This window comes from Aulonocara sp. 'chitande type north' Nkhata Bay, linkage group LG9 (genome assembly GCF_057382095.1).
Source record: "Aulonocara sp. 'chitande type north' Nkhata Bay isolate Kocher_YH1m ecotype deep benthic linkage group LG9, A_spYH_male_GT1.1, whole genome shotgun sequence".
NCBI classification, from domain to species: Eukaryota; Metazoa; Chordata; class Actinopteri; order Cichliformes; family Cichlidae; genus Aulonocara; species Aulonocara sp. 'chitande type north' Nkhata Bay.
In genome coordinates, this window is record NC_141352.1 from 18,775,669 (window position 1) to 18,844,511 (window position 68,843).

Sequence of the window (68,843 nt, forward strand, 5' to 3'; positions counted from 1 at the left end):
TGTTCTCTTTTATTAACAAAATAACGTGGAAACACATACCTGTTACCGCACTGGCAGTTCTGTTTGGATGCAGTTTGGCAGATTGGTGCCAGATCTTAGTGTTAATACATCTAAGTTGCGGATGTTGGTAAGTGAACTTGCTAATCCACTCAAAAATCAAAGTAAAGCTGAGGCTGATGAAAAGGATATTTGAATCCTTTCCATTTGTTTTGGAAAACAAACTTTAACAGTATTAAAAAAGGAAAATCAATAAAGACCTGTATTTAAAAATCACATTAAACAGGTTTGCATTATTGTAGTTAGGAGTTGTAAACTTATCAAGAAAGCTTGCATCAGTAAGTTGATTCAAGTGTTCAAGTGCTTGCATTGGAGATTTTATTTGTACTCTTACTTTCTTTGTAGTTTCTTGTTCACAGTCTAAGGCTAAATTTCCCTTTTGCCTTGGACCTGTCTGAAAAGGTTACAGATAAATTGCTGACATGAAAGTGTCACACTTGTGTTTTATTTTTGCTCTACACATTGTTGTAAAAGTAACAATTATTGAGGAAAATAATGAAGAATAATAGTAAGTTAATAATAACTTCAACCTCTCTTCCACAAGGCATGGACTGGAAACACAAACATGGCAATGCAGTTCTGAGAGTGGCTAAAGAAAACCTGACAATCCTAATCCAACATTGCTGAAAACATAACTCACCATTAAGCATAAGTCATTGTGCAGGTAAATAAAGACTGCGTCTCTTAACAGGGAACAAGGCTGAGGTTAAAAAGTCTGACAGTCCTGGTGTGCTGAGGTATAAATGCAGACAAATAAGAGAAAAATAATAACCCAGTTACCGCTCTCACGAGACATATCAGGGGCTTCTATGACACTTTGTTGGAAACAAGAGGAATAAAGCAGCTTTTTGAGTTGCTCTATAGGATAGTTAAACAATTACTGAAAAAGCAATCACTTGACCCAGCTGTGTTAGGTAATCATAGGCTAATCTCCAACCTTCCTTTTATCTCAAACATTCTTGTAGGAGTTGTAAAACAGCTAACAGATCATCTGCAGAGGTTTATTTATTTGAAGAGTTTCAGTCAGTTTTCAGAGCTCATCACAGCACAGAAACAGCTTTAGTGAAGGTTACAAATGATCACTGTCCTTTGACAGTGGACTCGTCTCTCTGCTTGACCTGCTAGACCTCAGTGCAGTGTTCCAAACTTCTGACCATAATATCCCATTAGAGCAAATAGATCATACTGTGGGTATTAAAGGTACTGCACTACAGTGGTTTGAATCCTTAGGGGAAAGGCCCTGTCCCCTCTGAGCTTCTTGCTGGATCTCGGTACTTCCAGGAGCAGCTGGTCAGCTGACCTAAGAGACCGACATCCTCTAAAGTGGAGAGAGTCACAAGCTCAGTGCAAGGGACAGAGACAGAGGGGTCAGAGTCAGGAGTGTTGATGACAGCCCTGGTGGTGACAACCTTTTCAATAAAAAAGCTCAGAAAGTTATTGCACATATCAGGAGAAACTTCCAAACAGACATTCAATGGAGTATTAAGAACAGAGTCAGTGGTGTTAAATAACACACGTGGGTTATGACTGTTGGAAGAAATAGTATTTGCAAAGTATTTCCTTTTCGACTCTTTGAGTGCATTCTGGTAGCGATGCCAGCAGTCTTTTAAAATTTGCAGCTTATATTTTTCCATCTGCGTTCTGCTCGATGACATTCCCTCTTAACAGCACGAGTCCTCGCATTAAACCAAGGCTTAGGTTTAGCCTTAGGCTGCCTGGTTTTTAATAGAGCTGCAGAGTCCAAGATGGTCTGACAGCAAGAATAAAACCAGGAATTAAGCTCTTCTATATCAGAGGAGACAAAACCAGAAGGGTCACAGAGGAGCTCAAAAGCAGCAGAAAACTGCACGGCAGTGGAGGGGTTAATAACCCGACAGCGCTGAGCAGCAGCACGAGATTTAACTGCAGTATGTGTAAAAGCAACATTGAATAACACGGGCATATGATCTGAGAGTACAGAGTCACAGATCGCCAGGTTAGTGACAGGCAGACCACATGAAAGAACAAGGTCCAGTGTGTGTCCATGCTCATGTGTAGGGCCGGGCAAGGACTGCACCAGGTTAAGAGTCAGTAAGGCTTAAAAAGTCCTTTAGCAGTGGTTTATCAGGACAACACACGTGTATATTAAAATCTCCAACAATAAGAACATGATCATCATTGTGCATAATTCAAGCTAAAAAAATCTGAGAAGTTGTTCATGAAGCTTTTACTGTATTTGGGGGGCCAAACAGCATCATCAAAGCCAACCACGGGCACCAAGCAGGCATCAACAGGATCCAGGAAATGCTGAGACACAAACAATCTTGGGAACATTCCATGCGCTTGTTGGAAAACAGCAGAAAAATTCCTTAGGGAACCCTTCAGCTTCACCAGTCGACCACTTCGTTTATCCCAGTGACAATGACGCTTTCGGCTGGAAGGTAGCGTGGGAACCCAGTACAGGTAACTTGGCATTTCTGATACAACTGGGGCCAGAATTTGTGTCAACATGTTTTTTGTGGCTATCTTCTGCACATGTATTCAGGGGGTTCTCTTTGAGGGATGCTACAGTGTGCATTACAACTCTAACTCTTTTTTTATTATGAGTATGATTATGATATTTGCTGTTGGAAGTGGGGGATTTGTTTGTGTGGAATGTCTGGTAAAGATATTGTCAGAACAAGCCTGTATGTAGCACAAATGGATTGCTCAAACATGTGAGAATTTTAGGCTTCCCACTTTGTCCTCCCCCTGAAAGTTTAGAGCCAAGCTTTTATATTTTTATATTTGATTTAAATCGTAGACAATGAGCAAAAACAAGAAGAACAAACAAGACCAAGAAGGAGCTGGAATGGCATAAAATAATCAGAGCAGCATGTCACTGTGCTGGATTTCACTTGAAAGCTGAACTGACAAATCAAACTGTACGGAGCTTTGACTGGGTGAAAACAGACAGACTGTAATTAAGCATGAATGTGTATTTTTGCAATTGTGACTTCGTGGTTATGTTTCCTGCCAAGTCAATCTGACCTTTAATCCTTTAAGATTTAGATATCAATTTGTTTAAAAACAACATCGGAAAACTATGTATGTGCATATCCGCTCGTTTGTCTGCAGTGTTTGAATTGCACAATTATATTTTGTGAGAAGTGCCACAGTGTAAGCTGGAACTTGGGGGAACAATTCACAGACAAGCAACATAATAATGTGAGAGCAACAGTTACACATGTAGCTCCACCCTTCAGGTACTGGAGACACCTTCTAGTAAGTTTCCAGGGTGGTTATACAGTATAAATATGTGTAATAACCACCTGAAGTTAAACATCTGAAACACAGAAAGGCGTTTAGTTTATATCTTTGTTCATTTTAACAGAACTTCAGAATGACTGATACTAAATTTGGCGGATGGTCAGACACAAAGGATGCCACTCCAAAAATTCAGAAGATCTGTGATGAGGTAAACTTTAGTCTACCTTCGTTCTTCACAACTTCAACACACAAAATTGTCTACTTTGCATTTCAGTCCAGAATTTTATTACATTTTATTTTATTCAAACACAGGTACAGAGACTAGTGGAGGCAAATAAAATGAAGAAATACGAAGACTTCCTTACTGTTAAGTACAAGAATCAGATCGTGAACGGAACAAATTATGCGATCAAGGTAACTGTTGCTGTCATTCATATTATGTATTTGTCATTTTCATTAAAAGAAAAGAAGTAAAGCTGTGTTTATGGACAGAGTTACTCTGACATCAGTGTGACTTGTTAAAGATATTTCTGAACATCCTCAGTGTTTGACACACTACAAGCATTTCATCTCTCTTGACTCCAGGTTCATGTTGGTGGACCCAGTTACCTTCATCTGGACCTCTTTCAAAGCCTTCCAAATAACGGAGAAGAGATTAAGCTGATTAAAGTGGAGGAAAACCACACCAAAGATGATCCAATCAACACTTTCTGATCTGATCACACTTCAGCTGCTCAATGCGACCAAACAGCTGTTCATGGGGGGGAAAAGAAGTACTATTCTGTTAACATCAAATAATTCAATGCAATAACATATAAACAGTGTATTACTTTAAATCCACAATTATTGAGAGTAATAAACACTGTACAGTTGAATGAACAATTTTTTAAATGACAAATAAAGCATCGCAAAATATTTTGTTGCTTGTTGATTCCTTGAGTCATGAAGTCGTATTTCTCATAGACAATGTGAATTCATGGTTTTATTGACATGAAGTAAATGTCATTGGTGGGAGAAAAAGTTGATATTTAATTAAACCTGAAAAGTGCAGAAAAACTCTTGGTGGATTTTACATCAAAAACATTGATTCTTCAAAGTTTATATTTTCATATTAGGTCATGAATAATCTGAAAAAGAGAAGACGCCCATACCTCTCCTTACAGAAGCATAAACATGACACGGAGAAAAAATATAATGAGACAAAATAATCACAGCAGCAGGTGACTGTGCTGGATCTCACTGAAAAAAGCTGAACCGACAAATCGAACTGTAGGTAGAGATGTATGCAGACAATACTGACAGCAGCAACATGACACAGACAAAAACAGCACATGTAGCATATTTTTATTCATGGTGCAATGTTGCAGAGTGCAAAGATGTTGAAAGATGGGCTCCTCCTGAAGTCTGCTGTCATCTGTACTGTTTTGCACATATTCTGCTCTAGTTATCAAATTGTCATGGATGCATTTATTGATTCAGTTTCTTTATACACTCGTAAACAATTTCCACCTGCTTACACACGTGATATAAAATACATGGAAGCATTGCTGTTTGCAGAGTTTTCCATGCACTGTTTTATCTGAGAGAACAAATAATAAGGGTGTTGTTTCCAATGTTTCACTGGAAAGTTTCATCACACTCTGTTGTTATTTGGAAGTGTGAAAGTACTGCTCTTCCACAACTTTCTTACACATGGAAATTCACCATAAATGACTTTAGTTGTTCTGCAGTTACAGGACTTGAATACATCTGCGAGACAGAGTGTGAGAGCATGTAAAGGAGGGTAACAATAATTTACTGCAAGTTTGATTTTGATTGATTATATTCTTGTTCGTGGAATGACAATCCCAGTACCTTCAGTAAATGTTTATGACTTCTCTGCAAGTCTTTTAACATACAGCACAATGTTTTTATTTTTAACTGGCTGTGTTCATCATCTGTGTGGTTTGGTCCAAGAAATTTGAGAATTTATGTTCATAAAAGTAAGAAAAGTTTCAAGAAATATCTGCATCAGCCTAAAAATGTTTGAAAACACAGCTCACAGGAGTAAATATATTTGCTTGCTTTATTTCTGATGGTGGAAATTTTAGAAAGAAAATCTACTCAAGTGTTTTAAGAGGAGGAAGACTCAGCTTTTATTAAACCACCAATAATTAATACCATTAATACCCGTTTGTGATCAGGTGGGGCCCTCCAGTGGAAATGAAACAAACTGCAAGTACTGGACTGCTGGAGCTTGTGTGATCACTCTGCTGACAGGAGGCTGCGACAGACCGCTGCAGTGCTTCTGTTTATTCAGTCGGGAAACATTATAGTAATAGAACGTGTCATCCATGACACTACGATCAGTCACACGTCCTCCGTGAAATAGAAGTTTTAGTCCTTTCCTTGTTGAGAGATCTTTACATCTCTGATAATCAGAGAAAATGATCAGATCAAGGCAGAAGCACTAAAAACTAAAATACCAACGTACGTAGTGAATACAGCTCCTGTTGTTGAGCAAGTACAACAGATCACGTTTAACAAAGACAGCTTAGTTTGGAGGATTGGCGATTTCTTATAAGGTACACTTGAGGCTGATGGAAGTGTCGTTCTTTTTGCTGGTGCTTGGTACCAAATCAAATTTTTGGACAGATTTTTGACACTGTATGAAAACTTAAGGAATGATCAAAGCTTGTAGATCCCATCCTGAGGGATGGACTGATGAAGACTCGTCCAAAATGTCACAGTAATCCATCAACCCAGCAGTTGTTGAACCAATTCCTGATGAAGACAGTGCATAGTAAACATTTGAATTCAATACATGTAAAAAGGATGTCTAAGGTCAACAAATGATTTCAAACTCAGACAAACATTTGACTCAATTTTTAAAAAACTCTTTTTTTGTACAATAATTTTGTCTTGGAAGAAGCACACGGGCGACTGTTTTACAATGATGGTAAATTAATACAGTAATGACACTGGAATATATTTGTGTGTCGGGGAAGAGGTCAGAGATGTCTGGGTGGTGAACAGCCTGCAGCGAGGACTCAGCAGCAGTTCACAGTTTCAGCTCCAGCCTGGATTTAAACCTCGAGTGAAAGAGCTCCTTTCATGAAGCAGGACTTCATTTCACCTTTGGAGGCGTGTAGTGGATTCTGCACCTTTCGTTGAAAACCTGAACCGAGGAAACGTCAGTAAGTAACACACGATAACGACGGCTCATTTATGTGTGACTGTAGGACGAGTCAGTGATGAGAACAGCGAGCAAACTGTACCTTCAGACTTCTGTCATTTACAACTTCTTCAACGTTCAGCTCTGACTGCATCAGCTTTAACTGGGGACAGGAAAAAAAAAAACAAAGTACTTCTATTATTATTTTGCTCTAATAAGATAACAGGGTCTGTTTATTCAAATTTTTTTTTAAAAAGAGAAGGATTATATTTCCTCAGTGGTTACTTGATGCATTTAGCCCTGCAGGTTCAGTCAGCTGCAGCAGGTTTCCTCTATATTTTCAAATTTCAAGCTTTTTTCAAGTTTAAGATATTTGTTTACATTTCATTTATGATCCTCAAAGCACAGAAAAACTAAATTAAACGCATCCACAGTGGATTCAGTGGAGATAGCTGCTAAACCTACAACAACAATGAAGCAACAGAAAGCAACATATCCTTATTTGTATTCGTTTTAATGGGCAAAAACTGCAGAAACACAGAATCCTACATCTCCCATAATGCAACTGAACAGCTATAGACAGATTTAAAGAAAAAATGACAAGAAAACTACATTAAGAATGTAAAAAAAAAAAAAAAAAAAAAAAAAAACATGGAATTTTTATAGACAGGACTTACTTTGGTTTGCTCCTTCCTGAGCTGTTTGATTAGTGCCATGTTTTCATTGTCTTTTGCTCTTTGCTCACGCAGCTGTCCCACCACCTCTGATGTTTGAGCTATACAAGCCTTGATAGCTTTGTCTCTGCTAAGATGAGCCTCCATCATCTGTGAGAAAACAGAAATACACACGCACACATGAGATTAATATTTCTGCATGCCTTCACAGACTTCATGCCAGCTTTCTTGTCTGTTCAGACTCTTATGGCTCCTGCAGCGAAGACTTTGGAGGACAACAGCTGATTCTCACACAAGACAATTATTCAGATATGGATGACGCTGCGAAACATGGACCAATTCTGAAACAGGGATGCTTCACACACATATACCCGGCAGCACAGCATTTCCAAAGTAAGCAACTATGACTAGTTCAGCATGCGACCAGATGTGGATTATGACATCAAGCTCTCTTCCTGAGTTTTATGGCACTGAACGCTGGTCTGTGTAGACCCTTATTTTGCCATATTGTTTGTGATCTTTTACTTCTTTGAATACAAAAATGTCATTAGTTGACCAAAATTTGGAAACTGTCATAATTAGAGTATGAATTCTTGAGTTTTGTTAAGCCACAGTAACCTTTGGCTTATCACCACATGTGCATTAGAGGGCCACACCTCCCTCAGCGTCATTTTACTTCACTGGAGTTCTTCAGGTGCTTGCTCACAGGGGATCGTCTGATTACTGAGGTTTTCCCTAATATTGTGGTGTCTTTACCTTGAGGTGAACGCTGTTTTTTGAAATGAAACTGAACTTAAATGAAAGACTGAATTTGAATCAGTTCATCCCTGACTCTATGTGAAGATTTAAGGCAAGTTTAAAGAGGCTGCTTGAAATTGTTTCTCAGACACTTGATGTTAGACTGACTTCTTAACAGGTCCCCTCTGCACCTCTCCCTGCCATTGCGTTACATAACCAAACTCCCAGGTGTTATGTTCACTGTTTAAAATATGCCATTTATTTATTCTTTATTGTTGTGGTAACGTTTTTGTTGTTTGTGTGGCAATGACAACAATGGGAATTTGAATTCACAACGTGGTGAGACCTGGTGGTCACACTCACAGATTCATAGAGCTGTTTGCAGGTTTGTGTGGCATCCACTTTGCCTGAGAAGGAGACTGTGGGCACGGTGGTGTTCAGGGCATGGACAATGCGGTCGTCTATAGTGCGCATCACCTTCAGTACCTCCTGAAATAACACACAGAAGTACACAAAAAGAGTCAGCAGTTTTACTTCAACTAAAACTAAATACATTTGTAACACGATATGCTGTCTTTTGTCTCATTAAGATGGAATCAGATTTAAATCTGATACAACTGTACCCCCCACCCAAAAATGGTGGTTCAAAACACGTTGCTTCCTTAAGGAAATAAGTTTATGTATCGTGTTTATAACAGAGGGCAAGATGGCAGGCAAGATTAACAAGGCTCATTTAGCAGCTGATATACTTTTAAGGAGGGATCCAAACATCTTTAGCCTTCTACCATGAGAGAAATACATGTTTAATATAAATTTGAACCTGTTGAACTGAATTTACATATTTGTTCAGCAAAAAGGTAAAGGGTTAATGTAATATTCTGTGCTCACAATGCTCTGTTTCCACCGCTTTCCTTATATGGTCATCTGCTATAGGAACAGCATGGCAAAGTGTAGACAGTGGGGTGGGGGGATTGCATCAGCTCTAGGAACACACTAATAGGCTGCTATTGGTTGTTGTTTATTTTCTTAACTGTGGTTTAGATGCTTTGCTCGCCAAACAAACAAACTGACAGCATGAATGATCATCTCCAAAACCACCAAGAAAAAGAAGCCAAACTTCTAAATCTTCAAATTTAATGTTAGAATAAGAGGCAAGCTTACATGTAACTAAGAACAGGGCTTTCCCCCCTTAATTTCTACAAGCTAACTCTACTTCTACATATGGTTTACTCATAAAAAGTAAAATAGCTTTGGTCTGTACCCTCCGTACTCTGAGAGGACTTCTGAGTGAAAGAATCTGAAATATGTACTTTTTTTTGTCAGCAGTAATGCATGAGGCTCTTTTTTAATCAGATACAGCTGTGTGTATTCTGGCATCCGCACATAAAAAGATAAGCGCTGCCCTTCTGCTGGCTTGCAAAAGCTGACCAATCAGAAGAAAGAGTGCTTTTGCCGCCTGGAGATAGGCGCTAAAATGACTTTCCAAAGCCTCATAAACAGCCTATATGGAATAAATAAATGTACGTGTGTTAGTTATGAATTATGCAAAGCGAGTTCAGTGAGGTTCTAGCATAAAAATATAAATCTACAAAATAACACAATATACCAAACCATGACATCTATAAGTAGATTATGCCAGTTTAAAGAGTCAGTTATTAAAGGCTGCATGGGTATGTTGATCCACATACTGAAAGCTCTGAGTACTGTGCCTCCTTGAACTCGTGCAGGTCTTTAGTAATCAGGAGGGTCACCAATTCATTGGCTCTCGCACAAAATAAACAGCGCGGCAAATGAATTGCGGGGGAGGCGGTGATTCGACTGGCCGTCGGTGCGTGATCGGCCTGCACGGATCAATTAATCAGTCGTTAACGTTACCTGAAACATTGAATAGTCCTCACAGTTTAAACTTCCACCGGGCGCCGCCATAGTGGACTGCACGGGTCCTTCACCAGGATCACTGGTGGTGGAGGTGGCTGTCCAAGAAAGTGCCTGCACGGAAAGGCTTTAATAATGCCTAAATGCTATTTATTTGTTTTTGCCGCATTCACAAATTAACATCTGCCGCACGTATTAACGCAAAGTGAATATATTAAAATAGATAAAAGTGCAACTATAGTGAATAGCGCCATTTATACTAATACATTTTCCACTTGTTCTTCTCAACTTTAGCTTAACTCCCAGCAGCCCTGTTTGAGACTCCTAATAATTCAACCACAACCTAGCGAAAGCAAAGACCCAACCACAGCCACAGGGCTGTCACTACCCGATCCGTATGGACGCTGTCCAAATGGCATAAATACGGGCCCTAGCTTGTTTCTTTTGATCAGTCACAGGACAGCGTCCTATCTGACGGTCCTGTTAGCTGTTTGACTTTCAGCAGCTGAGGAGGGACTGACAGATTTCCAGCGCACTTAAATGGCTTTTTAGAAACACTGGACTTTGTGTATTCAATCAGCAAAAGCATGAATTTCATCAGATCCCGCCTTTCCATCGGCAGCCTCCTCGGTTCGTATAGCTAACTTGAATTTCTGTGTTTTCGTTGCGTAATAAGTCGCTTGAATACTCTCTAATCCGATGCTTGTTGATGTTATTTGTTTTTAAATCAGCTGTGAGTGAGTTCTGTACTCGGTTATAAATACATGTTTGATGCTTTTTCGACGTCTTGCATTTATTGAAATGGTGTTTGTGCTTGTGGCAGTAAAGGCAGTTTGTGTAAATTGGTGCGTGGTGTCTCGGTAAATTAACACTTGGCCTAGTTAACTTGTTTTATTATCATTATACGCTATTCAGGCCTGGTTAACCAGGCACTCCTGCTTGGTATGAACAGTGTCTATAATTGAAGATATTCGTAGTCGTGGTTTGTTTCTTTGTTTGTAAGTAAAATTAAACAGTTGTCAGTTTTAGTCCCTTCAGGTGTGATGATTTCTGTTTTTGTCATGTAGTACTCACTTGTGTCCAATTTAGGGCTTTAGATATAGATACTTTATTGAGCCCACAAGGAAAATTGTTTTTGTATCAGGAGGATAAAGAATAACGGTATATAATAAATACACAACTTAAAGTGCTATGATGTAATTTCCCCATGGGGATCAATAAAGTATCCATTATTATTATTATTATTATTATTATTATTATTATTATTATTATTATATGTGTGTGTATAAATACAATTGTGTGATTGATTGATAGCTATCACGCGATTGTAAAAATAAATTAATAAAATGAGATTAAGTTGGGGTAAACGGTAATCCTTTGATTTCGCATGAAGAGATTTTCCCCAGCGTAATTTTATTTTGAGCCTTTTAAGGGCTGTTCTAAAATTTGTAATGTTAATGTAAACGTTACTAATTTTCTTGTTTAACGTTTAATTTCTTTTTTTCAGTAGCATCAGCTAGTTCTATCGTCACTGTGACTTCCTGCTTTACTCGATGTGATACTAGTTCTGTATCTAAACAGGTCAGAGGAGACATGTCATTCAGACATGGAGCCACAGAGGGATGTGCAATAAACTGCAGGGGACCAAAGCGGAGTCCCCACCTGCAGCACCAGCACATGGTAGGGTTTGAACAACAGATGAGCTCAAAAGTCATCATAAGACAATGCACAATATTTACTGATAAACCTGAAAAAACTAAATACCAGCTTCTAAATTTGAACTTCTAGGTTTTCATATAAATGTGTGGCATGACTTTAATGTGGAAAATGCTACACTCATAGTGATGTAAGAGTATTCTAAAAATGTTGACTTTGTGCATTACAGGGTATTTGTGATGGCTAAGTATGTGACTTTTTTTAAATCCCAAAAGACTAAGAGGGACACAGGAAGTGAGGTCGCAGTCTGCAGGTCATGATGTGAATCTCTGGCTTTTTGTTCAGGAAGCACGCAGGATTCATTATAATGCATGCTTTGTTAATTCACACAGAGCCGCGTCCCGCATTCAGACTCCCAGGCTACAGGCCCTCAGATATGGACAAGAAGATGCTGATCTGGTCAGGGCGCTTCAAGTCAGCAGACCAGATACCAGAGACTGTGTCGTAAGTAGCCTTTTCCTGTTTATACCAGACCTTCCGGCACACCGCAGTCCCACTGCCTCTGTCACATTCAGTTAAGTTACATCACAAGAACAGGGCTAACTAACAGGATGAGCGGCGGCACAGCGTGTAGCTGGTCCTCAGACAGCTGCAGTTCAAACAAGCCTTCTATTGGTGACTGGAGAGGATTATCTTGGCATTGGGGTGGAGATCACATCTGATCTGCTGCTGCGATGTAAAAACCTGCATGGCAAGCTTATAAACAGAAGCCCTCCTATGTCATGTACTCAAAAGCCCCAGTATCCAAAACAAAGCAAAATGTGTGAAGGACCCAAGAGACTATCTGCTGACAGTCACCAATGCTGCTATAACTGGAACAAAAGGCCCCGTAAATATCATGCTGCTGCGCTGATCTTCAATAACAATAACAAGATTAAATGCTGAAGTCTTATGTTTCAAGCCTTCTTTTGAGCCAAGAAAACATTTCCTAATGAGTGTTCATGTGTACATGTGCTTCTTCTACAGGTTTGAGATGATTGATGCTGCCAGAAACAAAATCCGAGTAAAGGCTGCCTACGTGATGATGGCTGCCACGATAGGAGCCTGTATGATTATGGTGTTTCTGGGCAAAAGGGTAAGAATAATGAATGAGTCTTGCATGAAACTTTTTTTTTTCTCTTTTCAACGCCAGTAACTGTCAACAAGGACAGACATGTCATCACTGCTATCCAGTAATGTAAAAGAGCAGGTTTAAACCTGCCTGTTCACATAAACTCATCTACGTCATGTTATGAATAAACAGAGCAATGACTTGCAATTAAAAGTTTGGTCACAAAATGTCCCAAAGTTCCCAATGTGACATTTCAACCTATGTTTTAAAAAAAAAAAAAAAAAAAAAGATATCGAAGCGGAAAATGTATCACAATTGAGTCCCCTGCAAGAATTTTAATAATTAGTGAGTAATTCAATTCTCACTGCTTTGATTCATGCATTGCCTCTGCATTTTCATTCACATTTAAATAATGCCACATGTATTCTCCTGTTTTTCTGCAGGCTCTTGCCAGGAATGAGACCCTGACGGCACTAAACATCGAGAAGAAAGCCAGATGGAGAGAAGAACACCAGAAACTACGCGAAAGTGCCATTGCCCTGTCTGACAAGGCTCAGTGATGGAAGATGACTCATTCAGACACGCTCATTCTCGAACCCAAGTCAATAGCATCCCACTTTCTGTGTATACCACAACTTCTCCAGTCCCAACCTTTGGAGGTGTAGTGCAACCAAAAAAGAATCAGCAGTAAATTCTGAGTAGTGCTTTTGCAACAAGGAAATTGGCCTTAACAATAGTTTTGCAATAATTGAGTACCTGATGCAAAATGTATCTACTTAGTGAATGTATATAAATAACAGGGTTACAAAGTGGCACTTGATTAATGGCACAAGCCATTATTTTGGTAGTGGCATTTCATCGTCTCAGACCAGTGGAGGGTTTATTGCAGGAATGTGCAATTATGCCTTGTAAAAACATTGTCTTTCCCCTTTTTGTGGAACATTAAGTAGCTGATTGGATGTGACTTGTTCACCTGTGCAGTGGGCTGTCTGTCCTGATACCCCTCTAACTGGGCTTCTTATTTCACGGCCACTATGATGTGCTATCTGTGTTTGTATGTGGTGAGCACCAAAACTAGTTCAATAAAGCAGTGCTTCTATAAAAATGTGCAGTGTAATTTAATGACCCCTGGTTTGGGCACATGTGGGCACCTTCCAAGGCTTTTGGAAGGCTTATTTCAGGAAATATTCACCATTTGTGACCAATACCGCTTTTAATTTTCTTTTTTTTCTTTTTTTTTCTTTTTTTTTTTTTTTTGCAGCTATCTTTACTAAAGTTTTGGAGGGTAATTTGGATACTATGGTATATTTTCCCTGCAATATCGTCACGAACTATACTGCTCAAAACTTAAAGGACCACTTTTTAATCAGCGTATCGCTTGGTGAGAAAGATTTGATTGATCTCTCCTGGCTTACCTCTCATTATATCGGCTGGGTGGTAAAAGGTCTTATCTATCATCATGGGTGAAATGATACAGAGTCCTATAATATAGTTTAGCTGTATGTGCTTTCGCCAATAGTAAATCTTTGATTAACAAAAGTTGGAGCAATGAAATTATTCTACCACCTGCCTTTATCTTTTACTGCTGTGTGTGTGTGTGCGTGCTGTGGTGGTTCTTACACATGCAGGGTATGTAAACATGGCACACGGCTAGGATGACTAAGCACTGAGTGAGGTTAAGTGTTTTGTTTTTGTTGTTTTGGTTTTTTTTGATAATTTTTGACTGTTTCTCTGCTTATTTTCCTGTGTTAGATCATAAATTCAACAGGATTTTGGCCTCTGCTTCTCTCCCATTGGGTTACATATCTACACAGAAGAGAAGTGCGTCAGTGGCCAAGGTGTGGTCATTCTCTCCAATCTCGGTCAAAGATTAGAACTAGATCAACATTAGCTCAGAATAGGTCATTAAGATAGGTCGTGCTTGGCTTTGCTTCTGCTAAATTGCTTTAATAAAATATCCTACATTCAAAAACCCTAAATTGTGGACATTCCCTTTTTAATAATTGTGAGTAAAGGTAAAAACCCGAGTTTTAATGTTCATTGTCAGTACTGTTAGCATGAGGTGATACCTGGACCTTAGAGGGGCTGCACAGGTAGTCCAACTCCAGGATGCTGTCAGCGCCTACACTGGTACCGTGGATCCTGGTTTCACCCTGGTGCATAACAACACCTGGATTCATGAGGCGAGAGCATACAGGTAGTTCCTAGTGGATGAACGTTCAACCTTAAGAGTATTTAAAACAGATTTACAACCAAAAACTACTGTCACTCAGCACAAATTAGGAAATGTCTGTGATGCACCCATCCAGTGTAAAGTCCTTAAACAACTTTGTACTCCACTTGCATCCAAACGTAATCCTTCCTGGCTCTGAAAACACATGGAAGCAGCCAAAATATTAATAAAAGTAAAGCTTTACAAAATAGCTGCTTTCCGAAGCTGCATCCTTTAGGGGTTACCACAGCAGATCATCTGCCTACATCTCACCCCATCGATTAGCATCCTTTTTGGTCCTCCTCCATTACAACCATAAATCTTTCTATGGTCTTCCTCTTTTGCCTGTCAGCTCCATATCCATTCACCATCCCTGCTCTGCACATGTCCAAACCATCTTTTTTACTCTCATCAAACGCTCATCTCCACCCACTCAACCCCGCCTGCACTGTCTTCTGTTTTGAATGGTTGAATCCACCTTCACTACCTTTCCACCCATCGCCCTCTCACAGCCACAGATGCATGGATTCTGTGTGGCTCCTACTGACTTTAACCGTGCAATCAGAGTGATGTCACGGTGGCTTCAGCTATCTTTTAGCAGTTATGATTCTAACATGCTTTGATATAATGACACGGAAAATAATTAGTTGCTACCTTAAACTGAAGGAAGCAAGTTAATAAAAATCTAATGAAAAAAAAAACAAAAAGACTCAGTGACTATAATGAAACCGATTAAACGTTGTAGTTCATGAAACGACTTTTATGCAAATGGCATAACAGGGGACAGATGCACAAACCCAGTACAACAAACAATAATGAACACGTAGAGCTGGTCATCTTTTGCTAAGATTTTGACAAAAATAAGCAATGTAAAGAGGACTTGGTAAACAAACATTCAGTTTTGCTAACTAAGGTGATCACCGGGGTTTTCAAGTTTTAATCTGGATTTTTCTTGAAATTATGTGGAAGGATTTCTGTAGAATAAGGATTATGGCACCATCAGCTACATGGCAGATGCTAAACCCCAAATTAAAAAAAACAAAATAAAACACTTTATTGAAAATAAGACCAACTGTGGGCCTAATAGCTGGCATACTGTATGTTTCTGATTTGGCATGATCAAATTAAAAAAAATACTACCTGAACACGTATTTGAACGTTATGTTTTACACAGCTAACAGCTAAACGGCCAATTTTCAAAATGCTGTCTGATTGGTAGAGGTTGCTTTGTTAGAATAAAAGTTCTTCTAGCTTTGCTGAGGCACCATGATCCTCGAAAGTGTGTGCTAACATTTTCAGTCCACAAACTGCTCGAGTCTCTCTGGTTAAGGGCAAAACAGTGTAAATCCTTGTCATACCAGGAGGGTGGGGGGGACAATGATAAAGACCACCTCTTTGCACCTCGCATTTTTAGGAGGGAAGAGCCGTGTCATTAACCAATTACATAGCTAATGTATAAACGGTGGTCTATTGTCAATGAGCAGGCATCAGTCCTGAACTAAAGTGCTGCAAAAGAAATGAAATTATGGTAATTAAAAAAAAAAAAAAAAATCCCCACTGGTCTGCTGCTGGACAGAAACCAGGGTTAAATAGTCTTTTTTGTCTTGTCCAAGTCTGTCCAGTTGTCTCAGTGCGTGGGAAGACTCAGGTTCCCATGATTCCATGGGGTTAATTCACGTCACACCAGAAGGCAGCAGGCAGTCTAAACTCTTCGGGATGGAGCCTGTGCAGGTGGAATAGTCCCATTACTGGAAAGAGGAATGCGTGATATGAGATCCAGGTGGGAATGCAAGCAGCCTGATTTGTCACCGAGGAGCTCCAACCTTCAGCAATTTCTAAAATTGTCCATCTGCGATCGGAAAGCAACCTTCACTCTTGAGTCGTGCCTTTCGTAGTGGTCAGATCAGTCTTTATTTTGGAACTAGCCATGTGGCCCAGTGTGGGCATTTCAGTCCAGTGACCACAGTCGAGTGTGCGGTCAACGTCTCATGGTCAGTCCAGTGTTTAGGTTCATTATTCTCAATGTGGATTGGGGGGGGGGGGTTGGTTGTATGTGTGTGTGTGTGTGTATATATATATATAAAGAAATTGAAATCATGTCCATGTTTGTCTGTCTCGAGACTCATTAATGCTTCAATCAGACAAGCAGTGCAGCCCAAATACTACCACTGACTCAAGAGCTAGCAAAAGCCAATCCTACAGGACCACAAAGAGGTTCTTTTATTGGGGATAAGCTGAGGAAGAATTCCCCCCCCCAAAAAAAAAAGAAGCAATAATGTGGGGATGGAGTTATAGGAAAAGTTTATAGCTGGAAATGTTGGGGCTTAACCACACAGGAGAGGTCCAGGTGCTGAGGGAAAAAATTAATTCAGCAAAAGACAGAATGAGTGAAACCTTGAACTGGCTGACAAGACTGCAGAATTCACCCGTGCTGGATGCATGAACAGAGTGTGCCCCTTTAATGGTATGCTTTTAATAATCATGATGATGATTAAACCTCTCAGACAATGAGAAGGGGACTGGGAGGGGGAGGCCGAGGTATGTCACCCTGGATCATGGCTGTAGGGATAGAGTGAGACGGGAGCAAAGGTGAGGATGAACGTGGAGCTCTGGGAAAAGGGAGGAATTAGCATTATAGCTGGAAGCCCTCCATCGGGGCCTCGCACTGCTGGAAGAGGAACTGCTGCTGCTGCAGGTCGACGGCTGGAGCCAAAGATGGATCCTCATCTTCAGTGTTGAAGTAGCGCTCAATCAGGTCAAAGGCTTTCTGGTAGATTTCCTGGTTCTCATGGCTCTGCAGGAACTCCAGTTTGTCCAGACCTGTAAAGATAAAAGGTGGAGAGTAGTGCTAAAATAGAGGAGGCACACTCCAGAAAATAAAAGATTAGCCAGTGACCAGGGTTGCTGACTAGTACCGTTACTTTCCTATTTCCTTCGTCCGGATTTAATTACTTACCATAGGCTTCCTCAATGAGTGCACAGTAGGGGTTGATGCCTCCTCCCCTCTTGGCCTCCAATTCTCCCAGTCGCAGGATGTTCTCCAGGCCATTTAGAGCCACCTGAACTATTTTGGAGTCCATGAGTGTGAGCAAGTCACACAGAGGTTTTATACACCCAAGTTCCACTAAGTGCCTGCAGATGGCAGCACACACACAGAGTAGACATTAATAGTCATCGAAGAAAAATACCTTTTTAAGACGCAACATATTAATCAGTGAACAACACAGTGCACTGAAAGAAATGCAGACATGCAAGGCTACAAGCTGAATGGCAACTTCCCTAATCCCTCTCCAAGTCACTGTCTTGAAAAATGATTCAAATAAACCTGTTTGAAGTCACATTTGCTACATATAATATTTAGATTTTATGCACTTTAAAGTATGAAAACAAAATAATAGTTTCGAGTCTTGAATGATACAACAATGAAAAACAGAAGTAGGTTTGTTTATAATAGAAGAGTCTGTATAATTTAAAATCAGTGGCATCAGTTGACTTCTTCACTCAAGACAAGTGTGACTATTATGGGTACACTGGCTGTATACTGTGTATACACTGGCTGTATACTGTGCACAGTTTGTACCTGATTTGCTCTGCAGAACCCCCTGAGGTGGCATTGGTAATGGCCCACGCTGCCTCCTTCCTTGTGCGAAACTCTGCTACTTGCAGGATATTGATGAGCGGAGGCAGCAGACCTGCATCTATCACCATCTACAAGAAGTGGGAAACAATTTGTTAGCAGCTCCAATAGTTAGCTTTTCAATCTCAGGGAACAAAAAAAAGGAAGCTTTTTTTTCTAGCTTAGTCTGTAAGAATGCGCAGCACACCTGTATTTGTGCTCTGTTCCCTGCGGTGATGTTGGAGATTGTCCAACACGCTTCCTTCTTGATAGACTCCTTGGGACTGCTCAGAAGCTGAAGTAGAGACTGCAGTGCTGAACAGTTCAGAATCACCTAGAAAAATACCAAATGTTCACAGAGTCACAAAGAGCCATTGCCTTCTGCATAAACTTTTATCACATTTGTCTGTTGTGATGCAGCTACCACCTGTGTCTGTAAATCATCTCCAGTGACTATGTTTCCAACAGCCCGCAGTGCAGGAGAGACCACCTTATAATCCACGTGTCTGGAACAAAAAGCAAAGTCTTAGTGTGAGATGATACAGTTTTTTCATCAAGTTTTAGAAATGTTAACCCTCCAGTTTTAGGATGGTAGCAATAATGTTAAACCACTATTTGTTGTTACTAGGTGACAAATTAAAAGGGAAAAAAAATGCAGTCTTACTAAGGTCAACATGTGCTGTCAGACCCGCTTAAATGCACCTTTGCACCCTTCCTCTACAACATAACCTAATTCTTCCAGATGTTTCAGTCCTGTTAATTTATAGCACCCATGTGTTACTTGTCACTTTATAGGTATTTAACTAGAGTCCCAAGTGTTTCGCATACACTTTGTAGAACGCCTCTGAAAATATCTGTGTGTGTGTTTGTTTTGGCTCTCACATCAGCAGTTCGACGAGCCTGCGACAGACTCCCGAGTCAATAACAGCCTGAATTTTGTCATTTGGGCCATCTGATAGGTAGGAGAGCGCCCAGCATGCGTCAGCTAGGATGTCCGTATCGTTTACAAACAGCAGCCAAGACAGCACGCTGAGACACGGAGACACCTGCAAGAAACAAAGGGACACATTCAGCAGGTGTAACTGTTATCCAGTTTAGCATATTAGTATCTTCATATAGCCTGTGACCTTGAAATCTGAGATACGATGTGCCTTTAAGCAGTCTAAGAGGTGTGCAGTTACCATAGTGATGTGTTTATCTTGGCAAATTACCTTAGTGAAATCTGGAGGTGGGTTCTTTCCTCTGCACAGGTTTGAGAGCGCCCACACTGCGTTCCTCATCATTGTTAGACGATTCTGTTTGGCCAATAACCTGCAAGAGGAAAATTTGACGATCGCAATCAAAGTTGCTCTTTGTTTCCCCGTAGAGGAAACTTCAAAAGCAGAGAATGTAAGACTGAAGGGATACTTACTGCACCAGTGAGGGCAGTATGTTGCAGTCTATGACAAAGTCTCTGCATTCTGTGCTGTCTCCTGCTATGTTTCCCAAGGCCCACACCGCCTGAGGGGTGAAGGAATTATTCAAGTCAAACAACAAAAACAACATGAAAAACTACAATTTTAATCAGTTTAAATTTGACCTCAACAAGCTGCCAGAGGTCAGTAGACACCAGGAAAGGTAAAAATGAAGCCTCCTCACCTGTTCCTGTACGTCCTCAAAATCCGAGCTGAGCATCTCTATGAATATAGGCACAGCTCCTGCCTGGATGACCACCCGTGTCTGGTGAGACGTACCTGAAGCAATGTTGGTCAATACCCACGCAGCCTCAAACTACAATCATATTCAAAATATATGAAGAAAGTTAGTGCACTGAACTCACAACACATGCAACTTTTTAGATACGATGGTGAAACAGGAAGAGAGCACATTACAAACAAACATGAGGGGGGAAAAAAAACAAAAATCTACAAGCTTCAAATATAATCTAAAATTAGTTTTCTAGGAAAACGTACCTGCAATGTGCAGTTTTCTCTTCTTTTCAGGAACTCAACAAAGCGCTCCACCACCCCTTGAGTGGCAATGACTTCATCAATAGGTGGGTTGGGTTCTGCGTGTGAGGGAGGGTGAGGTGACGTAGAAACAATTAATACAGGCACACTTAACAGCATTACACCCCATGTAACATTCACTCCAGCCACACTGATATTGTGTAGTTATGAATTTTAGGCAGTAGTTAACTGTGAGACAGAGTGGCAGATTATGCAGCTCAAAACAATGCTTTTGTCCTTGCACTGGGCCTCAACCAGTCATTATCCTTCCCTTGTAAGACATACTGAAACAAATGCAAAGACAGGAGTGGCTGTAATGGGCAAAGTTAGAGTCCTGCTTACCTTTAGAAAGTAGTTTCCTAAAGCGCTGAGTACCTATTAGCTGCTGCTCAGGAGAGCTGGAGAAAATCATTTGAATCATGTCTTCAGAGATCACCCCACCCTGTGTGCACAACAATGGGGATTTTTTTAAAAACACATGAATTGCTGTCACAGCCGACTTGATGTGTGCAGTGAGTGATGACATCTCATACGCCTGGATATCAGGAATCTTTTTGGTACAATGAATTTTGTCAGTTGACAAGAGGGAAGCGTATCTACACTTTTGAATGTTTCACTTTTATTTTTGCCACTTGGAGCAGGGAGTCTGCTCAGTGGTGCTGAGAAAGCTGTAGCTCACTCCTCTTAAACATGCTTAGAAACAGTGCTCTTACTGATTAGAACTAAATGCATCACATAGGAATTTATGCAAATTACAGTTTGTGTGATAAAATGTAACTTTGCACACATCATTGTGGTCTGGTGAGGCGACAAACACACTGCACGGTGTGTGAAAGATTCAACATGCTATTTGTGTGGCTCACTACGTGTCAATGTCACTGCATGCATCAAAACTTGTGCTGTTTAGAACATGATACAGAAAAGCTCCTCTACAGCCTCCAGCCTGAGTTTTACAGAAGAATGACCCAAATATTAATTTAAACATAAAGCCAAGATTTTTAGATGCCATCTGATTACCAGAAATGAGTGTATGTGTGACAGAGCAGACATATGAATGCCTTCTCACCATGAGTGGGTCCATGTTGTTGGCCTGGGACTCCAGATAGCCGCTATCAGCCATCCCATCCTCATCCAGGATGCCATCATCCTCCACAGTGGCAACATTTCTTCTCTTAAAAAGCTGCAACAGAAGGACAAATATGCATTTCCCTTCCAAAACTAAATTGCTACAAACAAAGCATGGCCTCAAGTTTACTCCAAACACTGTCAGCATGTAATTTCAGGATCATTACGACGGTTTTAGTTGTACAGTATAACACATTGCTTACTTGCTCATCCTTCTTCTGTTTACGGAGCTGCAGGCCTTCCTCTTCCCTCCTCCTTCTCATCTCATCTGTGTTGAGAGACTTATTCTTGTAGCTTTTGAGGCGTGCATTGTCCTTACCCTGACTCATTGTGCAGCCTGAGAAGAGTAGGAAGTCTATTATTTGGATATGCTTTGGAGCAAATCTTTCAAAGTTCCCAACTGAGAAACAAACCCTCTGTTTTTTTCTTTTTTATTAAAACACCTCCAACTGTACTGCAAAGACTAGCAAGACAGACACCAACTAACGTAGCCAACGCTGGCATAGCTACCGGTGTGTATCATTCCTCTCAAAAAAGATTGTTCAACAAACAGGGTCATGTAAGGATAGCAGCTAGCCTATTAGCTTCCCGTGGCTTGATGCTGCGTGGAAAGAAAGCATCATTTTACCATCTACTGATCGGGGTCCAGTATTTCCGTTGTCAACTCACAACTCGGACAAGCACAAGGAAAACCTAAAAGCACAAGTCCCCCGGGAGGGTACACTTGATCAGCTGGCTAATGTCAACGCCGCTCTTAGCCTCCTCTACTATCGAAAGCTAGCTGGCAGCCAGCGGCTAACTGCTGTAGCTAACGTTAGCTTAGTACCAAAATCCAACATTAACGTTAGCGCAAACGACAGACCACCGTCTCAGACAGTAAGAATTCATTTAACTTTTCATTATGAATCGCTGCCACACGTACACAGCTAAAAATGTAAACGTTTTTCGTTATCTAACCTGTCAGATTGGGCTCCGTAATCCCCTTATTCGCTAGGCCACCGTTTGAACAGCCGTCGCCGGTATGCTAGTGCGCACGCGTCCAACTAAACGCAAATGACCCACAACTCCCCCGCACGTATCTAAGCTCCGCCCCCTCCTACGCCTCTTTTTCCCCCTTCTTTTTGCTTTGTAAATAAACAGAAATGTGACTTTTGCTTCATAAACAGTTTGACAAACAAGCGGTGCCTGCAGGGTTTATATTCATGGTATAACCGGCATACACACAGCCTCACTTCGTGTGTGATTGTGCAGGAAATACAACTGTGCGCTCAGCTTCGAAAAAGGACCGCATCTATCCATTTATCCTCATACCTCACCTCTATGTATGCGCTCTCTATAAGCGCAGGTGCGGCTCTTGGATGTGACACATCTCTAATGTAGTCTAGACGCTCCGGCGCCAGGGGTCATCGGGGGGACACACACACAAACAACAAGTAACACAACATGGACCATCATCATCCTCAGACACACACGCACACACATACACGGCCCATTGTCAGACACAAGCACATTAGAAGTACGAATAATAATAAAACTGTAAACAAGTGACAAAATAAGAAAAGACAAAGAAAAAAAAACGCAAACACATGCAAAACTAAGGGAAAGAATGGAGATTTGAACTTAACAGATTAAATCACATAATTCACTTTGAATTTAGTCTATCTATCTATCTATCTATCTATCTATCTATTAAACACTGTGTGTGTGTGTGTGTGTGTGTGTGTGTGTGTGTGTGTGTGTGTGTGTGTGTGTGTGTGTGTGTGTGTGTGTGTGTGTGTGTGTGTGTGTGTGAGAGAGAGAGAGAGAGAGACAGAGATCGAGAGGGGATGAGAGGATAAAGGCCACCGCACTACGATAGAAAAAAAATGCATGAACTCTGCGTGACCCAACTATACCAAGACAGTTCACCTATTACGAGCCTTTAAAGTAAGCTTATTGCTAAATAGTCTTGATATTTAATCAACAGGTAAGGTAACCCCTGATTCTGTTCACATGGACGGAGTTTTTTCAGTGCTACATAGTCTCCACATCCCGGCTCTTATTATTTATTTTGCTGCGTTATTTTGCAAAATTATCTAATCTAAACATAAACTACATAAATGAGTGCGATGCAATATTTTGCTCTTGGTGTTTTCAGTCCTTTATGTCCATCTTATGTGTCATTTTTTTCTGTTATCAATCAACCAACCGATCATTCGATTAAAGGCCTGTCAACGGGCTTCGTAAAGGTTCTTATAAGGTCACCAGAAAGCTACATAAAAGACTGCACCTGCACCAAAGTTCTTTTTTTCTCTCTCTCTGCCTCCAAAAAACGTCGCCAGGCTGCATGCAATCTATAGGCTCCAAACATTGTTGCATTTTAAAACCATCTTCAGTGAGCTATAAATATGAGGCGCTCCAAACACACCCTCAGTTTTACTTCTGCCAAAAAATGACCACAATGCCGAGACGACTGGAGGTCCAGAGCTCGATCCTCACTGGTGGGGACAGCTTTAACATGTGGCACGACTACATGAATCTGAGCCAAGTGTTCGAGAAACTGTGCAGCAACCGTGAGGTTGATAACCGAGACACCGAGCGTCCAAAGAAGGGACAAGCGCCCCCCTGGAGTAAGGTCCACACTTCCACTCGGGGGAAGAAATCCTCCAAAAACTCATCGCAGTTCAGTCCGACCAGCAGCGCGTCGGACACCAGCAGCAGCGCGTCATCCTCGGACTACTGCCGCTTCTGCAAGCAAAACGGGGAGACTCCGAGGGTGTACCGATCTCACAAGCTCAAATCAGACGACGGGAAAGTTTTCTGCCCCATCCTCCGGAACTACACTTGCCCGATCTGCGAAGCCACCGGTGACAGCGCTCACACACGCAGGTACTGCCCGCAGATGAAGTGGGAGGCGGCTGGGAGGATGCAGACAGGAGTCAAGTTCTGGTAGCTGCTGAAAACTGAAGCTGCGAGAAACTGTACATATTTACCGAACTGTTTGGGGTATGTGTTCGTGTTGGCAGAGACCGTTTCAGTTCCAAAGACTGTTTCAAGTTTGACTGTCAAACACTCCGCTGCAGTCTGCAGCAAGGAGCCCTCATCCATCACATCTGCGCTCGCCAGTACGCGCAGGCTCAACGGGAGAAATCTGCGCCAGCTTTGAGGGTGTCCCAAGTTCTGCCAGCAACTGAAAACTGAAGCTGCGAGAAACTGTACATATTTACCGAACTGTTTGGGGTATGTGTTCATGTTGGCAGAGACCGTTTCAGTTCCAAAGACTGTTTCAAGTTTGACTGTCAAACACTCCGCTGCAGCCTGCAGCAAGGAGCCCTCATCCATCACATCTGTGGAGCCCCGAGCTGGGGTGAGCGCTCTCAAGCTTTGGAATAAAATTTAACTCTTTAAAGTCCTCGAGTGTTTATTGTTGTTGTTATTGTTGTTGTTGTTTAATATGATACAATTTCGGGGGTACTTCATAGGTCACAAGTGAAACTCCAAAGTGGCTAACCTTTCTGCGGAATTAAAAAGATTTCTAAAAATGTGCCCATAGTGTCAGTGCGCGAGTCTTTTAGTTAAAATGCAAATGCTATATTATCCCTCATGTCAAACAGATTATTCGACAAAAACATCAGTATTTTGTCTTTTTTTTGGTATTATAGAAAATTTTAACTCACATGTTACAGATGTACCTGAACTCACCAGAGAACATGCGTCATAAAAAATAATTAAATTAAATTAAAAGTAACACTTCAAGGCAAAAGTGAAACGATTATGTGAAGTGAGAAATTGAATTAAGGTTCAATAGTTTTAGTTTCAAAATAGAGGGGCTGGGGGAAATACAGTATACAAGGTCAAAACAGAGTTTGTACAATTCTAATGAGCGTCAAAGTTATAATTTAGTATGACCACCTTCATTCTTGAGTTTTCTTTGAAGAATAGGCGGTCATTCTTCTAGGGTTTTGCTGTTATGTGTGGACACAACACTGGTTCAGCACTTGTGTTTCGTACTTTCAAAACATGTGTAAATGATTCATAGGTCAGAGTTAAGTGGCTTAATAAAAAACAAAAGAGTCCTTTGAAAATGTTCAGGTACAAGAACTGGACTGAAAATGAATGAAAGAGCAGCAAATGTCCAAAGAAAAACTTACCTTTAGAAAGTAGTTTCCTAAAGCGCTGAGTACCTATTAGCTGCTGCTCAGGAGAGCTGGAGAAAATCATTTGAATCATGTCTTCAGAGATCACCCCACCCTGTGTGCACAACAATGGGGATTTTTTAAAAACACATGAATTGCTGTCACAGCCGACTTGATGTGTGCAGTGAGTGATGACATCTCATACGCCTGGATATCAGGAATCTTTTTGGTACAATGAATTTTGTCAGTTGACAAGAGGGAAGCGTATCTACACTTTTGAATGTTTCACTTTCATTTTTGCCACTTGGAGCAGGGAGTCTGCTCAGTGGTGCTGAGAAAGCTGTAACTCACTCCTCTTAAACATGCTTAGAGACAGTGCTCTTACTGATTAGAACTAAATGCATCACATAGGAATTTATGCAAATTACAGTTTGTGTGATAAAATGTAACTTTGCACACATCATTGTGGTCTGGTGAGGCGACAAACACACTGCACGGTGTGTGAAAGATTCAACATGCTATTTGTGTGGCTCACTACGTGTCAATGTCACTGCATGCATCAAAACTTGTGCTGTTTAGAACATGATACAGAAAAGCTCCTCTACAGCCTCCAGCCTGAGTTTTACAGAAGAATGACCCAAATATTAATTTAAACATAAAGCCAAGATTTTTAGATGCCATCTGATTACCAGAAATGAGTGTATGTGTGACAGAGCAGACATATGAATATATATTAAGTTGATAAAATACAACAAAATCTGGCTCCTTGGAAGCGAAATATTAAGAAATGAGTCACTCAAGATGCTTGCACAGTGTTGTATATCAAGACAATTTAATTTCCTAATACAAGTTCTTAAAAATGTACATTTAAATACTTTTGCATACATTTAAAAATGCATTATAAAGCCTACATTTCTAAATATAAGCTTATCTGAATACAAATCCAGCACATAAATCTGAACATTATCGCAGGTTTTGAATCGATAACATGCAAACAAGCTTTTTTGTAAAAACTGTAAAACCCCCTGTTACGACCCGGCTCAAAAGCCGCAACATAAAAAAAGGAGATGAATAACAGAGTGTGGGTGAGAAGAGGTTTCATCCTAAAATGGAAAACCAGGTTGGCTAAAATGGCTGGTGCCACCAAGGCAAAGACTAGTGCACTGCCGGAAAGCTTGCCTCAGGTATGCTTTTATCCACACCTGACTAGGTGTGGCCAATTAGCACCAGCTGAAAACACTGAGACGATTAGAAGCTGCAGAGGGACGTAACACCCCCACAACAAACTGCCTTTAAATACGACATTACATACTTATTGAAATGTTAACATCATCAGAATCAGAATACTTTATTGATCCCTAACGGAAATTATTTCCTGTGTCGTTCAGTGGTGCTTTTTAGTAAGCTCAGTCTCAGTCTCGTCTGTTTTTTTCCCCTTAAGAATCCTCCAAAAAACAATGTTGGATATTAATTTCCAGATGGAAATGTATGAAAAAAGTGCAGTTAACCTACTTCCACTATCTTTAAATGCTCCACAGATGTATAAAAATATGTCCTAAAGACCAGAACTTTATATATTACAGATATCTTTTGTTGGATCACGTGATTCAAATAAGAAACAAAACAGCTGAAAGAAACGAAAATTGACCAAACAGGTGATCATAAACTTTTAACTCAGTGCAGCATTTTACATGTGTTTCTAGTAAAGTCTTGCTCTGATGTGGAGTGTGTGTGGCCTTCTGTGTATGTGCGTGATCATACATGACCTTCTGTTTTCATGTGCACTCCAGCTCTATATAATCCTAGCTGATTTATTTTGCCTGTCATTAGCAAACATATCATTGGCTCTTCTCATTTACCCGTAGAAGTTTTAGAATTGGGATACATAGATCTCCAGCTGGCAGCTACCCAACATTTCATAACTGTGAGGGTTAAGTTGCTTAAAGCTGATATAATCCTTTGGCTCTTCATTCCCTGGTCTCACCTGCTGCTGATACGAGTCTGCGATAAAAACTTGTTACTAAACACGACTGCTGGGGCAAAGTCCAGCTCTTATGTATGTTTAAAGTTATGGAAGATGGTTATAAAGCTGAGTGAGTTCGGCAACAGGATTGTTTTACCCCTTTTTTGTTCAGTTAATCAGCCGAAAACAGAGGACACGTGGAGGATGTCAAACGTGTACACGTGCTACAGGGCTATAAAAGCTCCACTGTTACAAAACCAGCTTCGTTTTATGTAAAAAAGAAAAGCCCACCCCACACAGCAGTCTTCCAGTGCTTTCAGTCAAGAAAAGACATTAAACGGTACGTCATGGCTTCTTCTGATTAGTGACATGTAATACTGATGGCAACTTGTTAATATGAAATTTAGAAACTTGTTATAATTTGTCTTCAATTATAATTCTTCTGTTTTATAGAAACTGGCTTACTAAAAATGGCAAAACACCACATCACTCTTGCCATTGCCATAGTGCTGGCAGTGATTTTCTACATCGTCACCATTGTGTTGTCTGCTCTGGCAGCGTTAGGAAAACGTAAGTCTGGCTTTTAATACTTTTAGAATTACGTTGTAACCTTTGAGCACTCTGTCTCTCTCTCTGATTTCTGTGTTTCTGCGCCACAGATCCATTTTTATCCACCACCGCGAACATTTCAGATGAGTTTGTGACCCAGATCACGCCTTCAGGGTGGACTTTTACCATCTGGTCCATCATTTACATCTTTATGGGTTCAGGGGTGCTCTATGTCTTTGCAGGCATCTTTAGGAAGTAAGTTTTTTATTCTTGAGACAAATTTTTTCTTCTCCTATATGATGTTTGTTGAAGTCTACATTTACCTCTTTCTGCAGGAATGCCTATGGTTATGTCTACTGCAGCCCTGCAGTTTTGCCACACGGATTTTTTGTAACTTTTTGCTTAAATCTGGGCGTCAATATTGGATGGTTGCTCCTGTGGGACAGAAAGTGAGTGTGATGAGAGTTTTAAATGATATCATTAAAAAGCCATAGTATTGATTAATGTTTTTCCTTGCTGCATTAGAAAAGGGGGCGTATAAATGAGGGCTGGATATAGTGCTGATTAGTTAGGTTAGTCCACCTAAGCTGAGTAACCAAATGAAGCTGTGTTGAATCACATTGTCAGGCCCTCTTGGCCTAAATATGTAGATAAGATTGACCTGAAATCATGCAATAAATGGGAAAAATAAGTATGTCCATGCAAGAAGCATGTAAACACAGCTTCTAACATGCAGGTTAATTGTTTTCATTGTGGTCAAATTCTGTTTTTCATCCCTGCTCAAGGTACACACCTGCTGCGCTGGCTTTCCTCATCCTAATCGCTTTGACTAACTACGCTGTAATATACTTCTCCTGCCACGGTCTGCATAACTATGGAGCTTGGCTCAACAAATACCACAGAACAGACCTGTTGCTCCATCATCTGCTGGTTAGTATGGCACCTGATGTTTGCGTTTCTTTTTTTTTCATGTACATGGTTATAATCTCAGCATCTCTGTCTTTTGCTTTGTCTTCATTGCAGATTCAGAACGGCATTGCCATCTATGCAACGTGGACAACTATTGCCTCCCTGCTTAACCTGACCATTGTGCTGACGTATGATGCAAGCATGTCCCACGCTGACGGCGCCACTCTTGCTCTTTCTGTTTTGTCCATTGTGCTGATAGCGTGGTAAGTTGACAAACAGAGGAAACAACAAGGGCGACTTCTTTAGAAAAAATGGATCAATAAAAGGTGCCGTCTCTCTCACAGGTTCATCCTGGAAAACTCCATTCTTGAAAAATATGTGAGATTCATCTTCAGCATTTACCCCACTGTGATTTGGGCGCTGACAGGGGTGTTCACCAAAAACTACAACACCGCAGCTCCTACCCGCAACAACATCTTTATCGGTGAGGATAAACCATCAACCGGTCTCAATGACACTATAGCACTGACTATAAATGATAACTTCATATGTGGATGCACACTGATGCCACGCTCTGATATTTTCTTTCCACTATAGCTGCCCTGCTGGGTGTAGCCTGTGCCCTGTGTGCCACTCGGATATGTTTGGTCATTTGGAGGCAAATGAAAAAGCCGCTTTACGAAGACGTAAACCCTGACAAAATGTCTCCGATGGAGATTTTAGAGAAGCAGAAAAAGATATTTAAGTGAGAGAGCGAGGAAAAGATTTGCAGTATGATTTCTGTATGATACCAGGGCTGTATTGTAAATGACTCCAGCCTCAGCTGAATATCATCAAGCCTCATAAAGTGATATATAAAGCTGAAGGTTCACACCTGTCAAAAAGTATAAACTGCAATAAAGTGTGTATTTCTGATTTCACCACATAAACATGAAAAATGTAGTTATGCTTTCATTTACTTTTCTTTCATAAGCTGTAAAAATAAACGTTAACACTGACTTTAATGGTGTCTTTTTTGAGTTATTTAACAGACAGCACATCTGTTCAATAAGAGAGAAGACAAAGCAATTCAGATTCATTAATAATGACAAGGATGGATGATAAGATTTAAAAAATGTCATTTTAACACATATGGTTATGTTTAATAAACACACACACACACGCGCACACACACACACACACACACACACACACACACACACACACACACACACACACACACACACAATGGAGCTCTCGAGCTGATTGTTGATCAGCCTCATAAAAAAATCATCTTTATTGCATAAACTAAGAGCACACTGCACTTGTAAGTAAATGCATTACTATTTAGAGCGCTGTGGGAATAAAACCATTTAAGCGAATAAAAACGTGAACGGAGTCAACAAATGCACAAAGGTAACAAATCTCAGTTGTGTTCAAAGTTTACGATTATGCGTGTTTTCTGCTCCAGTCTGAGTCCGCTGGTTTTGTCACGTCAGTCTTAAGTCTTCAGAGCCAGCCTCTGTTGGTTGTACACCTTAATAATCTTTTAATGTATATTTTTAAACAAATTCCACTAAACAGCACAAGTTGCTGGTGGCAGACTGCATCTATATCTAGTTGCTGGGTGGATTTGTGTGGCTGCCTCCAAGATCTGTTGTTGTCTACTTACACAGATATGTGGATTATGCTCTTTACTTAGATTTAAAAAGCTGTACAATTTCATCAAATCTATCTTTTTATCTTGGCTTTGCTCTTTTTTTTGTTTTTGCAGATCAATAAAAAGCTTTGATTAAAAAAAACCACAGACCTCCACCCACTGATTTCCTTATGCAAGCAATTACCTGTATATTCCACAAACCCTGTTTTCAAGAGTGTGTTCATCATCAGATATGACCTTATACATAACCAGGGATTACTATCATGCCACGCCACCCGATGAAGGACCTTCAAACTCCGAGTTATACAGTATAAAAGTAATTTTTGTAATGAAGGAGGGCTGAGACAAATAGGAAGTAATAACATAATAAAATCATGCTGTAAACTGTAATTCATTAAACACATACTTGTATATAAGTGCTTTCAAAATTATTTAATATATGAGTAGATATATTTATCAGCGTTTTATGATTGATTGTTTCAGAAATGTAAAGAGGATAAGAGATGCACGTGATGTCTTGAAGAGTCATAAACCTTCTTGCACAACTAGTCGCTCTATATAAAAGTCGGTCCCGTGTCCTCTGCAGTTACTCTTGATCTTCACACGGCTTACACAACATGGAGCAAAGCCAGGTAAGTCTTATTAATCTCATCATGTGGACGCTGTTTTAGTAGACCGGACTAAACATGTATGTCGTGTGGATAATGCACACAGGAATTAAAAAAATTAATTTAAAAATTACTATCTGGCCCTCTCTTAAGAAGAGTCAATTTTCTTGGTGTAGTTTTGTTTTTTATGGTGGCAAACTTTGATAAAAGTTGTAAAAAGAGCTTCTGATAAATGTCTAAAGATATATTAAGTGGCTTCTGTGTTAACTGTGTGAAAGTGATCGATTGCCACTTCTTCCTGTTCCTGCTTTTGTTTTATAAAATGTTTTTTCTTCCCATCTTAGAATAAGAGGACCGTGATGGGAAAACACAACCCAGGACGTATCGCTGCAGTACTCATGTCTTTAGCTGCCTTTGTAGTGAGCTTGGTGTTTAATGGGCTGGCTGTAGTTGGAGTTAGTAAGTTGAAACTTTGTTAGCCGTTTGTCAGTTGTGTTCAGCATCTTTGATATTCGTGTAGAGGATGGTAAATGGCCTGTATTTGTATAGCGCTTTACTAGTCCCCAAGGACCCCAAAGCACTTTACACATCCAGTCATCCACCCATTCACACACACATTCACACACTGGATGTGAAGGATGTGAAAACACACCGCGAACAGTCAACTTTCCCTAAAATCGAACCTTTTTCTCCACAAAGGTCCTTTTCACACCACCCAAGCCAATGTCTCAGCTTTGTTTGACACCCAGCTTACGCCTTCAGGATGGACATTTTTCATCTGGACCCTCATCTACATCTGGCTGATCTTCATGATCATCTACATTGTTGCGGGTCTTTTCAGAAAGTTGTGTCCACTTCTTTTTATTTTCTTCTTTAAAACTACAGTGTTATTTTTAAAGCACAGATATAAGATATAATCCAGGTCTCTTCAGTCTATTTTTAAAACCCACTGAAAAACTGTTCCCACAGATTTGTTGATCAACTTTTTATCTTCTAGGAATGGATATGGATATGTTTACTGCACTCCTGCAGTACTGCCTTATGGATTCTTTATTAGCTGGTGTCTCAACATGGGCGTCAATATTGGTTGGCTGCTGGTTTGGGACAGAGAGTAAGAGTCTTTGAGTGTCGTGTGTGAGTTAAGCCTGCAGTGATGCATGGCTGTGAAAGATGTAAATGAAAGCTGTTCAACAGATTCATTAAATGTGTTTTTCTGCTGTATCTATCCTTAAAAAAGACTGATGATTCCTGCACTGGTGTTTCTCATCCTCATCATCTGCACTAACTACTCCATGATATGCTTCATCTGCCATGGGATTCACGTTTATGGAGCTTGGCTCAACAAATACCACAAAGCAGACCTGTGGCTCCTCCGGGTGTTGGTAAGTGTGCATTATTAACTGTAAGCTAAGCTTTTAATCTTGCATGTAGATCAAGTTACATTAGCCTGTTGTGGTCAGACATTATTAATATAATGTTTGCTTGGACTCCATGAAAAAATCTGTTTGCAGGTCCAGAATGGTGTCATGATATACACGACTTAGACAACTGTTGCAACCCTCCTCAACCTGACCATTGTACTGGCTTATGAAACAGACATGTCCCAAGACGATGCTGCCACACTCTCATACTCTCTTTTGACTATTTTGTTGCTTGGATGGTGAGTGTGCTTCTTAAAAACCCCAAAAAACCCAAACGAGAGCATTGAGAGAGCTCAGTTCCCTCCAATTCCCTTCCTTTGAAGGGCAACGGCTACACTAAAACTCAGATGCTTTATGCATCAGTATGGAAAGCTAATGTAGTATATTAATCTTTTTGTAATATTTGTCAAATAATGTTTGTTTAAAACAATAATGTTTGAAAGAGTTCAAATAAAGACCGCGCTTATTTCCCCCAATGATTAGTATATTTAAAATTTGGAGATGATCCAATGAAAGCTAAAACTTATGGCCTTTGACCTTGTATGATCTTTATCCATATGACTGGAGTAGAATTGGCTGAACTCTTAGGCTTCTAACATATTAATATATGTTAGAATCTAACATATTAAAATTGAGATGCTAAAGCGACGCGTTTTGTGTTTCATAGGTTTGTTTTAGAGAATCTTGTCCTCGACAAGCATGTGCGGTACGTCTGCATTACCTACCCCGTTGTGATCTGGGCGCTGTCTGGAAACCTTGACAAAAACTATGATGCTGAATCACCCAGTCGCAATGGCGTCTTCATTGGTAAGACTTCACATAAATCCCTGCATCCACACTAAACTTTTTAGATAAATACACCCACAAAATGAGCTCTGTGTCACCGTGTGTCACGTGCAAAAGCTGTACTGATTTGATTTTCTTCTCTCAGCTGTGCTGCTGGCTGCAGCCTGTGTGCTGTTTGTGATTCGGGTTAGTTTGGTGGTCTGGAGACACATCAAACAGCCACTCTATGAAGGTGTCGATCCTGAAGCCATGGAACCGATGGAGATCGCTAAGAAGCAGAAAAAGATATTTCGCTGAGCAGCATAAGACTATTATGTATAACAAATGACTGAATATATATTTATGTTTGTTTTGTATTAGTGCAAACTTACACTCCAAAGCCAAATGTAGTTTTCTTAATATTGACATATTTATTGTGAAATAGACCATACATGATCACAGCTGTTTGTTCAGTGTTAACACCATATAAATGTTGCTACTCCAAAATCAAGGTTTTATAAAATATTATTTCTGATTTAAGATATGAGCTAAAAATTCGTTTATTTTATTTTAAGCATCCTTTTTTTTTACATTTAAAAAATACAAGGCTTGTAACGTTAGAGAACATACTTTTACTATATCACTATATCATTTACATTTCTATCAGTGTAAAGAAATGTAAATACACACAAAATCCCTGAGATATGTTAATAAAAGAAAAGAAGGAAAATATCAGCTGTAGATCTCAGTTTTTCTACATGATAAATAAATGTTCCTGAAAGCAAATGAAAAAAATCTGTCAGCATGACTCTTTTGGGCTTAAATTGTAAAAATAAATGTGTAAAATTTGCAAAAAGGTTCTGGCTGCAGATTGCCCAGACTGCCCTGCAATTATAAAACATAAAAAAGTTTTTGTTACTTAACAAAAACTGTGGACCCATTGTAAAAAAACAAACTTCTATAGCAGAAAGTGAAAAAACTGTTATCTTTATGCCGTGTAATTGTTTATCTATTATTTAAATACCTTAGTGTATGGCCATGGGAGAGGCCTTTATCAGTAGGAAATGCTGTAAAATTTATGAAAATACAGTTAAAAGTCCAGACTTTACACCCTCTTTTATCTTTTCCAAAGCCATTCAGTGGGCTGCATTTGAAATTTGGCCCACGGGCCTTATGTTTGACACCCCTGATTTAGAGCATATACTCTATACAGTGCATACTTTACAGCACTTAATTATTTTTAACTTCTTTATATCCCATGCAGATCATATATGGGTGTGTTATGTTACTGCTCTAGGGATGAGTTCTGTGCAGGCTGTGGTTTCATAGCAAATGACATACACCATAGAGCTTATATGCAACACATTAATATGCATGAAGGAGAAACATTTTCATATGTTTTAATCAGTTATATGTCATATTTAAAAAGTACAAATAAACTTTAAGTTTCATATATCAGTGTGCACTTGTTTTCAGTGAAATGTTACACATTTGAACATGACGATCATTTCCATTTTCTCAAGATAGCGTCCAAATTTTTGCCGTTACTTAACATTTATCTGTATATATGAAAACGAAGATATTTACCCAGTTTACCAAAAGAAAAGACGTTTGTAGGAGTAAACGGCAACAGCTGGTAATTGTAACAACCATTTAACTCTTTCATGCATGAATTATGACAACCTCAGTATTTTTATTCATCTTTAGGCATGAAAAAAAGATTTTTTTTAACTTCTAAGCAGTTAGAGAAATTTCAATTTTAATTAAATAAGAAATGGTTTGTGCACTTACGCTGCCTGAAAAGTGGGTGGCAGGGTATGGAGTGGCACATGAGTGTCCAACGTAGTAGTTTATGTGCAAGTACACCATCAACACTGACACAAATACGAGAAAACAGCCTTTGAATAGCTGTCCACTGTAGTAACCACTATGCTTGAAAGGGTTAAAGGCCTCATTCAAAGCTGTGTAGCTTGTTAATTAACAAATCACAAAATAATACAACGTATTTCACCAGATAAATACATTGAAGAAACAGCTATTATAAACAGCAGCTAACAGCCATATTTTTTTTTCCATTAATGCACAGCTTTTGGCTGTTTGACTGCGGCTGATCCATTAAGCCTAGAAATTAAGTCAGTTAAGTCATGTTCATGGTTCTGTTGTGAAATAGTGAGACAGCTACACCCTTTTGCACAACCTCTACAATGACTTAGTAATAAATTGTAATATTGTAATAGTATTTAGTTCAGTCTTTTACTGTTATTTTCTTGGAGCAACTGTAACCACATAATTTCCTTAGGAAAGTACTGTATTCTGATTTTGATTTTGTTATCCAGTATATGGTGCAGGATGCTGGTTCCGACTTTAAACTGTAGAGGGCAGTAAGCAAAGCGCCAACTTTAATCTGCCGGAAACTAATATGTAGAAGAAGGAAAGAGTGAACACTGATTCCCTGTGCGTTGTTCTTCAGGCTGCAAGTCCGCTGCCAGCCAAAACTTTGTTAAAAATCAGTAGGCCCTACCAATTAGACAGTTATTTTCAAGTCATTACTTAATTAACACACTCACAGCGATGTTAGAGAAGACATGGACTGTGAATTACAGCGTGCCAATTTCGCGACACTCCCGCCTTTGAGTCAGTACTCGGGGCATAATGTCGCTTTAGTTTTCTAGAGTGCGCGGGTGAAGTACAAACTGTAAACAGCGCCATTGTTGTGCTAACGGAGGATATTGGCTAGAAGAAAACGTTATATTTGGTCTTTGTATGGCTAAATAGTTATTATTTACATGATTTTTTAAGGTGTTCACGTGAGGGCTAACAAACTAGAGAGTAAACGAACACGAAATGATTATTACCTGTTAACTCGGGTCTCGCGGTCGGAAACAGTCGGCTAACCATACTGTTGAAAGAACGACAGCCAGCTAACACAAATGGAGATGGAGTACCCAGTCCTAGTAAGTTCTATTCGTGCTTTTGCACAAACTTATTACAAACATTACCCTAGCCCAGGACATTTTCCCGGTGACAAGTTTTTAAACTTCCGAGTCTGGCTGCAGACTACCGTCTTTATTTACACACACCGATCGCCTTTTGTATCCATTTGAACATGACTTGTCATTTAACTCGTCCTCTAAACTTAATATTAGGACTGCATTCTTTAATCTCTGCAGCACCTGTGTGCATGCAAGGTGGAGTGGATGGAGACAAATGTTAGGGGTGATTTGTGACAGAAGGATAGCAACAACAGTGAAAAAATGTTGATGGTAGTAATACCTGCTATGATGCATGGCTTGGAGAAGGTGGCACTAAAAACAAAACAAAACAAAAAAAAAAAAACAGGAGGCAGGCCTAGATGCTAAGATTTTCACTGGAGAGACCAAAATGCACAGGATTAGAAATGAGTACATGTGAGGGACAGCTCAGGTTAAGTGTTTTGGAAACTGAGTTAGAGAGGCAAGGCTGGGATGGTTTGGAAATGTGCAGAACCTCAAAAATGGGTTAACTGAAAAGATCAATCCTTTCTCATTTAAACCAGGGTCAAACAAATGTGGGATTGCCAGTTACCAAGCATTTGCTCTGTTTGTTTAAGTTCTCTTTAATATTGTAGGATTTATTTTTACCATCTGGACAGAGACTCTTATGAGATACTTGTTGTTATTGTAATTGGGAAGTCACAGTATATATAAACAAAACTGAAGTGAACTTGACTACATCCATGAATGTTATGATTCTTGTAAAGTTTTAGAGAGTTGATCATTTAGCCTTACATCTGTTGTCTCTTTAGACCCTTTGTATCTATTAGAACAGGGGCTGTGTTTGCTAAGTCAACATAGTTATTCATTTAATCCTGGAGTGGTTTCTAAGCTGGTTTCTCTTCACAGAAGAGACCCAAGAGGAAGCTCTGTTACATTACTGACAATGAAAGGTAAGTTTAAACACGTTTCTAAAATGTAGCTGTTTTATTTTAGTTAAACGTTTGTGTGTGTGTGTGTGTGTGTGTGTGTGTGTGTGTGTGTTTTAATATCTATGAGCTTCATAAATTCATTTTCTGGATTTATTCATGCTATTGCAGATTTATTTGTATTTGATATCACAGAACCGAAATTACAAAAGTTTGGAATTACCCTTTAATTCTTACCTTTGTTTTTCAGCCCAGCTAAGCACTGGGAAGGTACGTTGACACTGCAAGATATTGATAAGATCTTTGATGACATGGGTGAGTGATATTCATCCGATTGGTGTAATTCTTTGTTATAAATTAGGTATTTCCATTTTATTAACCTCTTCTCGACTGTTGTTTTTTTTTTTTGTTGTTGTTGTTGTTTTTTCCAGATTCAGCCTCACATGCAAATCTACAGCCCCCCTCTCCTCTGCTCCAGACTTCTGATTCAGAAATACACCAGAATAAGAGTGAGGACTCGGTCCCCCCAGAGCGACAGCTGATAAAAAAACCTCCAGGACACCAATTAGTAATGGTACAGTCAGTTGATACTTCTGCTTATATTGCATGCATGTCCTAAGCTCTAGTGTTAAACATCTGTTGCAGTCCAGCTATTAAAACAAACACACTTTCTAATGAATTCTTGTTTACTGGCTCAGCCGTGAGTCCTTTTTTGAACAAGACAATATTTTTGGTAATTTGTGTTCATTATTTTAATTCACAATTTTGAATTTCTTCAGGGAGATGATGGAGATGTCTTGCATCCTGCAAGTACTGAACTGGATATCGGTAAGACACTCAAATTTGTGTTCATAATGAAAATATATGCCTTGTGTGTGTGTGTTTTTTTTGTTGTTGTTTGTTTCTTTGTTTGTTTGTGTTTTTTTATTTTTTTTTGAATTAAGATAAGATAAGGTAAGATGACCTTTGTTAGTCCCACAGGTGGGAAATAAATGAATTGTTTAGGACTGGGCTTTTTCTTGTTGCAGATTTGGACATCCCCTTTAAAGGACATCACCCAGTAAAGACTTCCAGTCCAGCAGAACAAAGTTTGGCTGCTGAAGAAGAAAAGCAGGACGATGAAAAAGCACAAGTTGTGTCCCCAATTCTTTTTATGTGTGAATATGAAGGAATAGAAGAGGTGAAGAAAGACTCTCTACCCACCCAGAATCCCCAGTGTAATGGACAAGTCACAGAGGAGTACGGAAATTCATACTTAGTTCCTAGCAGGAAATGTTGCCTCTACAATTTTTCATGTTTTTATTTTTTTATTTTCCACAAATCTTTCACTAATCCTGTTCTCTAGGAACGGCGAGTCTGGATTGGAGTCTCCCCCAAGCAAGATTGATTTAACAAAGATATCTGGCCACAAGAAGGAGATTGAATTACAAGGGTAAGGTTGCTTTTCATTTAAATACCTCGTTGGGTGTTTTTTCAGGAGGAAGAGACTTTGATGCTATAAATGTGACCATATGAGACCATTAATTGTACAAGATATTTTAGTTTTTTGCCATCTGCCATTTGCCCTTTTCTACTTAAAAAAAATTCCCCAATTAAACGAACATACACAGCAATACTGCACAACAGTAATCAAAGATGAACAATATTTATAGGCTACGGGATTATATAGCACATCAAACATACTGTATTGGTGATACACTTCATTTTGATCAGTGGAGGCAGGAACAACGATTCAAAAAGATAGGGAAGTGTTTCTGGTCGCTCTTGAAAACGTTTTGATTATTTCAGTCACATTTTATGTCTTCTTTGTTTACAGGAGTCAAGAAAGCACACAGCCAGCTGTTCAAACAGTGAGCCGGAAGCCTGAAGTCGCAGCTCCTGTGGCATCCACACGAGCGGGAAAAGATATGACAGCTTTTCTGCAGAAACTGAAACATGCAGCACAGTCAAAACCTTTCAGGTGAGTTGAGATCAGAGGACACCTTTATAACTTGTCTACGTAAACATGTCTGCATGACATACAGTGCTGGGAACGTTGCTTTTAAAATGTATTCCACTACAGATTACATGCCCCAAAATGTATTTTGTAACGTTTTCCGTTATGTCTCTCAATGACAGTAACGTATTCTGAATACTTTGGAATACTTAATATATTATCATGCTTTTTGCAACTACATGAATGTACTATTGCTGTGGGATTTGTTACTTTTACTGAAGGTTATTCATCATACTAATACCAACTAGATTTTTAAATCTTAATATAAATAAGTAACAGTAGGTGGACATTAGGTAAGGCTGCACTTTTTGCAGTGATCTCGTATTAAAACTGTTTCACGCGTATAGAAAACAGGTCTGCGGCTCCAAACCATAGTAAAGGGACCTCTGGTTAATACGTCGGGTTCTGTGTCGGGCTCGTAACTGAAAACTAGCTTTACTTTGTTGTCTGGGTCAACTTTGCTAGCGAGAGACAGAGAGAGGCATTGAAAGGCTGCTCCAACGGAACTTATTGTTTCAGAGGAAAACACGAACACGGTGTACAGTCGAGTCTTAATAGCTTACTCACAGCTGGGCTCGTCAGGCACTCTTTTTGGCTGCAGTGGTTATTATTATATTTACATGCTTCCAGCTCCCGTTTCTGCTCGGTGACACAGAGCCTCTTAATGCGTGTTTTGTTTGGGTTTCCACTGGCGTGGAATTACCAAAAATAGAGAGGGCATAGCCTAACATATGAAACAGGAAAAGACTGCCATGTAATCCATTTATTTCAACAAAGTAACTGTATTCTGAATACCACCTTTTTAAACAGTAACTGTAACGGAATACAGTTACTCATATTTTGTATTTTAAATATGTAACATTGTTAAATGTATTCCATTACTCCCCAACACTGATCACATAATACCACGTGGCCTCAGTCACATTCTTTCCTAAAAAAATTAATTATATGTATTTATCTTTTTTTTTAAGTTCTGGGAAGAAACAAGTCAAAGTACCCACTCCTCCCCCTGAACCAGAGGATGATTTTATGATCCTAGAAGATGATACACCTCTGTGGTTTTCCATCCCAAGTAAAAGTGCTGCCAGTAAGAAACAAAGTCACAGCAGAATTCCCAGCACAGACAAAGACAGCTCAGATAAGAGGACAAAGGATAGATCACTGGAGATGCCAGAGCCACAGCAGGAAAAAGAAAAGTCAAAAAGTAAATTGGAAGATCAGCCTGTTGATCAGAAAATTAAGAAGAAAACGAAGAAAGAGAAGAACAGTGAGGAGACTGGGCCTAGAAATGAGGAAAATAAGCTTCCTGCTCCTCAAGATGCTCCTGCGGGTGACTTATTGGTTCAAGAAGAGCCAGTAAAAAAGAAGAAGCAGCTCAAGAAAACTTTGTCAAAGGAGAGTGATGAAGCAGAAGATCAGCCTGAAGACACAACGAGTCGCAAAACAGAAAAAGCGAAACCCTCTAAGAAAACAGAAAGGAAAGCAAGTAAGTCTGCTGAAACAAAGAAACAAAAGTCTTCAAAAGATGGTAAAGAAAATACCAAGACACAGAAGGCTGACTCGTTAAAGGCGAGCAGGAAAGAGCTGCAGGGAGAACCTACTGTTAAGGATGTTGATGAGCAGACCAGTGACAAGCACAGAGATACTGAAGACATAGTTTCTACTGTTGGTGAGTCCTTTGTACTTCCTAAAAACTCTTCTATAATTGGTTGTTGAATATTTGTGCTAGCTATTGTCATCTTATGTGATCTTAACCTTTGAAGTTTGATTAAAGTTTTGATCTTTATCATCAAAACATGTTAATTTTTGGAATTGCAACAATTTTTTCCTTCATTCACTTAAAATTACTTTGCTTACTTTATATATGTTTTTCCTTTGATCCCTTTAGACAAAGAAGCTATGAATTGTGAAACAGACGGACAGGTGAAACAAAACAACCAGTCAGTTGTTTCTAAAGGGACTTCATCTGAAGACTGTCAGGTTCTCGGGAAAAGGAAAAGGAAATCGACAGGAGAGTGGTGGTTGAGTTGCCCTCAGAGCACAGAGGAAGCGGACAACAGCCAGCAGGCCACGCAAAAGAAGTCCAAACAGAAACCTAAAGACTCCAGCGAAGCAGTTCCTTCACCTGCAAAAGCAAAGAAAGACAAAGCCTCAAAGAAAAGAAATCAGAAACGGCTTAAAGTGTTGCCCAGTCAGGAGACGAGTGAGTTTAAAAAAAGGAAAACAAAACAGAGCGAAAAAGGAAATAAACAAGGAGAAAAGTTAGACAAGATGAAAGCAATTGATAAAGATTTAGTAACGGCTGAGCCGGAGCTTGCCGACGAGCCGGAGCAGCAGGAGGTCCCGGATCAAGAATTGGACCAGGAGTCTAGCCCTTTGGTCTTTACTCAGAGGGACCACAGCCTTAACTCAGGTAAGGTCAAGGTAAAAGTGCCAGTACTACAGAGGAGTTTCTGTGACTGATGTTTTATATATTGTGCTATTGGACTCTTAGTACTGATGCATGTGTAGATAAAGAGAATTTGGCCTTTTGTGTTGGATCGACTTTTAACAGATGTCTTGACAGGTAGTTTAGCCTTCCAAAGTAAAATAGGTAAATCTTGTTGGCTATGAGTTAATACTGTGATAGTGTTAACAAGTCATTAAAATTTGGCTTAGATCCACCAAGCTCTTCAAGGTCAACTCAATGATTTATTTGTCTAGAATTGGCAAAATAAGGAGACACGATAAACTTGGGATCAGAAACTTTTCTTTTTATTGCTTAAAACTTAACACAAATGTAACTTACTAAACAGTGAAATGAATGCTACACATAAAGAAAAAAAAATTGTGTCCGGTATATTAAAATGAGGTTCACCAGGGCAAATGAAAAAAGGCTGTACTTTGCACTTGCTTTTATTGTACTCATAAAGCACAAACAAAATAAAAGTGCGATATATAAAACTGTTAACTTAAAAATAAAACTAAAGTATTCTCTTAAATGTTTGCGCTCTCAGAGTGCTCCTTGTTTGCCTCCTAGTTGGTGTGAAATATTAAGTAGCAAAGAATGGAAAGGAAATGTGCTTTTTGTTACAGGAAATAAGATATTTCAGAAAGTATATCAGCACGATTCTACTGGAAAACTGTCAGCCACACCAAAAGCGCCCGTGTCGCAAAGTCGACCTAAGGAGTGGCTCACGGAAGCAGATTCAGCCAAACGGAGAAGGAGAGCCCCAGGCGATTGGTGGCTTGTCAACAACGTAGCTGAAGATTTGGAGAACGTGTCCTCAAAGCCTCAGCAGCTTCATCCCAAGAGGCCCGAACCTAAAAAAGAAAGGAAGAAACAGTCTAAACAGAGCAAATCTCCCAGACTCGGTGTTCCCAAAAATGGCAACACGGCAGTCTCATTAAAACCTCTAGGAGGAGCTCCAGTGCCTCCTTTGACAGCAAAGTCACCGATCACTCCTAAGACTGTCAAACGCTCTCTGGCAACATTTAGAGACATTTTTGCTTCAGTCATAGAGTCTTCGACTGTGGACAGACGTCAGACTAACAGATGTAATGTCAGATCACGTCCGTCTGAGGAAATCTGTGTAGCAGGCAGTAACACTCATGCAGCTGACAACAGCCCAGACAACCAGGAGACCACACGAGACAGCAGGTATCAGCTACATGACATGCAAGGAAAAGCCTGAATTACTCTTAACCTCTGTCTTTATTATATTTTCAGTATATTTCTGACTGTCGTTCATCTTTTATCTGCAGGTCACAAGTCCACAGGAGTGGACCGTCCTCCATGATTGAGCTGGAAGACTATGAAGACGCTGACAGCATAAGTGGGTTTTAAATTACATTAAAACATTTTCCAACAGTTTCATCTTTCAAAGAACATTTTACACAATTCTCTGAAAAGAAAGCTTCACTATAACATTTAATAAAGTGTAAAGAAAAGTATAAAGTGTCAAACACTGGCTGCTTCACTCGTAGTAAAAATGAGACGGGATGAGCTGAAGTCATTAAAATGCTTTTACTTTACATGAGAAAGAAATCTAATCAACAAGGATTTAATGTTATTGGCTTGTTTTGAAATCAAAACCCCTTTAAGTATTTTGCTAATTTAAAAAAAGGCAGTTTATTGTTTTTTATAAGTCTCAAGGCCCTGAAATTCTTTCCATTTTGGGTCAGACTTCAAGCTGGTGACATGCCCAGAACCATTAAGCTCTGTGATCATCTGATATTTCATTCATAATCTCTCCTAGCCTCTCAGTGTTTCTGATACTGCAGGCATCTGCAGACAGTCAGATAAACCACTATAAAGTGCAGTGTTTGTGGACGGTCCTTTTCTACAAATATTATAGTATCAGTAATTGAAGCGGGAACTTGGGGCACTGGCACGTTTTAAAACCTGGATGAATAAGTAAATAACTGAGAGCAGAATTGTTTTTCACAATGATTTTCAATGTCAGACCAACTAGGAAAAAAACTGTCAGTCCCACAAACTACCAAACAGATAAAGAGACTCAGAAATGGTTTTGAAAGGATTCAGAATCATTAGAGGAGGAATTTAAAAGTGCTGAAGCTTTTCCTTTGTTGTTAAATAGTAGTATAACCGGCTGAAGCCTAATCTAGTGTTTGTTGTGGATGAATCAGTGTGTGTCACTGTGAGTTCAGTCTTGAATTAATGAAATGAATCCGTCACATTTGACATTTTCGTCTGTCAGGCTGGCAATACGAGCATTCATACTGCAATATTTACAGCCCTAAAATGGTCGTCCTTGTTAACCTCAGTTGGCTTGAATATAAATGATAAATATCTGAAAGTGTGATCACTGTTTGGGTGCGTGCCCGAATGGTTTAAAAAAACCTTATTTTTTCATTATAAATATCTGCGTTTTATTTTTATTATGTTCCAGTTTTGCCGTCATCCAGGAGCACAGTTCTGCTCTCTGCTTCAGATCTTTGTGCCCCTCCCCTCAAGCCGCTGATCTTACAGCGGAAGGATATGGCCAACCTGGCTGAGTGGTTTAGGAGCCTCTGGTTGGCTACACCAGAAGGTAAGAAAATTCTAAGAAAGAAAAGAGAAAAAATAAGAAAAAATAATTTCCAAATGTTGTTTTTGCACTGACTTCACAGATACAGGTGTTTAAATGTCTGTTGTCTTTTACACTGTTAAATAAAATAAACTGTTTGGTCATAAATGTGGTTTGTGCTGTTTGTAAAGCAGATTGGCTACAGTGTCTGCAGTCCATTCAGGTTGCACAGGTAGTCCAACTCCTCCAGGACAGCGTATCACAAGACGGTTTGCTAGGTTTCCCAGCACAGTCTCAAGACTGTGGAGAAGATGCCGTGACAGGGGTCATTAACCGAGGACTCCTGAACAAGCACGTAGAAGGGGATCAACAGAGCAGGAGCAGCATCTGCTCCTTTGTTTTAGGAAGAACATGAGGAGCGCTGCCAGAGGTCTACAAAATGGCCTTGAGTGGGCGATTCATGTGCATGTTTCTGACCAAGCTGTCAGCAGCAGACTGCATGAGCATGCCATGAGGGCCTAACTTCCTTTAGTGGGACTCCTGCTCACAGCTCAACACTGCGCAGCTCAATTGGCATTCGCCAGAGGACGCCAGAACAGGCAGAACCGCCACTGGCCTCTCTTTTCACAGATGAGCACATGAGCACAGGGCCACACTGAGTACATGTGACAGATGTGAAAGAGTCTCAAGACAACCGTTTGTAGCAAATGTTATGCTGCCTTCAAAATCACCCTGCATGACTGGTTTGACCGTGGGTCAGCGATGGTATGGGGAGATATATCACTGGCAAATGCCAGTTGAGCTGCACGGTGCAGAGCTATGAGCAAAGGTCCCACTAAAGGACCCTCAGCTATGCTCATGGAGTCTTTTTCTGACAGTTTGGTCATTTTGTGGGGACATTTGCAGCCATCCGTCTCCCTGCACAAAGGAGTCAATATCCGTTCTGCTGCAGGGCTGATGACCTTCTATGGCCCTATTCGGCTCTTCTCCTGTAACGGCCCATCTGTTATCTCGTCCACGCTCTTTAGACTCTGCTGGGAGACACGACAAGCCTTCTTGTAACGACACATATGAATGTGCCATCCTGGAGGAGCTGAACTACAGTACTTGTGCAAACAGAATGGGCTAGAGCAGGGGTGGGCAATCTCAGTCCACGAGGGCCGGTGTCCCTGGTTTTAGATCTCACCTTGGGTCAACACACCTGAATCACATGATTAGTTCGTTACCAGGCCTCTGGAGAACTTCAGGACATGTTGAGGAGCTAATTTAGCCATTTAAATCAGCTGTATTGGTTCGAGAACACATCTAAAACCTGCAGGGACACCAGCCCTCGTGGACTGAGATTGCCCACCCCTGGGCTAGAGGCATCATCTCATGTTACCAGCAGGAACAAAAACACAAGCAAAAAGCCAAACTGAGAACAATCAGTCAGCAGGGATAAGGAGAAAGCAGTGGTCCATGGCAAACACCTGTTAAAACCATGTTGTGGCCGCTCCAGTGCACCTGTTGTCATTTTCACTTGCACCAAAACAGCTGAAAAGGATTCACAGTAGTTTATCCTTCCTAACTGGACAGATCGATCATCACGTCTTTTATTAATTTTCTCTTTATTGTCAGTTAGGATCAAAATAAAATACTTAAAATGCCTGCATCAAAAAACTCAAAGCATTTATGTGTCTAATTTGGTTTGCTTTCTTTTTAATGTAGACAAGACATTTTCAATAAATAAAGTTATGTCATCTAATGATCCTTATGTCTTCTTTGTATTACTGTAGGCGATCCTGGTGTCACTCCAGACCAGTTTGACTGGTACTTCTATCAAGACAGAGCTATGGGCCTCCAAGAGGACGTGAGCACCAACTCCTTCTGTAGTGGAAAGCTGCTGCTGGGATCCCTCATGAAGAAGCCTCTCTGGGTGGACCACAGTGCTACAACAGTGAGTACTACTGTTATGGATAGGCGTAGCTTTGGGTCACGTGGTGTCTGTAATAGTGATTGCTATATCACCTGTTCACGGCCCGAGGGAAATTTTGTGAATGAGTGGGTGATGGGGGAAGTCGACTTTTGCTGACCGCTCAAGCTTGGAATGTTTTTGATCACTGTTTTTCTACGGATTTTAAGGATTTGATAACAAATAAAGGAGTTTTAACTTGGAACTTGGACTAACGTTTTAAACAGCGGGCGCGTCAACATTATTCCCCTATTCAGCTGCTCGGCGACTCAAAGGCTTGAAAGTCGCCAATATTTGTCAGCAAAAAGTGCGACGGCAATGGACCGTCCCGCAATCAGCGCTGAATAAACGCCGATGCGAGCCCACACACCGCCGCCACTACACCCGTAAAAGCGGCTAGACCGACAGATAAGGAGAAGACGACGGTGGTATGTAAACTGTGTTTTTGTGCTGCGTATTGTTTGTTTGAACGCAGTTTGGATTCTGACCATACGAAGATGTTTTTGTGACACGCCCACCGCTACGTTTGCTGTTGGATTTGGTGTGTGTGAGTTGTGGCTCTGCAGGCGTTCAACTGAGTTTGAAGGAATTGCTGTTGCCTTTGTTTTGGATTTTGGCATGCTGCTTATGTTGAATGCTTAAAATGAGTGGATCACAGGCTGCATCTGTTGTTGGAAAAACTGAAAAGGATAAAAGAATAACTTCCCTCACTGAGAAAGCTCTTGCAAACAAAATTGAAACCATCCAAACAGATCGGAAAAGGCATGTAAACAAAATGAAAAGTGTTATTATGTCTCTTAAAGAGCTAATGAAAGATGATAAAAATCATTCACAAGTCAAAAAACAGTTTGATGAGTTAACACACCTGTTTAAGGATGCCAGTGCATTGCATGAATCTTTACTTTCTCTAATCTCATTTGATGAGAAAGATAAACAAAATACATGGTTCTCAAGCATCTCTAAATACAATAAAGGGTTTATGGAGGATGTTAACATATGGCTTTCTGAAACTGATAAACATTCAGGGAGGCCATCATCTGACAAGGCACAGTCACAGGAAACTTCCCTGGGAGGAGAAGTGGAGGTTCGAGAGCACACTGGAAAAGAACCACAATTATCTCTTAATCCTCAGAATGATGTTAATGATGACGTGTTGCCATCCGACAGTGTGTCAAATCAAGGCAGTAGGTCAAGCTCAAGAGTATCATCTACTTCATCTGCATGTCTCAGGGCAGAAGCTGAAATGGCCGCCTTGCTCGCACGTCAACATATGCTGAAAGAAAAACACTCTCTTGAAGAACAAGAGGAACAATTGTGGAGAAAGAAAGAACAACTTCAGCTTGAAGCAGATATAGCTGCAACTGTTGCAAAGGTGAACGTGCTGAGAACTGGATCCGCTATGCGGAGCGTCGCTTCACGGAAATCTAATGGAATGGAATCATATTTTAAAACAAAGGGAAACAGCCTTGAAATTCTTAATGCGGATGCAGAGACTTTTGTTCCTCAGACGCTTACAAAAGGAAATGCAATCACTGGGAATGCAGAGCTTCAAGTAAAAACAGTGCAACAGAATATCAAAAGGGAAAGGCCTGCACCAGCTTTTATGGGGCCTTCTGATGCTTTTGGATCAATTCCACCTTTGCCTAAGCTACAAGCTGCTCTTCCAGTAGCCAATGAAAATCTGTTGTCCATTATGGAAAAACAAAATGAATTAACTTGTATGTTGGTCCATCAGCAAAGTCTTTCTTCACTGCCCAAAAGGGAGATTCAAACCTTTGATGGTGACCCTTTACATTTTCAGGCCTTTATGCACTCGTTTGAACAGGTCATAGAAGCAAAGACTGGCGATGCTGGTGACTGCCTGCATTATCTTGCACAGTACACCAAGGGGCAGCCCAATGAACTTGTTAAAAGCTGCCAACATATGTCTGGAAGTGCTGGATATGTAAAGGCAAAGACTCTGCTGTATGAGCACTTTGGGAATGGACATGTGATTGCATCTGCCTATTTGAACAAAGTTCACTCATGGCCACTGATTAGATCGGAAGATGGAAAAGCTCTTCAGGCATATTGTTTGTTCTTACGTGGATGCTGCAATGCAATGGAAGAGATTAATGATCTCTCTGAATTAAATACACCTGCCAATATGCTTGCTGTGATTAGAAGACTGCCATATAAGTTAAAAGACAAATGGCGAACAGTAGCATATGACATTCAGGAGAGGCAACATCGCAGAGCCGCATTCATTGACATTGTTTCCTTCCTTGAGCGTCAAGTTAAAATTGTAACAGATCCCATCTTTGGAAATCTATGTGACGTTCCAGCAACACATCTAGCAGCCAAGGGCAGCAATGGAGGGAAATGTTCTCCACATCTAAAAGCTAAAGGAAGTAGCTTCGCCACAACAGTCTCTGACGTCGAGAGACAGAATCAGATAGAGGCTCAAGATCGTCACAGCACTGTGAAGGCTTGTTTTTTCTGCAAAGGCGGACACACACTGGAGTCATGTGCTCTGCTTGATAAGAAACCTCATGATGAGAAGATTTCTTTTCTTAAAAAGAACCGCATTTGTTTTGGCTGTTTGTGTACTGGGCACATAAGCAAAGAATGCAGAAAACGCCTTTCATGTAAAATCTGTGGTCTCCGACATGCAAGTATACTCCATATCCACCACAAAGAGAAGAATGAAGTCAAACCTAATAATGAGGCAGATAACATTCCTGTTACGATCCAGACTAGTGGTCTTACTGGGGCTGGTGAACAGGACTGTAAGCTTGCCATTGTGCCAGTTAAAGTAAAATCAAAGAGAGGTCAAAGAATAGTGGAAACGTATGCCTTTCTGGACCATGGGAGTTCAGCATCCTTTTGTACAGTGGGTCTTATGGACAAGCTGAATATTGCTGGGAGGAAGACAAAGATTCTCCTGCACACCATGGGACAGGAGAAAGTGGTGGACAGTTTCATTGTACCTGAACTTGAAGTTGCTGGATTGGACAGTGACATGTACTGTGATATGCCTAACCTCTTCACTCAGCATAAAATGCCTGTAGATACTGGTAACATCCCAAATCAACAGGACCTGGATGACTGGCCACATTTGAAGCACGTTCATTTGCCAGAAATTAAGGCCAATGTTGAGCTTTTGATTGGCATGAATATGCCCAGAGCTCTAGAACCTTTGGAGGTCATCCGGAGTGTAGGTGATGGACCCTTTGCCATTAGGACTGTGCTCGGCTGGACTGTGAATGGGCCACTTAATCGAGAATGCTGTGGAAGGCCAGGATGTTTGGCAACAGTTACTGCCAACAGAGTTTCTGCTGTCATACTGGACAAGCTATGGAAACAGCAGTTCAAGATGGATTTTCCTGAGAGCAGCAATGATGAACAGATGGGGCTGTCAAAGGAAGACTTGAAGTTCCTGGAATTGGCCAGCAAGACGGTGACTTTGGGGGATTGGCACTACAGCATTGCCCTGCCACTAAAAGACCGAGACATAAGAATGCCTGACAACTGTGCAATTGAGCAACGAGCCTTAGGTTTGAAGAAAAGGTTCATCAGAGATAAAGACTTTCACAAAGACTACACTGCCTTCATGACAGAGCTTATATCTAGAGGATATGCAAAGAGAGTCCCAGTCACAGAATTAGAGCGCCAGAAATGGGGAAGGATTAAACGCAACTTCGTTCCCGGAGATGTGGTCCTTATAGTGGATGATTCTGCACCTCGTGGTTCCTGGATCATTGGGAGAGTCACCGGAGCTGCACCAGATGAAAAGGGGCTTGTGCGTCAGGTCTGGATTAAGACCCCAACCAGCCATGTGTGCAGACCCATCACAAAGATATGCCTTCTTCAGGAGACTTCTGACCCATGATTATGACATTTTGACACAGTGTGACATAACTAACTTTGAATTGACTTTAATGTTATGAGATGTACATTACAGACTGACTATATTTAGGCTAAGTGCTGGTAACCTCTGGCCTATGACTGACTGATCATGTGCAGACAGAAGAGAAGACATGAGAAAATAACTTTGGTGGACTTTTTGAGTATGTTATGTTGTCTCACTGGGTGTCTGTGATATGATGAAGTGTGTGTTGTGAGTTGTGGTGTTGGATGTGTAATTATTACTGTAAAAATGTAATAATTAGGGGCCGGAATGTTATGGATAGGCGTAGCTTTGGGTCACGTGGTGTCTGTAATAGTGATTGCTATATCACCTGTTCACGGCCCGAGGGAAATTTTGTGAATGAGTGGGTGATGGGGGAAGTCGACTTTTGCTGACCGCTCAAGCTTGGAATGTTTTTGATCACTGTTTTTCTACGGATTTTAAGGATTTGATAACAAATAAAGGAGTTTTAACTTGGAACTTGGACTAACGTTTTAAACAGCGGGCGCGTCAACATTATTCCCCTATTCAGCTGCTCGGCGACTCAAAGGCTTGAAAGTCGCCAATAACTACTTTATTCTGTTTCTTGCATATAATTATGCAGTAACTAGGCCTCTTATACAACAGTCCTAAAGTATTTCCATTATTTATTTCTGTCTTTTTAAAGGTTTTTAACTTACTAACCAGCTCAGTGGGTGTGACCATCGATGGCTGTGAGTCATGCTTCAGTCCTGGAAAATCTTTTGTGGTGGAGTCTGGTAAGAATATTTACATTTACTGTAAGATCTCATCATAAAAACGTTTGCAAATACATAATAGATCTTTAACATGGTTTAGTGATAAAGGCACATATTTTTGATGCTTTTTTTGTTTCTTACAGTTACTGTTCTCTTCTTACAGGACATGCATACGCCATCAAGAATCTGACTGCGCAGCCTGCGGTTCTGTACTTCACCAGAATGTTAGTTGAAACTGTAAACTGATGCATTGTGAAAATGTAAATAGAAAATTGGCTGTAATTTTTTTTTCCTAAGACTTACTTCAGTTTATGATTCTAGGAAATAAAACTGAAAGAAAATGTTGGTAAAAATGTAAAATATTTGAATAAAGTTTGCTTTTAAATACCGTATTTGCCATTTCCAAAGCCTGCGTTAAACTGCGTCTTTATCAGAGCGTGACTATCGAGAAATTCGGATATAATTTTAGTTCAAGATGTTTGGAGGTGGTTTTGTTTCCCCCTCTGAAGAAAAAGGTGTGTTTGTTAGCTGTCTGGCATTCACAGTTCTCAAGATATGTTGTTCAAATTTTGTGTTACGGTAGATGCCAATAACAGTTTGACCTGATTTCATTTTTGTGAAAATTGGGTCAAGGTCACAATAAATGTGAAAATCAGTAAAACTTTATATGATTCTCTTCAAACTTCTAAACAATATACCAGGCCTTGGAGGACGAGAGTACAAAGGCTGGCTAAGCATTTAACCTTGACCTTCATTTCTGGAGCCATATCTGGCTGTAATCTAAGTAGAAGAGGCCATTTATTTTTAATAATGTTGAAATTATGTTTTAGTTTCAGTCTCCAGCACTTGGATATATGCAGTGAAAGGTGGAGGTAGACATGTAAGCATCATTAAAACCTTTCTTGTCACATTCTCAGATTTTCACTGAAACACAGCATTCAGTGAAATCCTGACTTGTGAATGCACTCAGAGTTACGGGTCCACAGGTGTGCACAGACGGTTTGTCATTAGAGAAACTGCCCTTCAGAAGTCATGTCATGTTAGAGGCATTGCCAGAAATGTTTGCCTCTTCCTCTGTTCTGAGTTTCTTTTCACGTCAAGTTTGAAAGAATTGTGATCTTTCAAAAAGATAAAGAGATGAGAAATACCACACGTAAACACATTATACGTGCTACCAGTGATCTTTCACATCCTTAAAGACTACCTTTGAATATTACTATATTTAAAAGATACAGTATTGTATCTTTTTGCAGAAAAAATTTAAATTACTTAGCACTGTGTGTGACTCATCTGACATGCGACACGAGCTTGGACTCCACTGGAAGCGTTTCTCTTCTCCCCACACTACTCCCCTCACCTGAACGCACCTTTCTGTCTTTCCTTTGGCAAGAATCCACAGAATAATGGATTATAGAAGTTTTGGTACACTCAAGGCTTTTGCTGTGAAATGCAATATAAAGGATGTGTAAGAAATAAAAAAAGATTTAAACCAGCTGAAATTTCTGACCAAGTAACGATCACGTAACGCACGGAAGAAATAAAAAGCACATCACTGAGAGCAGTGCAGTAAAGTCATACCAAAAGTAACTGATGATAAACGGGCGTTTGTCATATGTTTGTTTTAAAGCAAAGCTCACACATCTGCTGGCAGGCACTAAGTCACACCCACAGCTCTGCTCTGTCATTAAATATTTACCGAACTACCTCAGGAGCCAAAATCATGTTTCCGTAAGTGAATATGGTATTTTCTCCCCCACTATACTGTTGAATAGTTTATGAGACAATGATACCAACATGTTTCTTAAACAAGAACTTTGGGGTTAAGCCTTGAAGCTTCTCCTTCATAATGTATCACACACAAGTGGCTTTGGAAATCTTTCGCTGTGCAGCGAAGCGACTTCCATTAAGACGTCTGTTTCTGCAGGCTACAAAACGTCCATCACTGGTGCAGGCATGCTGATAGTCGCTAATTAACTGATCACCACCCATGACTTGAATGTAAAATAAAGGAGAAATGAATCTTCTCCACGGTGAGGATCCAACCACCTGCCGGTTTGATAATTCATCACTTCTGAACGTCTGGTTTTTGCATAGTGCACCCACGGACTGACTCTCCTCGGGGCAGGAACTCTCACTCAGGATGTGTGTGGACCTCCAGAGTATTCACGGGAATAGCCTCCCAAGGTCTTTAATTATAAACTACTGTAATATGCCGCCTGTAACGCAACATCTGTGCAAGAAAGTGAGCGAAATACATCGAGCCTGATCTGGTGTTGTGAAGGAAAAGCAGGGCGCAGAGAATAACGTCAAAGTGAATTTTTGCTCACTAACCGTCTCCTCGTGTTTCTCACGTTTTAAAAAAGAGAATGCAGGTGAGGTTGGTGGAAATGCAAAGGATGCAAGGATCAGAGATAGTAAAGGTGGATGCCTTTAAATGGCTGGGTTCAACCATCCAAAGCAACGGACAGTTCATGAGAGAGGTGAAGAGGAGAGTGCGGGCAGGGTGGAGTGGGTGGAGACGACTGTCAGGGGCGATTTGTGACAGAAGGATAGCGGCAAGAGTGAAAAGGGAGGTTTACAAGATGATGGCAAGACCAGCTATGATGTATGGTTTGGAGACACTGGCACTGACAAAAAGACACGAGGCTGAATTGGAATCGAAGATGTTAAGATTTTTGATGCAAGTGACCAAAATTGTAGAATTAGAAATGAGAGAGGCAAGGCTGAGGTGGTTTGGATATGTGCAGAGGAGGGATAGTGGATATATTGGACAAAGGATGTTGAAGCTAAAGCTGCCCAGCAGCAGGAAAAGACCACAGCGGAGGTTTATGGATGCTGCAGGGAGAGCTGTTGTTACAGTTGACAGGGATAGGGTGAGATGGAGGCAGATCACCCGAAAGAGAAGCGGAAGACAATGTGAGAGGATGCAGTGTTTGATTTGAACTTTTAATCCTAATTTGAGCCTAAACGCTCAAATCACATGGATCCCTTAGGAACTTGTGGCTTGAGCTCTAACATAGACACTCAGAAATGATTAGGCCTCGGTCTTGCCGATTTTTCAAACGCACAGATTCATGTGCTAAATTTCCTTTAGAAGTCTAACGATATTTCAGTCACCAAAATTAAGAACAAAGCTGCAAGCCAGTTTGAAAAACCCTCGGCTAATGAGTGACAGAGTGAAAGAAGTGTGCTGTCTTAGTTTGCGCTAAAGTGCAAATGTGGACTCCCATTCTCAGATAAGTTGGTTTAAGTGGTAAGACAGACACTGAATAATGTATCCAGAGTCTGCCTAACACAGAGCTTAACCTCAGCCTCTGCCAACGAAATGCACTCTCTTACTCACAGTTCTACTCCTTAATGCATCTGACATAAGTGTATCTAAAACCGCATAATGACTCATTTAACAGCCACAGATACGGCGCTTAGTTCGCCGGTCTAATACCTCGTGGGGATCAGCATGTATTTTATTAAAGTTTCACCTAAGATGTCAACATGAGAAAATGAAAAGAAGTATTATATATGTTTATTTTATGTCTCATTTATAATGAGAAACCTGGCTGCCAGTGAGTATATTTAACAGTCTGAGCCTACAGACATCACACAGGGCTTGCATTCACTGAGCCTGCCATGAATTCATTTGTCCAAACAAAGCCTATTCAAGTTTTCAGTCATTAATCTTAGTCTCAGTTCTTGGACCCGACTTCAGGCACTGATCATTTTCCTTGCCTTTGTTCGAACTGGCTCCAAGTAACTGTTTGGGGCACTTGCTAATGGGCGCGTGAGTGTATGATAAACCAATTTGCAACAAAGCTGTTGTGTTGTTTCATGAATCACCCTTTATTAATCAGTGAGCGCTTTCATGTTCAGGCAAATAACAGGAAATCGTTTTTTTAATGCTCATTTGAAATTTTAACACAAAGACTCGTTGAGAGGGAAAATAAAGCCTTTTAATTAATCCTTAAACACATGTTTGTGTTCCTGATGTGTACCCTGAGTCGAACAGCTGAAAGAGCCAGTCTCCTACCCCTGTCTCCCATGTCACTGAACTCCAGTGTGTTGTTTTACATCCTGTTTACACCCCTGCTAACAGAGGATACTGACACTTTTGGCACAAACAGAATTTGAATATCTCTCATTGAAAAATTATCCACAGGAGTTGCACTGAGGAGTACGCCCCTGCAAACAGACGCAGTGTTTTAGTTATTAGAGAAGTAAATCATATGCACATCCATTATGCAGTGCGGGTGTACACAGAAGACATGCAGAGATGTCCAAACAGTTTAGTTTTATCACAGGATCGATATCCTGAAATAAAACCACTTCATTTTGACTTATTGATGTTCTCGGATTAAGAAATAGGGATTAGCAGACTTTCGTAAAACTCTAAACACTCACTGGCCACTTTTTACAGCTGTTCAGCTGTTTGTTCAGAAAATTATCCAATGAATCACCTGCTGAAGTTCAAACCGAGCATCAGAATGGGGAAGAAAGTTGATTTAAGTCGCTTTGAAATTGGCGTGGTTGTTGGTTCCAGGCGGGCTGGTTTGAGTATTTCAGAAACTGCTGATCTTCCCACACAACAATCTCTAGTGTTTACAAAGAACAGCCTGAAAACACGAAAATGTCCAGTGAGCACCAGGTCTCTGGATAAAAATGATCCTACAGGTCAGAGGAGAATAGTCAGACTGCTTTGAGCTGATAGCAAAGCAACATTAGCTCAAATGACCACTCATTACAACCAGTATATGCAGAAGAGCATCCCTGAATGCACCACAAATTGAATCCTGAAACAGATGAACTACAGCGGCAGAAGACCACACCAGGTGCCACTCCTGTCAGCTAAGTCAGGAAACTGAAGCTAGAGTTCACAGCCTCACCAACACTGGACAACGGAAGACTAGAAAATGTTGCCTCATTTGATCTGCCTCAATTTCTGCTGCAACATTCGCATGGTAGGGTCATTCGGCATAAACAACAAGCAAGGATTCATCCAGGCTGCTGGCGTTGCAGTGGTGTGATAGTTTCTTGTCACACTTCGGGTTCCTCTGTACCAACTGAGCATCATTTAATCACCATAGCTTACCTGAGTATTGTTGCTGACCACAGTGTTTCCATCTTCTGATGGCTTCTTCCAGCAGGATAACGCACCACGTCACAAAGCTCATGTAATCTCAGACTGTTTTATTTATCATGACTGTTTCCAACCTGGTACTAATAAAGTTGACCTAGCAAAGTGGCCGGTGAGTGTAAATTTTGATTAAAATTGTAATTTTAAAACGTTTGTCTTGCCCCTGCTACAGTCCTGTATGAGAGGGACAAATATAGTCGCTCAGGTTGGCGGACTTGGCTTTATAGACTGCGCACACTTTACTGGGCAAACAGACTGGAGTAAAAACTAACAGTGAAATAATTATCTTCAGCTGTGTAGGAGTCACTCTCAGCAGCAGCAGGAAGACATATTATTTGATTTCAATAACAACAACAACAAAGAAAAAGAAAAAGGGAGACTGGATTGAGTTTATTAATCCAAGCCTGTGTTAGGAAAAGAATACATTCTGAACACACACAAAAACCTTTTCAGTAAAACTCAAAGAGGTGGTTTGAACAGTCAGCCTTGTTCGTTTAGTCTAACTATGTTGTAAATAGTTTGCAGTGGAGCATTCATCAAAATGAACATTGATTAAGTAGATTTAATAAATCTGGTGATGCACTGCACCAGTGTTTTATTCAAGCTAATATAATATATAATAAAGCACTGATAAAGAATATTTTACGTGCCATGTGTTGTCAAAAGTCAGTAATCAAAAATTAGACGTAAATAAGAAAAGGTTTCCTCTGACGTCACTTCTTGTGACATTAACCTTTTCTACAAATATCATTATGATGCAATAATATGGAAGCAGTCTGAAAAATGTAAACATTTCACCCTGATGACCTGATTCACCTGCGGTTACAGAAAGAGGGGGCTCTCAGACCATGATGGACCAGCGTTTCTCTTTATAAAGAAGTACAGTAGAGAGATGTGTTCAGGGTTACTGTCTTGATGAGGGAGCCGAAGCAGCCTTTGAATCTAAAATTCCCAATTATCTTTTGTCAGCAGGTTTGGCTGCTTCAGCCAAGTATGTTCGCTTGTCAGCGTAATACATATATTGAGAGCTTCTTGTTTTTTCTTTTTTTTTAAAGAAGAAATCAAGGGGCACAGTCATTATCTTCCCTGTGTTAAATGATAAAAGGTCATTTTAGTGGAAAATGGTTTTCCATCTGTGTGCTGTAATGACACACATACGCTTCAAGAATCCTCCCTGAACAGCTCGTTCAGGCCTCTCTAACCTTGGATTCAATCTGTTCCCGCTGAACTCTTCTACAGCTGCAGATGGATGCTGAGAGAAGCACCTTCAGCCAGGTACACTAGCTGTAACTGGCCAGATATAATTTAAAAGAGAACAAGACGAAAAGCAGACCTGCAAATTCCAGTGTTAGTGTTTAAAAAATGGCCACGTGTGTTTTGAGTATCAGATATATTCGGTTACTAAGCCCATTTAATTACATTTGTGAAAAACAAATAAATATACAGTCCAGTGAAAATTATTCAGCAGCTTGCAAGTTGAGGTAATCATCTTTTGTTTGCTTTCTCGGTGTCGCACATGGTTGTGGAGGATTTGTTTGGCCCACTCTTCTTTTAGGCGTTGCTTCAGTTCATTGAGGTTTGCGAGAATTGATTTATGCACAGCTCTTTAAGCCCCGTCACAGTATTTCAGTCAGGTTGAGGTCTGGACTGACTGGGCCATTGCAGCATGTCGATTCTTTCATTTTTGAGTCACTCCGTTGTAGATTTGCTGCTGTGCTTGGGATCATTGTCTTTAGGTGTCAGAGAGATGGACTCTAAAACAGAGTTCATGCTCGGCTCAATGACTGGAAGGCCGTCATGTCAAAACAAACCCCTCCACCACAATACTTGACCTTTGGTATGACGTGTTTGTGGTGATAAGCTGTGTTTGGTTTTCACCAAATATGGTGTTGAGCATCTCATCTGTCCAAAGGACATTGTTTCAGAAGTATCATGGTTTGTTCCTGGCAACAATCCTCCGTTCTTTTCTAATTGCACTCTAATGAACTTTAACATTTAACACACTAATGAGGCCTGTCGAGTCTCAGATGTAGTTCTTATGTCCTTTCCCTGCACAATCTAACCTTCGGCTAAACAGTTTACCCAAGTATCCTTGATCCCATTTCTTCGCTGTGAGAAACTTTTGGGATGGTTTGGAGGATGCTTTGGGTCATTAATTATCATTATCTGATCGGTTTTCTAGCATTTGGCTGAATTAGCTAAAAATTCAGCCAAATGAATTTTCTGCACCAGTCCGTCGTGGTGAAGAGGGAGCTGAGTGTAAAAGTGAAGCTCTCAATTTACCGGTCGATCTACGCCCCTACCCTCACCTATGGCCACGAGCTGTGGGTAGTGGCCGAAAGAACGAGATCGCGGATACAAGCGGCAGAAATGAGCTTCCTCCGAAGGGTGGCTGGCCTCTCCCTTAGAGATAGGGTGAGAAGTTCGGCCATCCGGGAGGGGCTCAGAGTAGAGCCGCTGCTCCTCCACATCGAAAGGAGCCAGCTGAGGTGGTTCGGGCATCTGACAAGGATGCCTCCTGGGTGAGGTGTTCCGGGCATGTCCCACCGGGAGGAGGCCCCGGGGCAGACCCAGGACACGCTGGAGAGATTATATCTCTCGGCTGACCTGGGAACTCCTTGGTGTTCCCCCGGATAAGCTGGAGGAGGTGGCTGGGTAGAGGGAGACTCAAAGATTGAAACAATTAAAAGAAACCTGTTTAATTAAGACTTCAATAATAAATCACATTTTATGGAAAATTGATTTAAAACAGATAAACACTGGAATAAAATTTGTGTGTCAAAATAAACTGCTTAATCAGTATGAATCACAACCCATCTGAGACATCTTTATTAAATTTCAATCAGTCCAATGTCGTCCCATCATCTTCATCAAATGTAATCCACACGGGCCTTTTACTTTCCCTGCGTCGTCTCAGATGGTTGAAAATCAGTTGCTGATTCCCATCAGAAGTGGCAGTTTACATTTTCCATTTTTCCACTTTACAACCTTGCAGTCAGATTCATAGCAGCTGAAATCCACAAACAAGCTTTTTCCGTCTGCACCTTTCGAGGCGTATCAAATGAAAGATTCTCTCAAAAAAGTGTCCCGGCTTTAGAAAAGCAGAGCGAGAGCTTTAGTCACAGATACAGGCACGAACGACTCACGGATTAATCAGTGTTTTTCTGCTACAGCTCTTCTCAACTGAAAGCTGCTGAGAAATGGATTTCAGGGAAAGTCTCTTTTATTTTTTTATGATTACTTCTGCATTATTTTTAAAATATAGTTTATTGTTTTAACTGTTACGGTAATTGTTTTGCAATTACTATAACTAAATTGTTTCTAATGTTTTTTTATTCAGGTGTGACATGCATCCAGGATTCACACAAGTCTTAGCACATCAGCTGCCTTATTTCAATTACAATAAACTTAAACCCTTTGAATGTTTAATAGTTATTTACAGCGTATCAGAGCTGTGAATTTTTGTGAGGCTGCGGTTTGTGGTGTTGTGATTAAGCTGTGTGGTATTTGTATTACGGACTGTATTACGGAGACTTTTTACAATACAGGTCACACCACATACATTAGCCACAAACGCCCCAAACACCCACCCAACCTTTCAGTTCTGAATTTAGCTTAGAATATGTACTTAAAATGTTCAGAGCATTAAAAAAAACACAGCGAGGCGAGAGATAACAGCTCATTTGTGTTTAGTTACAAAACAGAACAAAAAGACCATAAAAAAGGAGGATTTGGCGCATGATAGATTCAACATTTATTTGATAATGAATGCTGTGGAAACCCTTTTAAACTCTCCAGATTCACAATACAGCTTTCACATACTATACCCACCTGTCAATTTGTTGCTCAAACATGATGTCGGCTCATTAATCGCTTTTCCATTGCATTGAAAATCAGAAAGCTCTGATAAAGGGTATTTTAATAATTGTATCCTTGTTATGGCTTGGCCGTTCCATCTCCTTCCTCTGAGTCGCTTGTCTCTGCTGGGTGTGCCAGGCACCCCTCTCCAGGAAACTCCACCTGGAGACCTGGCATCAACACTCTACTTCCATTTTCTCATTACCTGCTGTGGATTTAAGAACCTTAGCAGCAACAATCGGGCTCTCTTTTCTTGTGTTTTACTTCCTGTGTACTAACCTTGCACTCTCATCCCCCTCCCTAGTTTGCTCCTGCAGGACCCCGGCTGTTTGACCCCCTGCTACATGAAGCTGCTGAAGTTTTGGATTGAGACTCTTCTGAAAAGAGGCTCTTACTTAAAAGTAACCACCTGTCCTGGAGTAGTTTTATCGCTCCCCTCCAAAGAAAATAGACTCTTGCCTTGAGTACCTGCCTATTTGCCCACTCTCCATGGCCCTCGCAGTAATACTTACCCATCAGGCCTTGCCCTCCTGCTTACCTGCTCATTCATTATTATACACCTATGTATGTGTTGGTATTAGAAGAGAAATACTGATTACTAATACACAATAAGAGCAAAATCTGCTTCCTTCCTGTTTGTTTGTCACAAGTTTACCAAGAGGCAGTTTATAAGATTGTCAGTGTCTGCTTTGCTCCGAGATGTGTGTCTATATCCAGGAAGTATTTGATAAAAGGAGGTGCTTGGGGTTTGGGTTTTTAAAAAAAACCAAAAAAAAAAAAAAACCCTCTTAACAGTCCTGACTTTAAACAGCTTCCCAAATGTTTTGATATCATTAGCACCTCAATTTTGTTATGTCCTCTCTGGGGCTTTAGCCAAGGAGGTGTTTATCTGAGTGGATTTGTCACATAGATTGAACACAACCTGGCCATGTCTTAGTGGGAGCAATGATTGAGTTAGTTTCCAGAACCAGAACAGATTTAAAAAGCCGATAGGAGGTAGCGATTCTAATTTCACATGTTTAGATTCATATCCATCATGCAGCACCAGCAGAGAGCTTTGTAACTCACTCCAAATTTAGTCTGCAGCATAAGAACATAAAGGAGAAGTCATCCAGCAGCAAGAAAACAATGGCTTAGTGTGCACACTTAATTGTAACAGTGGCATGACTGGCCTAAGAGCAATGGTCCTTTCTCAAAGTAGTTATCAGGTCTAGATTGTTTTTCGGTCTTTGAAAATAAATAAAATTTTTAGTCTGGAGAAAACGAATGTTGGGCAAATGTAAGCTGTAATATGTATAATTAAAATAAAGGATTACATTCACAACTTTTTCCATTAACTTGCGAATTTAAATAAAAATGATCTAAATCAGCCTGCCACTTACATTGTAATCAACCAACATAAAGCATGCAATTCTTCTGAATTTAGGTTGTAATTTTCAGTATCTGTAATTTTCATCATTGGTTTCAACTACTTCACATTTAGAATAGCGCAGTATCATTTTGCAGTTTTAAATGAAAGCACAAGCTGATTATACTGTTTTGTTTTGTTTTGTTTTTTTAATTAACGTGCAACTTTGGAAAAGTACTGAATGCATTTACTTTAAAAATCCACTTGTTAGCATCTTCTTCTGCTGTATCTATATATCATGTTTACATGGAAGGGTGATTATTCAATTTCTGATGGTTATTATTGCATTATTTAAATGTTATGACTTTATGAAAACTTTATTGATCACGTCTGCGGTCAGTATCTTGCTGTTTTTCACAGATCTCAAGTGAAAAGCGTAATATGCTGATAGCACAAGAAAGCATGCTGGACATTCAGACATCATACACCGTGGTCATAAAAGGATGGACATCATTAGCAACAATACTCAGGTAGGTAGGATACCAAGAAAATATCTGCCACACAGTAATGATTGATACCAGGATGGGTGGATCCATGCTTTCATGCTGTCAGAATGATCAGAACTCTGATCCTAACATCTGAATGGAGTAGCAGAAATCGAGACTCATTAGACCAGGTAACATTTTCCCAATCTTCCATTATTCAGTTTTGGTGAGTCTGTGTGAATTAGCTGACAGGGGTGACACTCAGCAGCCCCGTCTGCTGCTTCTACATGACGTGGTTGTAATGAGTGGTTATTTGAGTCACTGTTGCTGTCCTATCAACTCAAAGATGACCTCTGACATCAACAACATATTTTCAACCAGAGAGCTGACACTCACTGGATATTTTATTTTTTTTATTTTTGGCCGACTATCTCTGTAAACTTAGAGATAGTTATGTGGGAAAAATCCCAGAACATCAGTTTCTGATATACTCAGATCAGCCTGTTTGCTACCAACAACAATTCCGAAAGTCACTTAAATAACCTTTCTTCTCCATTCTCCTGTTCAGTTTGAACTTCAGCACATTGTGTTGAATATATGCGTGAATGCAGTTAGTTGCTGCCACGTGATTGGCTGATTAGATATTTGTAGATATATGTGAACACGTGTGCCTAACAAAGCGGCTGATGAGAGCAGAATCACAAACTGATATTCTCTGAAAATGTCAGAAAAAACGCATCTGAGAGTTGCGTTGCTTCTGTCATCCCAAAGCTCTGCTTAAAACCTTCCTACACTCAAGAACAGAATAAACTTCTATCAAGTTAGAAAAAACTTGGTAGATGCACCAATACAGGCTCTGACCCATCACTGCAAAACTGGATCCATACAAACACACTTCCTTCTTCTATTTCTGTGGGATGTCTTCCTCTAACCCTAACATCCACCTCTGTCACACCAACCATTCACCACATCCACATCTGTGGATATTTAACCATGTTTGTCCAGTATATCCATCACCCCTCCCCTGCATGCACGTGCCCAAACTATCTCAGCCTTGCCTCTAACTTTGCCTGTAAACAGCACAACCTGAGTTTTTAGCAATAAAGATGTCCTCTTGGGAATCTTGGGAAGAAAGGAGCCCGATTAAGCAGATTTCAAGCAGATCAAGATTGAGAAATCACATTAAGGGATTCAGCAGGGTTTTATACACAATCTCCTCAAGCTATTAATAATGCTCTCCTAACCTCACAACTATCCACTCTTTCCTAGAAAACTCAAAGTTAGAGATAACGAGAATATTCTTTATTCCTAAAAAGATTCCCATTCCAACAGTAGGATCCAGTCCTTTATATAGCCTGTCTCTGATGCATATTAGGGGGAAAAATCAGCTACTGGGGATCTTAAAGTGGGATTACACCATATTGATGTTCAGATTAACTAGTAATGAGAAATGAGGAGTCATTATTACATCATTACACGCTCTACTTATTGGACAGGCAACACTCATCATCTCGGTTCAACCTTCACTTTCACCTTTACAGTTTTGCGACTGTTGCTCAAAGATGTTGTTTTCGGCTTCTTGCTTTTTACTTCATCACATTAGGAACAGTGAGAAGGGCTTTGCATGTAACATGTCAAACTAAATCTAAAACTTTCATTCAGTTTATTTTCAGCTCCAGTGCTCCCAGTCGTTGCTCTCGTGTAGCCTCCAATCACTTAAAAACTGAAACTGTCATTGCACAGAGTTTTAGTGCGTGATCATGAGAGCAGTGTGGGTGACCCCCCTCCCCACGTGACTCCTTCCTGCGTCCCACTGTTCATTGTGAAGTGAGAGAGGCTTGAAATGTCACTGAGCTCACGGTTGGGGGGAAGCGGACGGATAAAGGATCCTGCCAGAGAATAGATCCCAGCAGGGCGACACACATGTGGCTATAAATTCAAAACTGCAATCTTTCATGCTGCAGAGCTCAACATTTTCCAAATATCCTGTTGTACGCTGCCAATAGAAATTTCTGTGTGAGAAACATGACACGTCAGTCATATCAACGGCACATAAAAGGACAAAAGCCGTAATTGAAAAGAGAAACAGATGTTTTGCTGCAAAATTCATCCACGGGGGGGAAAAATGAATAAAAAGCTTTTTGTATTCATCTCCTATTTATAATAAAGATCCAAGGTTAGACTCAGTTCAGGTTTTTACAATCAGGTTCATAAGCTGAACGTCACAAACTTTTTCGCTTTAAATGATGCGGTTTGGATTATTTTTTTATTTTTGTTATTATGAACAAATCTGAGGAAAAGAAAAACACACAAACAAACAATAATAATAATGATGATCAGCTGTGTACAGCTCACAAACACATGAGTGAGCCACACTCTCACATCTGCTCTACTATTCTTTGAGTACCTTTAACAGAAGGACTGTATTTTATTTTATTTTTTTTATCATATAGTGTGAGATGTAACATCTGGCTACTGTTAAGCCACTCTAATAATTTTTAAGAAAACTGACACAATTGCATTCCCCATTTCCCATGAGAAATCTATATATAGTGTATTCATTTATCCTTATCTTCATCTTCTTCATGTAGTGATTTCCAACATGCCCCCGAAAATGATTTTTGCAGTCTGTGATAAAGGCTGTCGGCTTGTGTGCAATATGGATTTTAGCTCGGTGGACAGGAGCAGAAGAGAAAGATTTTCCGCCTCATAGCTGCAGTTCTCACTGGATGCGCCGTGACTTCTGGCTCTGCTGCATTTAGTAGTCTGTTAATGGTGCTGCCACATAAGAGTTTTTAAAACGACGAAAATCAGATTGAAACTTTCTTTTTTTGTTGGATATTCATGAGAAGAACATAATTTCTTTTTTTCTGATTTATACCATTGAGATGTAGATTCTACAGTTTCAGATAATTGGGCAGGAATATAGTGTGAGATGTAACATCTGGCTACTGTTAAGCCACTCTAATAATTCATCTCGTCATTCTGCATTTAGTGCCAATAATCAGCACTATTATAAAGTGAATTCATTATAAAGAGAGCTGAATGCGAGACGTTGGCATTTGCCTTGATCGTTATCGGGCTCAAGAGGTGGAGGTGGAGGAAGGTTGTGATTCCTGCAGTCCGCATGCCGAAGTATGTCGAGTTACCCTCAGTGTATCTGAGTGTGAGTGTAAGGTACTTTTATGAATGAGTGCTTAGTTAGATCATAAAAGCACTAGTCCCATGTATTTAACATAATCTGTGATAATGCTTAATGGTAGAGACAGATTGTTTGCTATAACAATCATCTTTTTCTACATTTATCTACACTCACTGGTCAATTAATTAAGTACACCTTTTAAATCCTTGTTTACAGAGAAAAGGTCAAAAAAGAGACGCTCTCTGGACAAAAATGTGTTATTTATGTCAATGGTCATTGCTTTAAGCTGGTATAAATGAAACGGTTACTAAAATAACCGCTTTTAAAAAGAGCATCTCTGAATGCACAGCTTGTGCCCCGCGCTTCACTCGGACTTTCTGACCACGTCATGATCCACCTAATCCCCGCGTACAGACAGAGGCTGAAGCTCTCCAAACCTGTCGTGAGGACTAAAAAACTGTGGAGCAACGAGGCTGTGGAGGAGCTTCGCACGTGTTTGGAGTCTACAGACTGGGACACAATGAAGGCTGCTTCTAACAGCTTGGACGAGTTTACGGACACTGTCACCTCCTATATCCACTTCTGTGAGGACAGCATTGTGCCATCACGCACCAGGGTGAGTTATAACAATGACAAACCCTGGTTTACTCCTAAACTCAAAAAGCTGTGGCTGGAAAAGAGAAAGGCGTTCAGAAGCGGAGACAGGGACTGCTACAGAGAGGCCAAGTACAGGTTCACTAAAGAAGTGGACATTGCCAAACATCAGCACTCTGAGAAGATGCAGCAGCAGATCTCAGAGAATGACTCGGCCTCTGTGTGGAAAGGTTTTAGGAATATAACAAACTACAAGCCTAAAACCCCCCACTCCACTGATGACTTGCTCTTAGCCAACACCCTTAACGACTTCTACTGCCGTTTTGACGAGCCATCAGGCAGCCTTCACACCTCCAACGACCCCAACAATAGAGGCACTTTGGACACTCATTCCCCCACCTCTCCCCCCTCCATAGAGCCATCACCACCTTCAAACTGTTCACCTGCAACACCCGCCCCCTCACCCCACACAAAAGAGGATTTCACACCACCTCCTCCGACCACAACTCTTCATATTCATGAAGCAGATGTGAGGAAGCAGTTTAGGAGTCTGAATGCTCGGAAAGCTCCCGGCCCAGACGGTGTGTCTCCTGCCACCCTCAGACACTGTGCAAACGAGCTGGCCCCAGTGTTTTCTGGCATCTTCAACTCCTCACTGCAGGCATGTCATGTGCCTGCCTGCTTCAAGTCCTCTACCATAATCCCTGTCCCCAAGAAACCTAGGATCACTGGACTAAATGACTACAGACCCGTGGCTCTGACATCTGTGGTCATGAAGTCATTTGAGCGCCTAGTTCTCTCCCATCTCAAGACCCTCACGGCCCCCCTCCTGGACCCCCTGCAGTTTGCATATAGAGCCAACAGGTCTGTAGACGACGCCATCAACATGGCCCTACACTTCATCCTGCAGCATCTGGACTCCCCAGGAACCTACACCAGGATCCTGTTTGTGGACTTCAGCTCTGCCTTCAACACCATCCTTCCAGACCATCTCCGAGGCAAGCTTTCCCAGATGAATGTGCCTGATCCCATCTGCCGGTGGATCACTGACTTCCTGACGGACAGGAAGCAGCACGTGAGGCTGGGAAAGAATGTCTCGGACTCCCGGACCATCAGCACCGGCTCCCCTCAGGGCTGTGTTCTTTCTCCTCTGCTCTTCTCCCTGTACACCAACTGCTGCACCTCCACCCACCAGTCTGTCAAGCTAATCAAGTTCGCAGACGACACCACCGTCATTGGGCTCATCTCGGACGGGGACGAGGCTGCCTACAGGAGGGAGGTTGAACGTCTGGTGTCTTGGTGCAGCCACAACAACCTGGTGCTGAATGCCCAGAAGACAGTGGAGATTATTGTGGACTTCAGGAAGCACACAGCCCCACTCCCCCCCATCATCCTGACTGACACCCCCATCACCTCTGTGGACTCATTCCGCTTCCTGGGTACCACCATCACCCAGGACCTGAAGTGGGAGCCCACCATCACCTCCGTCATCAAGAAAGCCCAGCAGAGGATGTACTTCCTGAGGCAGCTGAAGAAATTCAACCTGCCAACACGGACGATGATGCAGTTCTACACTGCAATCATCGAGTCCATCCTCACCTCCTCCATCACCGTGTGGTACGCTGGAGCCACTATCAGGGACAAACAGAGACTGCAGCGTGTTGTGCGCTCTGCTGAGAAGGTGATTGGCTGCAGACTCCCATCTCTGCAGGACCTGTACACCTCCAGGACACTGCGGCGTGCAGCCCGGATCTCAGCTGACCCTTCTCACCCTGGACACAGTCTGTTTGACCTGCTCCCCTCAGGCAGGAGGCTCCGGTCCATTCGCACCAGAACCTCTCGCCATAAGAACAGTTCCTTCCCCTCTGCTGTTGGACACATGAACAATTACCACATGATTGTCCCCGCCACTAACACATGACCCTACGCTGTGTCACTGCATCATTTCATGTTTGGCACTGATCACCACCTGCACTCATGTATATATCTTTCTACGTAGCACTCATAATTCTTATTCTCATGTATATATCTCATGTATATCTCATGCACATATCTTTCTTTCTACATAGCACTTTAATTCTTATTGTCTGCACTGAAGCACCGCAGCAATTTCCTAATGTTGTAAACCTCAACATCTGGCAATAAACCCATTCTGATTCTGATTCTGATTCTGATTCTGATTGTGAAACCATGAAGCAGATGCACTACAGCAGCAGAAGAGCACCCTGGGTGGTATTCAGTGTGAATTGGGAAAAGACACTGGGGCTGCAATTTGCAAGGGCTGACAAAAAGAAGCAAGAGAAGAAGAAGAGAACGCTTTAACAACATGGCAGCATTGATCTATTGAGGCTTCACACTGGTTGTGGTGTAATGTAATACTGGACTGCTCAGAAGGACTCGTGCATACGCACTCAAGCATTAAATATGTGTTATTAAATAAAAGTTTCAAAATCCTCATCACATGTGCTAATTGCTAATTGTGCTAAATGTTTTGTTTTTTTAAACGAATGCATACATCTGTGATCTCAAGTTGAAATGTATAGTTTCATGAGGGAATGAGGAGCTTGGTGCCACAGATCAGACAGAGAGAGATTAACTAAGAGTCTTCTTTGTTGAAAATTTTTTAATCATATATTCACATTTTCTTTGTGATTTCTGTATTTTTTTCAGCCCATCCCATTTGTACCTCTGGACAGGATGTTCAGTCGAAAACCGATGACACGAGCAGTCACGGCTAAGTTTATTTCTGGCCACAATCAAAGTTGGCCAGCTGGCTCCCTGCAGAGGGATGTTGTGTCAGGAGACTCGTCACAGGCTGTGCAAAGGAGGACTCCCCCCTCTGTCTGTTGCACTTATACAGCTACCAATTAGAGTAAAAGCTCTGTGGATCTTCCCTTTCTTCACCTTGTGAATGTGACATTTGGAGCCAGATATAATGGTGTTGAAAAGCAGCCAGTAACCTCTGAAATCCATCTGTGGTCTGACGGAGTAAATTAATCTCCAGCAGACGTTGAGTCAGCCTTCTCAGTTACCTTCTGCTTAGTGATTTAACAGCTCGAGACATCAACAATAAATTAAGGATGTGTAAGTGTTTCAAAGAAAGAAAGGAAAAGAAAAAAAGCACCGGCCGCTGCTTGACGATCGAGAAATTTTTAAGAAAACTGACACAATTGCATTCCCCATTTCCCATCAGAAATCTATATATAGTGTATTCATTTATCCTTATCTTCATCTTCTTCATGTAGTGATTTCCAACATGCCCCCGAAAATGATTTTTGCAGTCTGTGATAAAGGCTGTCGGCTTGTGTGCAATATGGATTTTAGCTCGGTGGACAGGAGCAGAAGAGAAAGATTTTCCGCCTCATAGCTGCAGTTCTCACTGGATGCGCCGTGACTTCTGGC

General features: G+C 40.7%; 7 protein-coding genes and 1 pseudogene across 12 annotated transcripts; 6 read left to right on the forward strand and 2 right to left on the reverse strand.

Moving 5' to 3' along the window:
- Window positions 1-3,418: 3,418 nt before the first annotated feature.
- Window positions 3,419-3,999, forward strand: LOC147322016 (cystatin-A5-like). Its single transcript, XM_086305148.1, has 3 exons — window positions 3,419-3,493; window positions 3,598-3,699; window positions 3,871-3,999. Exons 1-3 carry the CDS (start codon window positions 3,419-3,421, stop codon window positions 3,997-3,999), a joined length of 306 nt encoding a protein of 101 aa, XP_086161274.1.
- Window positions 4,000-4,625: 626 nt separating this feature from the next.
- On the reverse strand, window positions 4,626-10,346 carry mix23 (mitochondrial matrix import factor 23). The gene is made up of 5 exons (XM_086306300.1): window positions 9,727-10,346; window positions 8,215-8,340; window positions 7,117-7,263; window positions 6,543-6,602; window positions 4,626-6,442 (listed from the first exon to the last, which is right to left on the reverse strand). The coding sequence occupies exons 1-5, from the start codon at window positions 9,775-9,777 to the stop codon at window positions 6,392-6,394; spliced, it is 435 nt and encodes a 144-aa protein (XP_086162426.1). The 5' UTR covers window positions 9,778-10,346; the 3' UTR covers window positions 4,626-6,391.
- Window positions 10,067-13,598, forward strand: fam162a (family with sequence similarity 162 member A). The gene is made up of 5 exons (XM_086306299.1): window positions 10,067-10,356; window positions 11,308-11,406; window positions 11,775-11,886; window positions 12,409-12,517; window positions 12,937-13,598. The coding sequence occupies exons 1-5, from the start codon at window positions 10,314-10,316 to the stop codon at window positions 13,051-13,053; spliced, it is 480 nt and encodes a 159-aa protein (XP_086162425.1). The 5' UTR covers window positions 10,067-10,313; the 3' UTR covers window positions 13,054-13,598.
- Window positions 13,599-15,427: 1,829 nt separating this feature from the next.
- Window positions 15,428-22,503, reverse strand: kpna1 (karyopherin alpha 1 (importin alpha 5)). 2 transcript variants are annotated; one of them, XM_086306296.1, is made up of 14 exons: window positions 22,392-22,503; window positions 21,638-21,771; window positions 21,376-21,489; window positions 20,652-20,751; window positions 20,274-20,368; window positions 19,960-20,091; window positions 19,733-19,821; window positions 19,533-19,632; window positions 19,204-19,367; window positions 18,749-18,827; window positions 18,530-18,655; window positions 18,286-18,413; window positions 17,662-17,837; window positions 15,428-17,525 (listed from the first exon to the last, which is right to left on the reverse strand). In XM_086306296.1, exons 2-14 carry the CDS (start codon window positions 21,761-21,763, stop codon window positions 17,338-17,340), a joined length of 1,617 nt encoding a protein of 538 aa, XP_086162422.1. In that variant the 5' UTR covers window positions 21,764-21,771; window positions 22,392-22,503; the 3' UTR covers window positions 15,428-17,337. The 2 variants fall into 2 exon arrangements, with proteins under 2 accessions (XP_086162422.1, XP_086162424.1); XM_086306298.1 differs by lacking the exon at window positions 22,392-22,503 and adding an exon at window positions 22,063-22,185.
- Window positions 22,504-23,850: 1,347 nt separating this feature from the next.
- Window positions 23,851-24,366, forward strand: LOC147322020 (nanos homolog 2-like). Its single transcript, XM_086305149.1, has one exon. The coding sequence runs from the start codon at window positions 23,866-23,868 to the stop codon at window positions 24,364-24,366; it is 501 nt and encodes a 166-aa protein (XP_086161275.1). The 5' UTR covers window positions 23,851-23,865.
- Window positions 24,367-27,739: 3,373 nt separating this feature from the next.
- LOC147322021 (uncharacterized) lies at window positions 27,740-29,963 on the forward strand. Its single transcript, XM_086305151.1, has 8 exons — window positions 27,740-27,852; window positions 27,966-28,082; window positions 28,172-28,316; window positions 28,397-28,510; window positions 28,847-28,991; window positions 29,085-29,233; window positions 29,315-29,454; window positions 29,568-29,963. Exons 2-8 carry the CDS (start codon window positions 27,983-27,985, stop codon window positions 29,717-29,719), a joined length of 945 nt encoding a protein of 314 aa, XP_086161277.1. The 5' UTR covers window positions 27,740-27,852; window positions 27,966-27,982; the 3' UTR covers window positions 29,720-29,963.
- A 1,255-nt stretch (window positions 29,964-31,218) lies between these two features.
- LOC147322022 (uncharacterized) lies at window positions 31,219-34,135 on the forward strand (annotated as a pseudogene). The gene is made up of 7 exons (XR_015130892.1): window positions 31,219-31,676; window positions 31,917-32,061; window positions 32,215-32,328; window positions 32,455-32,599; window positions 32,729-32,877; window positions 33,306-33,445; window positions 33,570-34,135. The product of XR_015130892.1 is annotated as an uncharacterized LOC147322022 (transcript).
- A 1,720-nt stretch (window positions 34,136-35,855) lies between these two features.
- On the forward strand, window positions 35,856-51,278 carry LOC147322023 (uncharacterized). Of its 4 annotated transcripts, none has more exons than XM_086306301.1 (16): window positions 35,856-36,357; window positions 37,285-37,328; window positions 37,555-37,619; window positions 37,736-37,878; window positions 38,084-38,132; window positions 38,333-38,543; window positions 38,650-38,736; window positions 39,121-39,264; window positions 40,272-40,969; window positions 41,189-41,713; window positions 42,376-42,940; window positions 43,045-43,115; window positions 44,193-44,333; window positions 46,085-46,245; window positions 50,817-50,907; window positions 51,050-51,278. In XM_086306301.1, the coding sequence occupies exons 1-16, from the start codon at window positions 36,334-36,336 to the stop codon at window positions 51,130-51,132; spliced, it is 3,102 nt and encodes a 1,033-aa protein (XP_086162427.1). In that variant the 5' UTR covers window positions 35,856-36,333; the 3' UTR covers window positions 51,133-51,278. The 4 variants fall into 4 exon arrangements, with proteins under 4 accessions (XP_086162427.1, XP_086162429.1, XP_086162430.1 ...); XM_086306303.1 differs by having other exon boundaries at window positions 37,555-37,574; XM_086306304.1 differs by having other exon boundaries at window positions 37,555-37,574; window positions 37,783-37,878.
- The last annotated feature ends 17,565 nt before the right edge of the window (window positions 51,279-68,843 follow it).

What these genes read in the sequence shown, in the direction of transcription:
- LOC147322016 (XM_086305148.1), top strand. Translation starts at nt 3,419, where the DNA reads ATGACTGATACTAAATTTGGCGGATGGTCAGACACAAAGGATGCCACT. An exon ending in TTCAGAAGATCTGTGATGAG is followed by an intron (nt 3,494 to 3,597) that starts GTAAACTTTAGT and finishes ATTCAAACACAG; the next exon opens with GTACAGAGACTAGTGGAGGC. An exon ending in GAACAAATTATGCGATCAAG is followed by an intron (nt 3,700 to 3,870) that starts GTAACTGTTGCT and finishes TCTTGACTCCAG; the next exon opens with GTTCATGTTGGTGGACCCAG.
- mix23 (XM_086306300.1), bottom strand. Translation starts at nt 9,777, where the DNA reads ATGGCGGCGCCCGGTGGAAGTTTAAACTGTGAGGACTATTCAATGTTT. An exon ending in AGGACTATTCAATGTTTCAG is followed by an intron (nt 8,341 to 9,726) that starts GTAACGTTAACG and finishes GTGTTATTTCAG; the next exon opens with GAGGTACTGAAGGTGATGCG. An exon ending in TCAGGAAGGAGCAAACCAAA is followed by an intron (nt 6,603 to 7,116) that starts GTAAGTCCTGTC and finishes TCCTGTCCCCAG; the next exon opens with TTAAAGCTGATGCAGTCAGA.
- fam162a (XM_086306299.1), top strand. Translation starts at nt 10,314, where the DNA reads ATGAATTTCATCAGATCCCGCCTTTCCATCGGCAGCCTCCTCG. An exon ending in TTCCATCGGCAGCCTCCTCG is followed by an intron (nt 10,357 to 11,307) that starts GTTCGTATAGCT and finishes GTATCTAAACAG; the next exon opens with GTCAGAGGAGACATGTCATT. An exon ending in TGGTGTTTCTGGGCAAAAGG is followed by an intron (nt 12,518 to 12,936) that starts GTAAGAATAATG and finishes GTTTTTCTGCAG; the next exon opens with GCTCTTGCCAGGAATGAGAC.
- kpna1 (XM_086306296.1), bottom strand. Translation starts at nt 21,763, where the DNA reads ATGAGTCAGGGTAAGGACAATGCACGCCTCAAAAGCTACAAGAATAAG. An exon ending in AACAGAAGAAGGATGAGCAA is followed by an intron (nt 21,490 to 21,637) that starts GTAAGCAATGTG and finishes CTTCTGTTGCAG; the next exon opens with CTTTTTAAGAGAAGAAATGT. An exon ending in GAGAAAACTGCACATTGCAG is followed by an intron (nt 20,092 to 20,273) that starts GTACGTTTTCCT and finishes ATATGATTGTAG; the next exon opens with TTTGAGGCTGCGTGGGTATT.
- LOC147322020 (XM_086305149.1), top strand. Translation starts at nt 23,866, where the DNA reads ATGACCACAATGCCGAGACGACTGGAGGTCCAGAGCTCGATCCTCACT.
- LOC147322021 (XM_086305151.1), top strand. Translation starts at nt 27,983, where the DNA reads ATGGCAAAACACCACATCACTCTTGCCATTGCCATAGTGCTGGCAGTG. An exon ending in TCTGGCAGCGTTAGGAAAAC is followed by an intron (nt 28,083 to 28,171) that starts GTAAGTCTGGCT and finishes TCTGCGCCACAG; the next exon opens with ATCCATTTTTATCCACCACC. An exon ending in TTGCTCCTGTGGGACAGAAA is followed by an intron (nt 28,511 to 28,846) that starts GTGAGTGTGATG and finishes TCCCTGCTCAAG; the next exon opens with GTACACACCTGCTGCGCTGG.
- LOC147322023 (XM_086306301.1), top strand. Translation starts at nt 36,334, where the DNA reads ATGGAGATGGAGTACCCAGTCCTA. An exon ending in TACATTACTGACAATGAAAG is followed by an intron (nt 37,329 to 37,554) that starts GTAAGTTTAAAC and finishes TTTGTTTTTCAG; the next exon opens with CCCAGCTAAGCACTGGGAAG. An exon ending in CTGGTTGGCTACACCAGAAG is followed by an intron (nt 44,334 to 46,084) that starts GTAAGAAAATTC and finishes GTATTACTGTAG; the next exon opens with GCGATCCTGGTGTCACTCCA.